General features: G+C 38.6%; 1 protein-coding gene and 1 long non-coding RNA gene across 19 annotated transcripts; both read right to left on the minus strand.

The window, feature by feature from the left end:
- Positions 1-29141: 29141 nt before the first annotated feature.
- On the minus strand, positions 29142-33027 carry LOC114321193 (uncharacterized). The gene is made up of 2 exons (XR_014365106.1): positions 30004-33027; positions 29142-29918 (listed from the first exon to the last, which is right to left on the minus strand). It is a non-coding gene; the product is annotated as an uncharacterized LOC114321193 (long non-coding RNA).
- Positions 33028-34327: 1300 nt separating this feature from the next.
- On the minus strand, positions 34328-41668 carry LOC114321191 (protein root UVB sensitive 6). Of its 18 annotated transcripts, none has more exons than XR_014365113.1 (7): positions 41378-41665; positions 38274-38387; positions 36919-36987; positions 36701-36811; positions 36473-36592; positions 34619-34760; positions 34328-34504 (listed from the first exon to the last, which is right to left on the minus strand). XR_014365113.1 is itself a non-coding variant. In XM_082921955.1 (6 exons), the coding sequence occupies exons 2-6, from the start codon at positions 38953-38955 to the stop codon at positions 34451-34453; spliced, it is 492 nt and encodes a 163-aa protein (XP_082778081.1). In that variant the 5' UTR covers positions 38956-39275; positions 41378-41599; the 3' UTR covers positions 34328-34450. The 18 variants fall into 18 exon arrangements, 7 of the variants coding, with proteins under 7 accessions (XP_082778081.1, XP_082778083.1, XP_082778082.1 ...); XR_014365115.1 differs by having other exon boundaries at positions 36915-36987; XR_014365110.1 differs by lacking the exon at positions 36919-36987 and adding an exon at positions 38996-39275 and having other exon boundaries at positions 41378-41630.
- Positions 41669-72089: the final 30421 nt, after the last annotated feature.

The raw sequence follows: 72089 nt of genomic DNA on the forward strand, positions 1-72089 counted from the left end.
TTTTTGGTGCCAAAAAAATTTTAGTAGCCAAAAGTCTACAATTGGCGACTAAAAACTAAGTTTAGTCGCCAAAGTGGTCATTTTTAGCGCGGGAGAACTAAAATCCTAAGGCAGGAATAAAATTTTTTGGTGACCAAAATTTTGGTAGCTGAAAGTGCATCTTCAGCGACCAAATCCGATTTTGGTCGACAAAAGTTAAGTTTTTTAACAACTAAAAAACAATTAGTAGCCAAAAGTATAGAATTGGCGACTAAAAAGCCAAAAGTGGTCTTTTTTTTATTTTGGTAGTAAATAGTTTATTTTACATAAATTATGTTCAATAAAATAATTTTGTTTATACATATACTTTTATATTAATATGGATGTATGTACTATATAAATAATATATGTTGCATATATAATCATGTGGTACTATAGAGGTGTAGTAGGAAGAGTGTGGTGTATAAGGTTTATGGTGCGGAAGGTTGGTGGTTCGAGTCTCCACAAGAGCGGATCAAATTATTCTACAACGAATTATCGTCATGAATGGCACTTGATAGCGTCACGAATAGTGTCTACCATGACATTAAAGTGTCACTGAAAAGTTTTAGTCTTGATGGGGTAATGACACTTACAAGTGTCACTAACTCGTTTTTTAATGGCGTTTGATAGTGCCACAAATAATATCTACCATGACATTAAAATGTCATTGAAAGTTTTCAACCATGATGGTGCAGTGGCACTTGCAAGTATCTATCGTGGCACTCGTATCTACCGTGGCACCGATAGAAGTGACACTTGTTCAAAATGCCACAAGACCAAAAAATGTCATTAGAAGAATAGTTTTGTGGCACTTTCAAATGTCACTAAATTAAGAAAATGTAGTAGTGAAGACTGTATTTCAGAGAATTAGAGAGGTCTATAATAATAAAATATTATTTTGGTAAAAGGCTAAAGGGTTGGAAAGCTTTAAACTTAATAATACATGTTGGAGAGCTGTATGGTTAGAGAATAATAGTAATATATTAGAATAAAATATTAGAGAGTTATGAATTTGGAGAGCTACACTTGGCCAATTTTATGAGAGAATTGAGAGCTACCTCGAAGAGCTATGAGAGGAAAGCTCTAATTTGGAGTTAAAAAAAAAAAGTTTCTAACAATAATAATAAAATAAAAGAGAGCTATGAAAAATGGGGAACTCCGAGAATAATAAAATATGATAGTTATGAAATTGGAGATCTACACTTAGAACATTGTGAGAGAGGTGAGAGCTAGCTCAAAGAGGAGAGGATAGCTATGGAGTTGGAGAGGAGAGCTCTAAAAATAATATTAAAATATTAGAGAGCTATGGAATTATGAGAGTTATAGAGAGATGTGGGTTTTTGGTTTAGATACTTCACAAATTTTGAGAATTGGGACTTGGGGGCTAGCTCTAAGAACTATGAGAGGAGAGCTCTAAGAATAATAATAAAATATTAGAGAGTTATAAAAACATTTGGAGAGTCGGGATTGAGAGAGCTCTTAGAATGATAATAAAATATTAAAGAGTTGAAAAATTGAAGAGCTCTAAAATTAATAATAAAATATTGGAGAGCTAGGAAATTGGAGAGCTCTCACAAGTAGGCTCTAACTTCAACACTTTAGGAAAATTCATCAGAGAATTGGGAGCTAGCTCTAAGAACTATCAGAGGAGAGCTCTAAAAATAATATTAAAATATTAGAGAACTACAAAATTGGAGAGTTCTAAAAAAATAATAATAAAATATTAGAGAGTTGTAAAAACTGGAGAGCTCTGATAATAATAATAAAATATTGAAGAATTATGAATTAGAGAGCTCTAATATGGAGAGTTAAGAAATTATTGAGCTATCTCATGTGGGCTTTAGCTTTGGACACTTAGCGAAATTCATGAGAGAATTGGGAGCTAGCTCTAAGAGCTATGAGAGGAGAGCTCTAAAAATAATATTAAAATATTGAAAAGTTATGAAATTAGGGAACTCTAAAAAAATATATACATATATATATATATATATAAATACATATTGGAGAGTTGTAAAAATTGAAGAGCTCCAAAAATAATAATAAAATATTGGAGAACTATGAATTAGATAACTCTAATATGGAGAGCTAAGAAATTGGTGAGCTATCACGTTTGAGGTTTAGCTTTGGACATTTAGTAAAATTCATAAGAGAATTGGAAGCTAGCTCTAAGGGTTATGAGAGAAGAGCTCTAAAAATAGTATTAAAATATTGGAAAGTTATGAAATTGGAGAGCTCTAAAAAATAATAATAAAATATTAGAGAGTTGTAAAAATTAGATAACTCTAAAAATAATAATAAAATATTGGAGAGTTGTAAAATTAATTGTCACGCTCCGTATTTTATTACTCGGATAACATTACCAATATTCATTAATTAAGTCAATTTACAAATGACAAATCTTCCTTTGATGAAATCGTGAATAATTAAATATACATGTTCCCTCTCGTTACATAATAAAGACATTTACATACAAATAAAAGAAATGTCATGAGACTTATAATCAATAAGAAAGCGTTGCCGTTTACAAAGCATAGAACTTAGCTAAAGAAACAATTAAAAAACACTACTTCTCATCACCACTTTATAACCATGCCAAGTTGTTTGATCCTTAAATTTGAAAACACTCCCTGTACACATGTACAGGTAAGGGGTGAGCAACCACTAGCTCACCAAACAATCTCATATTTTAACATTAGAGATATGCGGGTACAAAGATACTCATACATATACGTGAAATCATATCATGTCAAAATCATATGATTCTATCACATAATCTCTTAAATCTAATTTATTTAATTAACCACAACTAGTTAATTCAAATAAATAAACATGCTTCAATAGCAACATGACTTGCTTTTCTGTTTATTCAATTACCCCATTGTCAATTGAATCAAATAATTAAACAATTCAGAATGACATCTAACAAAGCATCAAATATATTTTATACAGTCTTATGTGATGAATGCATATGTCATGTCATACATAAAATATTTTTCTCATCTTTTAAAAATCTTGTACATAATGCCAATTTGAAAACATATTAATTGAACAATGTCAATATAACTTCAAGGTAGTAAATACGACTTAGGTAATCCCTAGACTGGTATCTGCAAGTAGGCATATCGAGCACTACCAAATCTCCACTTTATCGGTCTCTCACTGGAAGCCACGTGGTACCTCCTCCACGCATGTTTTCGGTCTTTCACCATGGATACTCAGGCCAAATTAACCAATATCAAACTACACCCCCTATCCAAACTTACTAATATATTTATCCAAAACAAATCAAAATGATCTTGTTTCACAAAAACAATTCCTTTCACAAAACAATAGTTTCCGATTACAATTCGAAATCCATGATAACAATGAAATGGAATGGCAATACAATATGTAACAATGCATTAGAATAGTTCCAATTTCAATTCCACCACGCAATGCTCCATTATGATCAAATTTTATATCTCTGTCAATGTAATATCATAATACAATTCCAAGAAATAATACAACAATATCCACATTCATATAGTTTCCACATGTTAATTAACATTTCCAATTTAGTCATTTTAAGACAAATCTACAACATACTACGTATCAAACTTTCAAAGTTTCAACATTTATCATCCTTCCAAGAAATCCCTCATTAAAAGCAAACATGGTAATCCTCCACCAAAAGCCAAAACAGTTATCTCTAATGTATGAATTAAAAAGATAACACATGGATATATAATCCAACATGCAACCATAACTTAGAATTCTCTCATGATTCCCAACATTTGGAAATAATCCATATTCCACGTTTATTAAAGACAAATTTTCAAAACATATATAACTTCCCATCAAACTCAACATTTCGAAGGAGTAACCAATATTCGACATTCCAAAAGTTTCATAAGTGCTTTCCAATCAAATGCTCAATTTTAAAACCAAACAAAAATCTTTTCTCAATAATCTAACAACTCCCAAAACATTAACATTTAGGATTTGGGGCTTTTGCATTTTCAAATACCCACATGTAATTTTATATATGGAAAATACATTAAATAGCAAGATTATAGGTAATCAACTCCCAATTTAACCAAACCCTCAATTTACAATTCAAGTATCTCATACATGAATTTGATGATCAAAAACAACATATTAGCGTACACCAATTATTAAAACTATTAATCAAATTCCCAAATTGTTTTGACTCGCACAAAACTTTCTATCAATTTTGTTTCACCTCAACTAAGATAATCAATATGATTTTCAAAAAAATCCCATACTTATTGAATAGTACCATTCACATCCTACTATATTAAAAGTTATGGCATAACCTCAATAACACACTTTTAATCATAAAGGATATAAAATATTAACCAAACTAATTTAATCCATTGAATTAGTAAGTCCATTATATTAAAAAAAAATTCAAATTAAGAATACCAAACATAACTTCACATGCCTCATCTATCAAGCATAACCATATTTCAACATAACCATATTTCATGCCAAGCTACTTAAAAAGTTAATTTTCTTCCCAAATTTTCTACTAATAACAATTTCACAACTTTTTCTAAAATTACCTAATTAACATGATATTTACATAAAAAATTATGAAATATATCTAAGAGTAACATTTTCAAGGTTGTGAGTTCAAAAGTCCACATTTCACATTTTCATTTTCACAAAAATGAACACAACTTAATCATCAACATATCATCTTTCAAAAAATATTATGAATATAACACTTTTAGAGTTTTTAATCCCAAAACAACTCTATAATTTCAACTTAAAAATTTACACAATATTCATCAACATTAATTTATTTTTTCTTAAAAATAAATTCCAAAATCAAAGATGAAAAATATTTCAACTTTAAACTTTTCAAAATAAATTTTCTAATCATAATATGATATAGATACAACCCATACAACTATTAAAATTAAATTTCGGATTTTTAGCAAAAATGATCAACACAAGATTTTTCCAAATCAAGTTCAAAAAAATCAATGTTCTTAATATTTCAACATAATGTTCTTCCAAAAATTTACCAAACGAAAATCTGAGAAATATATATATATGCAATGCCTCCTATAATAATATATTTTTTCAAAAAATCCCTAACATAGTTTTAAAGTAATAATATGAAGAAAGTTCCTACTTCAAATAATGAAGAGGAGCAAATCCGAAAGGCACACTTCACCCAATCATGAATCCGAGACTATCATTACGAAGATCACGACGAGCTCTCAGACTTTTATTTACAAAACTTTTGTAAAATCTCACTCTAAGGACTCTCATTTGAAGCTCAAAGATTGAGCAACAATGGAGAACAGAGAGAGAGAGAGAGAGCTGAGCTCTCTGCCAAACCAAACAAAAGAAATGAAAAGAAAAGGAAAGGAAAAGAAAGAAGGGACAAGGAAAGAGGGAGGAGGGCAGCCCCACGTGGGTTGTCTTCCTAAGAATTGGTTTCTAAATATATATATATATATATAGTTTCTGTAATAATATATTAAAATTTTATAATATAAATCATAAAATGATATAATTTTTTTATCACAAAATATAACATTTTTACACACCACAAAATATAATCTTTTACTCACTATGAAATATATACCTATTTTATTCACTATAAAAATACATAATTTTTCACCATATGGTACACACCATAAAATCAACTATCAAATATTTATTATATTCTTATCTAATAAATAATAGCAACTCCCAAGGTAGTTACTACTAATCACATAATTAAAAAGGACCAAACAGTTAAACATGTACTATTAAACAAACTCAAATCAAATTAAATCTAAATTATGGATCTTAAATTAAATTCTCACTCAAACCAAACATCATCCAATTATATATCAAAGTAGACCCAACAAACTTTATCTCAAGTCATGGTCTAAACACCCAAAACTCAATTTCAAATTCCGCTATAAATTTACCAATCAGTCCACGAATTTTCATAAAATAAATACTCATCAATTAACTTCTGAAATTTTTATCCAGCGTGCTAGACTCATAGGGGAACAACAAAACAAAACAAAAAATTAAAATTTTCTGAGAACAAGAACTATATAAAAATAAAAATAAAATAAAAAAAAACCCGAACTATTTTTACACAAAATTTTACATAGTTGTTAAATCCGAATATTGCTCAATTAAATTATGCATTGATTATTTAAAAAAAGAAAACAAATTTTTGGGTCATTACATTAACAAAGTCTAAACTAATGAAGGTATATTTGGAGCCAGCATCACATGAGAATAGTGTATTTAGAGCTACACATTGGCGAGCCAAGAATGAGGAGAAGAACCAGGTCCAAGACTTTGATCCGCCACATGTTGGGGAGCTAGAACCAAAATTTGGTCCGCCCCATGTTGGGAGCTAGGAACTGGGTGACTTGAGGAAGCCATAAAGAGAATGTAACTCTATTCATATTGGTGAGCCAACAAAATTAGAGAGCTAGTTTCAGGGGTTTGAGAGAACTTAGAAGTTAAAGTTGGGAGAGCTAGTAGTTGGAAGATTTATTTTTATTCATTATTTTAAATTAATTAATTATTATTTTTATTTTATTTTTATTTTTATCTTTTTTTTTTTAATTTTTTGTATAAGTATGATTCATGAATACGAAACTTGTTGCGATTTGGCATGATGTAGGTAGAAATTGATTACTCAGGATGAAGGGGAAAGCTGTTGTATGTCCGTCGAAGAAAGCCGTCAAAAAGTTACCAAGCAAGGTAAGTGGGAAAGAGGCTTCTGAAGTGCCTTCTGTCGAGCACTGGTTACATGCTCCTTATTTTGGAGTTAGGGACAAATTCTGGCAACAGTTGGAGGATAAGAGAACTGTTAATCCATCTTAGGTTTTATTGGAAGTACCCGAGGCAGAAAAGGGAGTGGAGAGGATGATAGCTCCCAAGTCTATTATGCGGTTGCACATAGAGCACAGCCTTTACTTGTATGCATTTCCAGCTCATAATAGTTATGCTTTTACTAAGAATGGTGGGGGTTTTGATACTTGGGCTAATGAGGTGCTAACTGATCCTTCTTTCAAGGAGCTTTTAATTAACGCAAATGTGTATGGTGCCGTAGTGGCAAGTACTGGGCTGAATGTGAGGAGGGAGCCATCATGGTTGATTGTGGCATTTTTCGGTTGGAGTTCTAGTTCTCACACCTTTGTTACTCGGTAGAGGGAATTGACGCATACATTGGAGGATGTTTGCGCTTTGACTGGTTTGCCTCTACTCTAAAGATTGTATTGATTCTGAAAGCCTCGGTTTCGGAGGCAGGATTCCTATTGAGCGGCTATGATAAAAGAGGAGAGTATCTTGGGCCACAGCGTTAGGAGCATTGTAAGAATACCTTTGGGGGATGGCTACGGTATTGGTATCGGGATTTGAATCCATCTTTGACGGGAGGAACCGAGATAGGGGAAGATGAGGTAAATGGGCCTGGATATGAAAAGTATAAGCATAGTTCTACTTACCTTGCTGCTTTCCTTTCATATTGGTTGAGTCGGTATATCTTGGAGGGATTAGCCAAGGATAGAGTAGACTCGTCTGTGTTTGATATTGCTTTTTATCTTGCAACTGGTCTTTTGATTGCATTTGGTCCACTGTTTTTGGGGACTCTATACAGACGACTTGATATGTATCAAGTTTGAGTAGAGAAGTCGAAGGGTCGGTATGATGTTATTAATTATGTATCGACTTCCTTCCTTCAGATGTTCTTATATGAGCGGTTTCTTAGGCTTGCTCCTAGACCGACCGATTTTGAGCACGGGACGGGTGAGAGCGCCGAGCTGCCAAGTGGTACAAGACACGCATTTGGGGGCCGTTGATGGATATATTTGATGATGAAAGTAAGTTTATAGATCGTCTGTATGTTCCACCTGTTGTCGGGGTGGTTCCTTCTCGAATGTATGACTCAGGAGATTCCAAGGTGGTTTTTGATGGTCGATTGAGTAATGCCGAGACGATAACGGCTTGTAGCTTCTAATCACGTTCCTTGCCTTATTTGTAGGAGAAGCTTATGGCTCAATATCCTATAATCCGGCAAGAGTGGCTCGCCAATTCAAATTTGATCAGAGGGTCCCTAGTCCTGGCGTAATCCTTCATGTAGCCAATGCTTTTGAGCAGTTCTTCTATCGTACTCATCTTTCGAGGCTCCAGAAGTGTGGCGAGTATATTCGAACGGGAGCTGATTGTGTGGGTGGGGTGATAGTTGGTTGGCGATATTATTAGAGGGAGACTTTTGCTGCATTTTGAGAGTTTCTAGGGGTGATATTGGGGACTTAGAGTTTGTATGCATCTTGTCGGATAACGAACTATGTCAACCACGCGTGAAGGGCAGAACCGAGTTGGCTAGGGGTGAGTTGTCTCGATTTGTGCACTTAGAGTTACACTCTGATATGTTGAGTTAGGCGAAGGTAGTTGTTGTAGACGGTTTTCGAGGGGAAATGGGTACAACTAAGTAGCGCCTGAGCCTGTCTAGGGAGGAGCCTTCCTAGAGAATGAAGGTTAGCTTTTATTCTATTTTCATGATTTTCTTTCTTGTTAAGTTTTCTTTATGTGCTTCTAAGTTGGACGCTTTGTTTCTTCAGGTACAAAGGTCAGCTATCCTTCCTCATGTTTTTGTGGCGCCTAGGGTGATGGGTGTGCCTTTTGAAAGGGAAAACTCTGCTGATGATTTGCTTTCGCGTCATCGGTTGTAGGGACAAAGTAAGGCTAATGGTTTCAGTGATTCCGAAAGTGAGGGTGACGATGGGGATAGCTTAGAGGCTAATCTGAATGCAAGGAATGGTGATGTTGCTAGGGTTACATTCGAGTAGGTAGACATTCTTATTGATAGTATGAGATCTCAGGTTACTGTGCCATGTGTTGAGAATAGAATGACTTTTGCGCCTCATTTGCTGCAATTAGGTCACCCGGTGGCACATTCAGTTGGGCTTGGGGAGGTCGATGTTGATGACCCGACTGGTTGGTTGCCTTTGTCTGATGTTTAGCCCTTGCTTGCCTTTTGGAGTCCTCACCATCTCTTTGTTTAGTGGGAGTAGTACCTTGTCATCAGTTGATGTTCGTCTTAGTTTACCTTCAGTTAGTGCTCAGGTTAGCCCGCCTTTAGTAGATATTCAGCCTGGTACTTTGCCTGCTTTGTCTGGAGTTGCTACCGTTTTGCAATTTGATGGCAGTTGTGTTCAAGATGAGACTATTGTTTCTAGCATTGGCCGTGGCGGTCAAGTGAGTTTACCTTCCGAGGATGGTGAGTTTACTGTGACTCATCTCGATGATAGTTGTATATCCTTGGCAGGGCCTGATAATAGGGAGTGGGTTCTTGACCCCAATGTGCTATTTGCTGGCGTGTGAGGCGAGTATTTGCCTAGGTTGAACTTTATTTGTGATCATAGGCCGAGCACTTTTATGCGTTTGGAAGCTGTGTTCTTAAGACGTTATTTGTTGGAGGCATTCTGCGATATGCTTAGAGGGTTTCATGGCCTTACTCCGGAGACTTCTATTGACACATTTTAGTCATTTCAGGCTATTGTGGCTGAGTTTCAGTGGCATGAGTTTGAGGTGAGCTGGCTGAGAGAGAGTTTGTCTCACATGGAGGCTCAAGTAAAGAATCGTCATCTCGAGACCGAGCTAGCAGAAATGGACAGGGCTTTGATGGAGTCGGCGTCTTCTAGGGAGAAGGCCGTGGTGGAGTTAGAGTGGGCAACTAAGGTGCTAGCAGATGTGGACTTGGCGATTTCGAGTTTGAGGGAGAGGAAAGCCGTTGTAGAGGCTCAACTTGTTAGTGTGGAAGGGGACGTTTTCGACTTAGATAGCCAAATAGGTCCAAGTTAGGCGAGCTGAAAAGTTTTTTGTACTGGAGAGTTTGTTCATGTGATGGAGAGTTGAGCTAACATGTTTGTGATGAAAAACCCTAAGTACTATTTATTATTTTTCATTTTTTTTTCTAATTTCTTTTGATGATTGTAAGTAGTTACATAAAGTGCAATGAGAATAGAGATAGCAAATGATTGTTTATTTATCACAAGCATGAGTTAATGATGTACATTGCCATTTTGATTACGCCAGTAAAAAGAAATTTCTTAGGGGTGATTCCTCACTTTCATCCTAAGGAAAATAGGCCTTTAGCCATTTGGCTTTGATAGGGCTCAAGAGAGCTTGTGAGTTTGGTTCAAAAATTTTATAATAACCATTCTGATTGGCCTCTCTTACTATATAAGGTCCTTGCCATTTGGGAGTGAACTTATGGGTAGAGATTCCCCTTATGACGTGCGGTACAACATGAAGTACCAAGTCACCTTCTTGGAATTGTCTGGGGCGTACCAAAGTGTCATAGGTTCGAGCTATGCGACTTTGGTAAACTTTGAGGTTAGCCTGGGCCGTATCCCTTCTTTCATCAAGGATCTCTAACTCTGAGGGTCTAGAGTCTAGAGAAACTCCACTTCAGAAGGCCATGCGAGCTGAGGGTATGGCAATTTCCACTAGAAGAACTATTTCCGAGCCATATACCAATGAGAATGGGGTCATCTGAGTTGGTCGTCTTTTGGATATTCTGTAAGCCCAGAGCGCCATTGGGAGCATGTGCGCCCAATCCCTTTGATAATCCTTGAGAGTCCTTGAAATGATTCTAAGGAGTGTTTTGTTGGTTGCTTCAGCTTGCCCATTCCCTTGGGAATAATAAGGCGTTGATTTATGGTGTGTGATGTCGTAGGAGACTGGGAGTTGACCAACTTGGCTGTTGACAAAAAGGGTCCCATTATCTGAAAAGATTACTCTAGGTATACCGAAACGACATATGATGAATTCTTGGATGAAATTGGAGACCGCGGCTCTTGTTGCCTTTTTTAGAGGGATGGCTTCTACCCATTTAGTATAGGTCTCTATAGCCGTCACAATCCATATGTGTCGCCTTGATAGTGGAGAGACGGGGCTAATAAGATCCATAGCCCACGTGTGGAAAGGCCATGGTGGGCTCAAACTATGTAGATCAGTGGCTGCATGAATTAGATTTCCATGGAGTTGGCAAGGTTTGCAGCGTTTGGTGTACATTTTGGTGTCCGCCTCCATGGTAAACCAATAATAGCCTATATATAAGAGATGTTGGAACAGTTTCGCTCCACCTTGGTGCTCCAATCCATGAGCAAGTTCCAAAACCTTATGAATTTCTGCTCCGGATAGGCACCGTAATGGCTTCCCATCAAAGCCATGCCTGAAAAGTTGCCCTTCTTGCAAAAAGAATTTCGAAGCTCGCTTCCTGATTATTGCGGCTGCGGAGCGGTGCAGTGGCATTGACTTTTTCTTTGAGGTAATCTATATATACCGGATGCCAGTCGGAGGTGATTTCTATGAAGTTGTATTCAGCCTTTGGAGGGAACTCCACTTGGTGCACTTCCCTTGAAGGCCATTTGCTTCATTGGCCATGGTAGGCCAATAATATCTTCGTCGTTGTAGCCTCCTACAAAGGCTTGCATCTCATGTCCCACAAGAGCGATTGTGAACCCCTTCTAACTTGGAATTGGCTTTGATAAGGTTGATGCATCGTGCCAATAACCCCTGAGTCCCCTCTAATAGAGGACTCCTTGGTAAATTGTGAAGTGTTTGGTCTTACTCAAAGGTAGTTTACTTGAAGGGGCACAGAGCTCATCGATGATTGGGGCTCTCCAATCAGCGGGTTCTTTTCAGGGAAGATAGTTATTACTGAGCATGGCACGGAGCGTTTCAGAACTTCTATCTTGGTTGATTCTTCTGAGAATTCTACCTTAGAAGCCAAGGTGAGAGGGCGTCCGGGTGTCGATTGTTAGAGCGAGGAGCATGTTCTATCCTTACCATGTCGAATTTGTTTGTCAATCTTTGGACGATGTTTTTGTATGAAGCCAGAGGAGGCTTTTTGATAGCATAGTCTCCATTGGTCTGCTCGACCACCAGATTAGAGTCGCCTTTGAAACATAAGAGACTTACTCTGCCTCATTATTAAAGCATCTAAAATCCAATTTATATAACAAATTGACTTCGGTTTGGTTTGGGAAAGAAAGTCTATTCTAGCTCCTCCCCCTTTGGAAGTGGATGATCCATCAAAGCTCAAACTCCATTCTCCTTCAGCGTTTACTTCAACGGCTTGGAACTCATCTCCTGGCAGTTCATTTAAGGGCGGCTCATATTCTTCGTTGGGGAAGTGAGCCAAGAGGTCGGCTAGCGCTTGGCTCTTAATAGCCTTGGGGGCTTTACATGTGATACTATATTCTACTAACGAGAGGAGCCAATGAGCTGGCCTACTGGAGAGAGCTAGTCTAATGAGAAGGAATCAAATGGAATCACTCCTGGTCATGAGATGGATGGGGTAAGAGAGGAGGTAATGTCAAAGCTTTTTGGCGGTGAAGACTAGGGCGAGGCAATGTCGCTCAATGGGGAAATATCGGACTTTAGCCCCTTGGATAACTCTGCTTATGTAGTATACAAGTCGTTCTAGTCCGTCGATTTCCTGGGCGAGTAGAGCTCCAACTGACTTCGGTGTAGAAATAATATAGAGTAAAGGCCTCGCCAGTTGAGGAGGAGTCATAGAGAGGAGAAGTTAAAGCTGACTTCACCCCTTCGAATGCTTGTTGGTGCACCTCATTCCATATGAACCTGACATCCTTTTTCAGCAATGAGTTGAAGGGTTGTGTTATCTCAGCTATAGCAAAGATAAACCGTCTTAGATAAGATGCCCGGCCAAGGAAGGTTCTCAACTTGTCTATATTCGTTGGTCGTGGCATATTTCTGATGGCGGCGACCTTTGCTGGATCGGGTTCTATCCCGTAGTGGTGAACAATGCAGCCAAGGAACTTGCCGGTAATGACTCCGAACGCGCACTTAAGCGGGTTCATTAAAAAACTGTATTTCTTGCAACGTTCAATGACTTTTTGGAGGTTTTTCAAGTGAATAGTTTCTTCTTTGGATTTTACCAGCAAATCATCAATGTAACACTCCAAGGTTTTATGCAATATATCGTGGAAAATAGCTGCCATAGCTCTTTGTTATGTTGCTCCTGTGTTTTTTAATCCAAAAGGCATTACGGTATAGAAAAAGTTACCTATGGGAATGCGAAATGCCGTCTTGGGGGCATTCTCTAGAGCCATCTTAATCTGGTTGTAGCCACTGAAACCATCCATGAATGAAAAAATATGGTGTCCAGCTGCTAAATCAATCAAGGTGTCTATGTTTGTGAGTGGGAACTCATCTTTGGGGCAAGATTTGTTCAGGTCTCTAAAGTCGATGCACACTCGAATCTGTCATTCTTTTTTATGACTGGAACGATGCTAGAAAGCCATGTGGGGTGCTGGATAGGTTTGATGAATCCCTGCTCCAAGCTGCCTCGTCCTTGATGTTGAGCTCTACCTCAGGCTTATAAAAATCTGACACCTTGCTTGACTGGGCGAGCTAGGGGGATGACGTTCAAGTGGTACATGGTAACTTCTTTGTCTAGGCCTAGCATTTCTTCATATGTCCACGCAAAAATGTCTGAATACTTCTTAATTAGCTCAACGAGGGGCCCTTTATGTTCTTCTGGCAAATCTTTGCAAATGAAGACAGGACGCTTGGGTTTTCCTTCAGGGCCTATGTTGATTTCTTCTAGTTCTTGTTTTTAGGGCCAAGGGCCGTCTTGTAAGCATTCTGGAGCAGACCTAACCTCTGTAATTCATCTTTCTTTGGGATTACAACCGAGCTGGCGGGAGCTTGGTTAGGGGATGAAATGGATGCCTTAGTAAGGAATTCAACTTTTGAGCCCCCAGCTCTATCCAAGTGACTTGTTGAAGGACCATTGAATTTGCCAAAATGCTTTTCTATTACTAAAAGAGCCATGGCTTTCTTTTCCTTTATGTTTCTCTTGTCTTTGTTTTTTTTTATTCTTTGCCCTTGGAGGACATTAGGCCAGTGTAGACAGAGCGTAGCAAATGTGATCTTTTTCATTTGGTTTGTGACAAGCGATTGCTACTTCGTCTGGCTGGGGGTTGGCATTGGTGGCACTTGCCAACCCCAGGGACCATCATAAACGGTATACCACTCTGCCATCCTTTGTTTGGAACCTCATTACTTTAGGGAGCTTTCTTGAGGGTTTTGATTTGGCGAACGTCTTTCTACAAGGTGGTGATGCATCTTCTTCAGAGAGGTCATCCCAATTTGGTATGGGAGTCCTTCGGAGCGGCAAGGGGGGCCCATCCCCATCAACGTGATTGTAAAAACTGCGTCCGCCATATAAGCTTCATCTACCCGAAAGGGTTTTTGAGAGCCAATTATGGCTACTACCTCATTGTTGTAAATTGCTTTGACACATTGTGGTAGGTGGAGGGGATCGCGGCGTATCTGTGAAGCCAAGTTCTCCTTAAGAGAGCCTGATAGGTCGTCTTAGCTTCTATGACATGGAACTTAGTGGTGGAACGGATTGTTCCTACTGCTAAGTCTAATTAGACATGCCCTATGGTTTTGATTTTTTGATTTCCAAAACCGGTGATGGAAATTGGTTGTTTGACTAGGTGTTTTTATGAGATCCAGACTACCTGGAAACTAGAATAGGGCATTACATTGAGTGAAGCCCCTCTATCCATGAATCCTCTTTGAAACTCCATTCCATTGATGAACACTAGGACGTAGAGGGGACAATTATGTGGGAACGATACTTGCTTGTCTGCTTCGGTAAAGGTTATTGGCAAGGAGTTATCTCAGAACACTTTCCTAACCGATCTGCTTACACTCATGCATGCCTCACCATTTTGCTTTGCAAGTCTTAAAAAGGCCTTGGTATCTTCGAAACGTGTTACTTCAGAAAAGCCAAATTGGTCAAAGAACCATTTGAACTTTGTCGATTTCTTAAGTGCTATCGTATGCCAAGTCTCGAAGTTTGGACAAGTAGGACTTGTGAGCTTAGAAAGCTCACACACCATTGGTTCTTCCGTCTCGTCATAATACGAAAGCATCATGACCGTCTTGCCATTATCTTTGTGACGGGGGAGAGGATCTTTTAAGACGTCCTCTATCTAGCAATGAGGTAGCTCCAAAGCATTGCCAGCCATCATCTTTCGAACTAGGGACCTAAGCGCCCAACATTCAGTGGTAGGACGTTTGACGGAGCGATGGTATATGCAGTAGTCTGCCCGTGCTTGATCTTTTTTGGCGACAGGTCGCCTTAGTTCAGGGAGATGAACTTTTTCATCTTCTACCCAGGCATTGAGGAGTGCTTGTGCCTCGTCCACCAAGATAGGCAGCAATGGGGGAACTTGATCAAATTTTCTCTTTTTTGCTTGGAGATTTGTTCTTCCTCCATTGGAACCTTCTGTTGCATATACTTCGTGGCTGCGTCTGTTAGGCCTCCATGAGGAAGGTAGAGGTGCTGTTGCCCGCCATGAATGAGGCTGTGAAGCTTCCCTTCATGCCCCCGATCTTACTGTTTCATTTATGTTTCGAGCTGCAGCGCATAAGGCAGAAAAGTCAAGGAAGTAGTGATTGATCAACTGGAGCTTGTAAGTTATAAGCATCCCTTTGATGTACATTGACACCAGTTGATGTTCTTCCATCGAGTCTTGAATGTCTACTACTTTTTCCTTGAAGCAGCAGACATAAACAAGGATGTCCTCCCCAAGTCGTTGTGTTTCCCTCATAAGATGAAGAGTGGTTAGCCTTTCTTCGACGTAAAAGAACTTGATATAGAACTTTTTCACCAAGTCTTCCCACGAAGAGATAAAGCCAACGACGAGGTTGGCGTACCATGAGAACACCCAATCTGTGAAGGACTTGGAAAACTCTCTCATGCGAACGTTTCGGTCTTCTCGGTAGACACCAAGGGCATCGAGAAAGCGCAAAACGTGCTCCCCAGCATTCCCTTTTCGTACGTCAAAATGGACAAACTTTGGTCTAGTGTATCCTGCCAGATATGGAAGACTTGCGATATGAATAGGGTAAGGGAGACAAAGATCCAGTTTTGGAAAGGTAGGAATGTGACCTTTGTTTGTCTGAAGTAGGTTGTGTATGTGTTCCTTCACTTCGTCCAATGTTAGGGGTTAGACTAAAAGGACCTGGTCTGATAGAAGAGCCGGAGAGCAAGTTGAAACCATTATGGCGGGAGTTCTGCCGACCAAACCGACTTGTGGCGAGGGCGCTTGGCTTCAAGCCAATGGGGGGTGCGGAACAGCTGTCTACCCTCCTTCTTGGTTTTGCAAGTTGTTTCGAAGGGCGGGGTTAGCCTTTGAGTTATTCTGAGCTGATGGCAGAACTCCATTCTGAGTTGGAGCCCTTTTCAAGCTTAATAGGGCATCCATCAAGAGTTGTTGGTTCTGTTGGAGAGAGGTGACACTCTCAACCAATGCACGAAGTTATTACACTATGGCTGGTTGAGAGGATTGTTCCTTTGAAAAGCCGTCGGAGTTGTGTTTTGAGGTCTCCACCAGAGCCTCCCTACCGCTACCTTAGGATGTCACTGTGCCGGTTCCGGTGTTCTTTTTGGGTGCCATGTGAAGTAGGCACCACTCTTCCCCAGTGGAGTATAATGTGGGTGATAGAGATTAGAGGCGATCGATCGTTGACCTCTGGGCAGATTGTAGGCACTTTAATGGCTTGAGATCACTGGAAATGGAAGAGGAGAAGACCAAGGCAAGCTTAGAGAGAAAATGGGTGACAGTGAAAGACCTTGAACATTTAATATATGTTATGTGATTCTTGTTACTCTTGTTGTGTCTTTGTGGCCGCACTTATGATGCCGTTATATAGACTCCAGGAGAATTGGAACCCAAGCAACCTCAAGACAGGTGGCAAGTTCTCCTCAACTCAACAGGAGGGCGATATCAACCCTACTAGCTCTGTCCTACGATTCAGGTCCTTGGAAAGGTTGCATCATAGGAACTGCAGGTGCAGGCATGATATCTTGAGAGGCGTATCATATGTGCATCAGATTTAAGTGTAAGGTCAACGTCTCTTCTTTTAAGCCAGGTCAAAGAGGGAGCTATCACTGCAGGAAGATAACTATGCGACCTTGACGATCCCAAGGTCTTAACCTCCAATCCACAATCCTCCAATAATCCCAAGCGAAAGTGCCTAGGTCCTGCTCCCAACCTAGGCAGCCAAGAGGGTGAGTGCATGGGTGAGCCAAGGGCTCATCCTAAGCAGTTTAAGTAAACATAAGAGAGCCAAACATAGGTGAGCCAAGAGTCCAACTATGTTACGATGAGCTGGGTTAAGTGGGTAGAAAATATATTTCTTAAGTCAGGCCATGGACAGCTCTAGTTGAGCCAGCTCTATCAAGGTGAGTTATGGTCCTGTTTTTCATACTTGGTGGTGTGTATGCCCCCGTTTAGGCTAGGCATACAATCCCAACTCATCGTGGTGCCTCAGAGGTCTACCACGTGGATGTGTAGTGGTGTTGACGTAACGCCCGTAGGGCTCGCCACATGCCAAGCATAATATAGTTACCCACAGACCCTAAGGGACACCCCAAGTTTGTAAAAGGAGCTATGGACAAAGTAGGCTTTGGCTCAAACCACCATACGCACGCAGCCGCCATCGACCGACTGAGTCGAGCTGTACCGAGCGTCAATGTAGGTCGAGTTGATCCTAATATCAATTTTTTAGACAAAATTTATTTAAATTTATTCCCAAAAATTCTCGTGAGAAAATTATTTTTCAAAACGAAATTAACTAAAATTTTGAGCCAAATTTGAATTCAATTTTTTGTCTAAAAAGTGCCTCCTCCAATCCGAAATTCCTTTCTATTTTCCAACAGATTAAACTATTCTAAACATATTTAAAACTGCCTAGCAAATTCGAACAAATTCAAACTGGTTTTCTAGCAGATCTGTTCAAGTTTGAATTGCACCTATTCAAATTGAAATCTTACACGTGGCATTTCCTGAAGGTCACCAATCTGCTTATAAATACTATAATTTTTCCAGCAGTTAGTTCATTCCGAAATTCACTTGTTACTTTCTATTTTTGCTCTCTTGCATAGATATTTTCTTCATATTAGTTTTAGACACAAAATTTGAGAGTATAGAACACAGGTTCTAGTTCACCATACAGATTGTTTTGGAGTGCTACTACAATCTGTGTAAAGATCATTATATCCTAAGAGATACACGTCATTTATCCGTAAGCACCGAAGCGGGGCAAATCTGTCTTAAGGACAGAGTGTCACACACTTGATTTGATCATTTTTGTACTTATTCACTTCGGTAAATAAATTTTGTAAGTAATTTATTTGATTTGGTTTCAAGTTATTTATTTTACACAAAAGATTGTTCCAACAAAACATTCATACCATAACTACAAAATACTTCAAAAATGGTAACGGTTATGTAATTTCTTATATTGTGGAGTTGATCTCTCTATATAAACACAACCACCATCTCACAGGGAACCGCAACCAACTAGCAAAGCATCTCATGGGTACCCCAATGTTGATCCTCTTTATTATTCATATGATCATGTCATTCTCATTGCTATCGTTTTCAACACCACCATATAGCTTAACTGAAGGCTCATCTCTCTTCATGGAGAAGCCAGACGATGTTTTGATTTCACCAACCAGTGTATTCTTGGCAGGATTTCACTCCGTCGAGGATAATGCTTATTGCTTTGCTATTTGGTCTAGTGAACCACTGTATAATAGGAGTCACACTATAGTCTGGATGGCCAACTAAGAACAACCCATTAATGGAAAACTCTCACAACTCTCCTTTCAAAAAAATGGCAATCTCATCTTGACAGATGCTAGCCAATTCAATGTTTGGGCCACTGGCACTAAGTCAATCTCTTTAACACAATTATTATTGTACGACAATGGTAAACTTGTTCTTCTTACTTCGAAAAGTTTAATTCTTTAGCAAAGCTTTGATTCACCAACTAATACCCTTCTTCCCAACCAACCACTCACCAGAAACAAAAAGCTTATGTCATCTCAAAGCCAAAATAATTATTCTTCTGGTTTCTATAAGCTCCTTTTCGACAATGATAACATCCTCTGTCTTGTCTTTGATGACCTTGAAGTAACTAGCGTTTATTGGCCAGACCCATGGAAAAACAGTTGGGACGCTTTAAGGAAGAGTTTCACCAATAACAGAACTGCAATGTTCAATTCCTCAGGCCATTTCAAGTCAAATGACGACTTTTAGTTCAGGGCAGCAGATTTTGGCACTGGGATTCAAAGAAGATTAACCATGGATCATGATGGCAACATTTGACTATACAGTCTGGAAGAGAGAAGCAAAACCTAGACTACGTCGTGGCAAGCTCTTCTTGAACCATGCAAGATCCATGGTATCTGCGGACCCAACAGTCTATGTACTTATGTTCCCCATGAGAAATTTGGTAAGAGTTGCTCTTGATTACTAGGGTACAAGATCAAAAATGATAGTGATTGGTCTCTTGGATGTGAACCAAATTTCAATCCCCCTTACAATGATTGTGATCAAGTTGGTTTCCTACAACTTCCTCACGTTGAATTCTGTAGCCTAGGAAGCATAGATACGGATACGACATGATACGGATACGACGATACGACAAAATCTAAAAAAATAGGATACCGGTACGGTTAGGATACGTTTGTGAAAGATATATTTTTTAAAATTATTAATAGTGAGTTACACATGAGCTAAAGAATGTTGAGAAACCACAATGTAATTTTATAATCAAAATACTAACTTTTAAGAATTTTGTATTAATTTAAGCTAGTAGCTTGTTTACTTTTTAAATTTTTAATAGGTCTTGCAAATATTTCATTTCAATATCAAGTTTAATATATTTATATTACGATAATAGAACAATTCACAACCTGTCCTTATGCTTTTTCTTTTGACACTAGAGAAAATATTGTATTCAAGTTTACTTGCTTATTTATTTATTGATATTTAATTTTACTATTGTTATATTCTCTTGTTAATTCTTACTTTCTATGCAGCTATAGGGGACATGTATGAAATAATTAGGATACATCAATTTAATAAATTTTATTATTTAACTCATTATGCTATTCCCATCGAAGAACTTAACAAAGTATTAGAAAGATATTCTTATATTTATACTTGTAATTATATTATATTTCTATGCAAGAAATATTACAATTCTAATTTTATAAAACAAGTAAACATGACTTGGAGTATCCGATAGTTCAAAATTAAGTATCCGATACTCCAAAATTAATGAAACAATAATTAAGAAGTATCCGATACTTAATAAGTATCCGGTACTTATCCGCAAGTATCCAATGAGTATCGGTATCTGATACGGATACGATACGGATACATCACCCTATTTGAAGTATCTATGCTTCAAAGTCTATGGCTATGATATTAAGTTCCATGGCAATTATACCTTGAAGAATTGTAAGAACACATGCTTGAAGCAATGTAACTGCTATGGGTTTCAATACAAATTTGACAAGGTCTGTGGCTTTTACAACTGTTTTATAAAGTCACTATTGTTCAATGGATATCTTTCCTCTCATTTGGTAAAACAGTTGGTAAATAATATATTGATAACATAATATATTAGAAAACATTGAAAAATAGACTTTGGAAATAGTAACTTGGTAAAACAATTGTAAAAGCCATGGACCTTGTCAAATTTGTATTGAAACCCATAGTAGTTACATTGCTTCAAGCATGTGTTCTTACAATTCTTCAAGGTATAATTGCTATGAAACTTAATATCATAGCCATAGACTTTGAAGCACAGACACTTCAAATAGGGTGATGTATCTGTATCGTATCCGTATCAGATACAGATACTCCTTGGATACTTGAGGATACGTACCGGATACTTATTAAGCAATATAATATATTAGAAAACCTCACAATAAAATAAGCAATATAATTCACTTGATTTGAATGAAATCATATTAAACAAAGAAAAAAAAGTAATGCTAAAAGAATTAGACTTTTGCGAGAAGAAATAGACTGGTCTCTTATGTGGGTTCCAAATAATTTTTTAATTGGATCAGTTGTGAAGCTTGCCACATTGAATACTATTAAGATAATTCTATGAGAAGTTCGTACTACATCTCAATTTTTAAATCATTCCAATTGGCCATAAGCAATAATTTAAACAACTTAAACTTAATTCGATCCAGTGGCCCCTCAACTAGAGCCACCCCATACTTTCCTTCTAGCCTCTTAATGTTTGAGTTCCAATCTGTCTGAATTAAATATTGTGTATAACGGTGATACCGCGTGGTGATATTACCAATCAATAACAAATCCCAAATGAGGTAATGAGGATTACATTGTTGGGCTGATAGGAGAGGAGATATTAATCTAATCCTATTTGTGGTCTTTTGTTAATAGGACGCCACGTTACAGTCAAAATTTATTCCCACCATGAGTCCAAACCAATCCCTTGATTTCTTATCCTTCTAGTCCATAGAAAAGTTATAAATGTACTATGAAAAAATTCTATAAAAAATAAAGTAAAACACTAGAAAAACGAATTACACGACATATGAGAGGGTAATTTATATATAAATTTGGCCGAGCTAGGTAATGGGTCATTCTGTGGGCCACAGTAAGAAGGATTGAGTAAAAGGGCCTTGTAATTAGTTCGGTCCGAAGGAGTTTGGTGGTTAGCTCAGTCACCACGGTTGGCGCGGTAACAGTTAGCTTGGTCATACTATGTTGGGCCGAAGTATGTTGAGCTTTCCTCAGAACCTTGCTAGTGGTTAGCTCGGTCCAAACTCATTGTGGGTAGCACGATTTCGGACAACCCAGTTGGAATGTCAACCGAGGTGCACGCGCAGTGAAAGGAAGAACTGAGCTAGTTGGAGCTCGGTCTAGTCTGCGACTTTAGCGTGGCTATGTTATCTCGGTCGTATTGACATCCAACCATGGTAAAACCATCTCACTTGCTTTAAGCAGTGAGGGGGGTGTTGAGGGATAAGCATTATCTTTCAAAAATGTGATTCCTAGGAGAACTCTATATGGAGGAGTAAGAGTCTTACTAGGATTGTGCCACACGGAACCTATAAAAGCTCATAACATCACCTATGGAGGGGTAACACAACATTGATTCCCGAATACATAGAGCTTTTTGTCTATTTGTCTATTTTGCTGACTTAGGCATCGGAGAGGTATCCGACACACACCCGCCGGCTAGCTCACGTTTGTGTTTTCAGTGAGTAAAGCGACGTCGTACGGAGGAGCGCAGACTTGATTAACAGGATTATACGAGAAGGTTTATTTCTTTCCCGTACAATTGGCGCCGTTTGTGGGAAAACCAAACAAAGAACAGAACCTCTTGATCAAGTTTCCCTCGCTAATTGAATGGCGCACAACGAAGATTTGCCGCAGTCCGCCGTCGACGGACAAACCCCAGAGGGGGGTGGGAGGCGCGAAGGTTTGCCCTCTAACCCTCCTATGGCGGACTTAGAGCCCCAGCGACAGAATCCCCGGAGGGATGTAAGGGGGAGGCGGAACAATAGCCTCTGTCGCTCACAAAGTCCTGAAAAGCAAAGGCGGAGGATCGACCCTCAAGTTTTGGAGGATCGGGTAAAGGAGCAGGACAAGTTAATCAGGAAGATGGCGGCGGACATGGAATTGATGAAGTGCCAGATAAAAGGGAAGGGGGTGGTGACAGGAGCGGGGCGCAAGAGTAATACGCCTCCTCGTCACTCAGAAGATCGTGGTAGGCATACCACGCCATCACAAGCAAAGAGTAGAAACCTCAGGACAGGCGACACTCAATCAAGGACTTCCAGAACTCGTTACTCCAGGTTTGAGAGAACGAGATCATTGAGGTCTTACACTAAGGGAAGTACCTATCGGCCCTCACATACGCACCAGACATCATCCAGGCAAACGGAGTTGCCTAGGTCGTCCGACTTACGGACTGTGCTTGATGAAATGGCACGACGGAAGGAGGATGCCAGGGCACGCGACCAGTACAGAGTTTCAACCCCTTCAGTGGTTGGCTCCTCGAACGCATGGAAGCGTCGAGGTTGGAATGCCAATACCGCACCTTGCCTATGAACCAATAGATAAGGCACTGGCAAGACTACATAGCTCGCCATTCATTCCGGCGATTGAGAACGCACCATTACCTTCAGGCTTCATCCAGCCTAAATTTACCACGTACGAGGGGAAGACAGACCCTTATATGCACCCAAGCCACTTTCGCCAGGTCATGGCAGTATACAGGCGGAACGAGGCTTTAATGTGCATCCTATTCCCATCCAGCCTTGGCCACCTAGGTTTAACCTGGTTCGAAAGGCTACCAGAAGGCAGCATAGCCTCCTGGGCGCAATTAGCAGAGGTGTTCGTGACAAGGTTTAGAACGAACACCAAGACACCAGTAGAAATCGATCAGCTACTCTCCATTGACATGGGCGACAAGGAGACATTGAGATCTTACAACAGTCGCTACTGGGAGACGTTCAACCAGATAAGGGACTGCCCCACCAATCTCGCCATCGCATAATACAAAAGAGGACTTCCAGTCGGAAACAGATTGAGGGATTCGATTACTTTGACTCCACCCCTCACGATGGAGGCCTTGATGGAGAGAGTGCACCAACATATTCAGGTGGAGGAGGATGGCGCCCATGCAAAAGCAAAATCTGGTACCACAGCAACACCAGATAAGAAGACTACGGCAAAAGTCAACACAGTAGAACGTCCAAGCAAGAATGGACGAGGTAGGCGAGACAACGAAGAGGACCGAGATAAAAGATGGTTGAGAGTCTGCACTGCCATTACCACGGTATTCAAGAAACCAATCTACCGAATTCTCAGTGAGATACGCAATGAACCTTTCGTCAAATGGCCAGCTAAATTAGGAGAGGCACAGAAGGACTACGACGAAAGATCTCGATGCAGCTTCCATAAGGAAAAGGGGCATCGTACTGAAAACAGCACGCCGTTGAGATAGCATCTGGAAGAGTTAGTGGCAGTTGGTCACCTGGACCGGTACATAGAAGGAGGGACGCAGCCAGCCCCCCAAAACCACGATCACCCAGACGGAACACTGACTGACGCCCCACCTCAAGGCGTGATAAACGTAATACATGGGGTATTCGAACCTGAGCGAGTATGTGAGCTCAGAGGAATGATAAAGAAGGCTGAGCACTTAAGGGAGGTACTAAGTGCGCAGCCCACCATTAAAAAGGGAAAAACAGAGGCCACGAACGTCATGTCTTTTTCAGACAAAGACTTGGCAAGGATATATTGCCCTCATAATGATGCATTGGTCGTCACTCTCCGCATCAAGGATTACGACGTCAAGCGAATCTTGATCGACCAAGGGAGCTCATGTGAGATAATGTATTACGAAACCTTCAAACAATTGAAACTGGAAGACAAAGACTTGGCACCTGTCGTATCTCCCCTGATCGGATTCAACTCAATGCCAGAGTGGCCAGTGGGCAAGATTATCCTCCCAGTCAGAGCAGGAAGCATGGCGAAACAAGTGGAATTCTGGGTGTTTAAACTCCCCTTCCACTTACAACATAATCTTGGGGAGGACATGGCTGCACGCTATGCAATCGGTAGCGTCAACCTACCATCAAGTAATACGGTTCCCCAACGAAGCTGGAGTAATTGAAGAGGTCTATGGAGACTAAATTATGTCCAAGCAATGCTTTGTCACAGAAAATGGCAGCCGAGCTGCCAAAGGGTTTGTTCAGATGGTAGAAGAACCAGAGAGTAATGAATTGTTTGTGGATGTTGGCAAAGCCGCTGAACAGAAGGCAGTGGAAGACTTGGTACAGGTAAGAATAGATGAAAAGGACCCGGATAAGTTCTTTTTGCTTGGCTCATCTATGTCCAGCACTGAGAGAATAGAGATCATGAAATTCTTGACCTCTAACATCGATGTGTTTGCCTGGACACCGTATGACATGCCTGGCATTGACGCAAGCTTCATCTGTCACCAATTGAATGTCCACCCAACTGCAAGACCAATCATACAGCGCACTCGCAGATCAGCACTCCACCACGCCAAGATAGTGACGGAAGAAGTGGGAAACCTTCTAGAGGCAAGAGCTATCAGAGAGGTGCACTATCCCAAGTGGATATCCAACACAGTAGTGGTGCCAAAGAAGAATGAAAAATGGCGGGTCTGTGTGGACTACAAAACAGTCAACAAGGCATGCCCAAAGAACAGCTTTCCTCTACCACGGATAGACCAATTGGTAGATCTGACGGCAAGACACAACCGTCTTAGCTTTCTTGACGCATACAGAGGTTACCATCAGATCACTATGTATGTGCCAGACCAGGAGATTACATCTTTTACAACGCCAAGAGGACTATATTGTTACAAGGTTATGCCCTTTGGCCTTAAGAACGCTGGGGCAACATTCCAACAGATGGTTACCAAGATGTTCGAACCATTGTTAGGCAGAACAATGGAAGCTTACATCGACGACATGGTGGTCAAGAGCAAGGATAAGAATGACTACCTCAGGGCCCTAGGTGAGATGTTTCAGATCTTGAAGAAGCACAAGCGACGCCTTAATGCATCCAAGTGTGCGTTCAGCGTAGGATCTGGCAAGTTCCTAGGCTTCCTGGTAACCAACCGAGGTATAGAGGCAGACCCTTCTCAGATCAAAGCAATTCAAGATCTGGAGAGGCCCAACTCAGTAAAAGAAGTACGGCATCTCACCGGTATGGCAGCCGCGCTCAACCAATTCATCAGTCGGTCGTCAGACAGATGTTAACCATTTTTTCAAGCATTAAAGGCCAAGTTTGAATGGGATGAAGAATGCGACCGCGCCCTAGAAAGTTTGAAAGAATACATGTCTTCTCCGCCGTTGCTAGTGACCCCAATATCTGGAGAAGAACTATTCTTGTACCTAGCCGTTTCACAGCATGCAATCAGTGCAATGTTGGTCCGAACAAAAGGAATCCAACATATGCTCATCTTTTATGTCAGCAAGACATTGTTGGGCGCGGAAACCAGATACTTACCATTGGAAAAATTGGCCTTAGTCTTGATGATGGCACCAAGGAAATTATCGCATTACTTCCACACCCACACAATAATCGTCCTCACAGCTTTTCCATTAAAAGCTTTGTTTGAGAGAGCAAACTTTTCTGGACGAGTCTTGAAGTGGGCAGTCGAGTTGGGACAGTTCGACATCAAGTTCCAACCCAGAACTGCAATAAAAGCCCAAGCCTTGGCAGACTTTGTCGCAAAATTCACCCCAGGAAGTCATCATATCTGCCCAGTCGACCTGACTGATACAACCGAACTAGGGTTGGAAGTTGACGCTGGAATAGCGCAACCCCTAGTACAGGATACCCAGTCAGATCTTAAGGCTGACCAAAGTAAAGTAAGGGAGGAAAAAGCAAACCATGCTACACCAAGCCAAGACTGACCAACAAATAAAGACTTGGTACAATCAGATAGCGAGGGGCAAACAGCAAACATGGACCTTGAAGAAAACACCAGCAACACTCTTGATCCCAAGGCATCATCTGATCCCTCCACTTGCTGGAAACTGTTCGTTGGAGAGATGTGGAAGCTCTTCGTGGATGGAGCGTCCAACAGGCACGGTGCAGGACTAAGCATAGTCCTCATCTCACCAGATGGCCTAGTGGTAGAGCAAGCAGTCAACCTTGGCTTCATAGCATCAAACAACGAAGCGGAATATAAAGCGCTTCTGACAGGCTTAAAATCAGCATCCTACATGAAGGCCACCGAGCTAATGGTTTACAGTGACTCGCAGCTGGTGGTGAACCAAATTTCAGGTGACTACGAGGCAAAGGATGACAGGATGGCCAAGTACCAAGAGTTAGTCAGAAAAGAGATCAAGAAATTTGAAGTAGTGCGGATAGAGCAGATCGGCAGGGAAGAAAACGGTAGAGCGAACGAACTAGTAGACTTTGCTTCAATGGCAGATACCTCTATCCCTCATCCATTGCTAATTGACTACCTACTAAGACCAAGCATTGAAGAACCCGAAGTAGAAGAGGTATGTTGTGCCAAACTAGGCCCTTCATGGATGGATCTCATCATACTGTTCCCAAAAGACAGCATCTTACCGGAAGAAAAGAAAGAGGCCAACAAAATAAGAGCAAAGTCACAGCACTTTTGGCTCTCTCCATCAATGGCAATGTACAAGAAATCCTTCACAGGACCTTACCTAAAGTGTGTTCACCTCAGCAAAGTGGAAGCATTTCTATTCGAAATTCACGAAGGCATATGCGGAAGCCACCAAGGGGGGAGATCATTGGCTTACAGAGCAATTTCGCAGGGATATTGGTGGCCTAACATGCAAGCAGATTCGGAGAAGTATGTCAAGAAGTGCGAGAAATGTCAGAAGTTCGCACACCAAATACATCAGCCAGCCAGAGAGCTTCTACCTTTAACTAGTCCATGGCCCTTCGCAATGTGGGACTTGGACATAGTAGGACCACTTCCGACAGCACCCGGCAACAGAAAGTTCTTCCTCGCAGCAACAGACTACTTCACAAAGTGGGTGGAGGCAGAAGCATTGGCATCAATCAAGGAGAAAGATGTGAAGAAGTTCGTCTGGCAAAATATCATCACTCGGTTCGACATACCCAAAGCGCTAATATCAGACAACAGCACTCAGTTCGACAGCAAAATCTTTAGAGCCTTTTGTGAAGAGTACAAGATAAAATTCTACAACTCTACACCGGCATACCCCCAAGCAAATGGCCAGGCAGAAGCATCAAACAAAATTATTTTGGATGGATTGAAGAAAATGTTAGAGAAAGCAAAAGGAAAGTGGGCTGAGAAGCTTCCTCGTGTTTTATGGGCTTATCGTACCACACCTCGACGATCAACAGGAGAAACACCATTCTCCTTAGCCTACGGCATGAAAGCAGTAATTCCACTGGAAGTTGGCCTCCCCACCATTTGAAGCGAAAATTTTGATCCAAACTTAAATGAAGAAGCCATCACATTAGAGCTCGACTTTGCAGAAGAAAGAAGAGAAAGAACACTAGTTCACATCGCCTCAAGGCAATACAACAAGACCGTACATCCAAGGCAATTCAAGATCGGAGATTGGGTACTACGCAAAGTAATGGGAAACACCCTGATACCTGGAGATGGCAAGTTAGGGCCCAATTGGGAAGGACCTTACAAAGTGGTTGGATTTGCTGGTAAAGGGGCACACCACTTAGAAGACGAAGACGGCAAAGCCATTCCCAGGCTATGGAACACTGTCAATCTCAAACTAGTTTATTTTTAGCTTTTCTTTCTCAATAAAATAAGTAGTTTCTTTTCAGTATAGTTGTTTCCTTCTGTAAAAGATTGTTTTAGTGCGTTAAGCGCACTGAAAGCATAGTTGGCTGGAATAACCAACTTTGCCCTTTCTTCAGCTACGATTAGGATCAGTACTGAAGAAGTTGGCTAGAAAAACCAACACCCCTCCTAAGCCCAAGATAAGGATCCAAGCTGCAAAACGTTTGGTCGAAATAACCAAACATTTTACTTTAGGTTGGCAAGAAAAACCAACTTAGAAGTTGGCTGAAAAAACTAACAACCCTCCTAAGCCTAGGATAAGGATCCAGGCTGCAGGACGTTTGGTCGAAATAACCAAACACTCTACTTTAGGTTGGCAGAAATAACCAACTTAGAGGTTGGCTGGAATAACCAACACCTCTCCTAAGCCTAGGATAAGGATCCAGGCTGCAGGATGTTTGGTAGGAATAGCCAAACACTTCACTCTAGGTTGGCAGAAATAACCAACTTAGAGGTTGGCTGGAAAAACCAATACTTAGTACTCTTCAATCGAAGTAATGATCTAGGCTGAAGAGTGGTTGGCTGGAAAAACAAACACTTATTGTTCTTTAGCTGAGATAAGGATCTAGACTGAAGAAATTGGCTGAAAATACCAACACTTATTGTTCTTCAGCCGAGATAAGGATCTAGGCTGAAGAAGTTGGCTGGAAAAACCAACACTTAGTACTCTTCAGCCGAAGTAAGGATCTAGGCTGAAGAGTGGTTGGCTGGAAAAACCAACGCTTATTGTTCTTTAGCCGAGATAAGGATCAAGGCTAAAGAGGTTAACAGGCAGGTATGTCCAGTCAGATTGCAAAGCTAAAACCGAGATATTTATCTCAGCTGGCAAACGTTATACTACATTCTGAATACTTTTGAAAAGTAAAGGCAAGCATAAGAGTAAACCGAAACAACAGTTCCAACAAAAGAAGATTTCATTAAAGATTCAAATCAAGAACAAAAGGAGGGCCTCAGCCCGGTTGCAACTTCTTTCCAAAATAGCAAAACAAAGAAGAAAGTACAAAGTCAAGAAAACAGGTCATCAAGATCCGCATCCAGTTCAACTCAGAGCCCGGTTTCAGCCGGTAGCTCGGTTGTCAAGTCTTCAATCAGTGGCTCCACCCGAACTGGCTGGATGGCAGAATCATCAACGACCGGGGCATTATTAGGCACTGCCTCTTCATCATCATCCTCAGATTCAAGGAATTTTTGTTGAATGGCGGCTGCATACTCCGCCATACAGCTCGGTATGAAGTACGATGGAGGGTTCAGGAAAACCTCAGTCTCTGGACCATGACCGAGCTGTTCCACCACTGCCTTCCACTCGCACTTAAAAAATAGATCCTTGGCGGCTTTGCACTGCAGAATGTAGGCTGCTTCACCTTCTTTGAAGCCACTGCCTTCTGCATCACCAATCTTCTTCTCAAGGTCAGTTATCTCGGTCGTCTTCTTTTCTTCAATGCTGGCAAGCTCACGTAGGTGTAGTCTTTCAGCTCGATCAAAGCTTTTTGCTTCTCCACTTCGGCTATGTTAACTACACCGGTGAGGCGTACGACTTCAGATTCAAGCTCGGCCATTTTCTGTTTGGCTTCGTTTAGCTTGGCCATCTTCTGTTTAGCCTCTGCCAAGGCTTGCCTTGTTGTTTTGCGTAGCTCTAGCACACGCTTATGAGCAATCTGGTTCTTCTGCATGGCCTGCATAAATATGGTAAGCAAATTGGAGTAAAAACCGAGCTAACAGTTGCACAAAAAAAAGGAAGATAAAGGAAAGAATACTCACTAGCACCATTGATTTAGTGGTCGAACGAATAGCTTTTAGCTCGGTTAAGTGGGCATGATGATCCATATCAGGGGGCAGACACACGCTCTTAGCCAGATTGAAGGCCAACATGTAATCTTTGTCTGCCACCACTGAATCTGTGTCTCGGATGGCTCAATTCTGGTACGATAATTTCGGTGCCCAATCAGAAGAGTTAGCTCGGTCCGAGCTCTCAGGTTGCGGGCTTGGAACTGCGGTTAGAGGAAGCACGGTTTCATCCTCATCGATAAGGCGTGGCTCGGGTGTAGAAATCCGAGCACGCTTACTTGCCCGAGATATTGAAGGCTGATGGGTTGGCAGGGCTACCACGGCCTCTTATGTTTGGCCGGTCGGTGGTACCTCAAGCTGGTTTGTTTCGGTCTAAAGGGCTCTTACGGCTCTCTTCTTGGCCATTTCTTGTTTAGCAATTAGTCGGATTAGGTTGATTTCAGGCAAGGATGGGTCCAATTCATGAGAGGCTTCCAACAAAAAATCAGTCACCTTGGTCTTCCGTTTACTACTGTGTCTATACGTCGGTTCAAATTCCAGTAGCTCGACCCAACTTCTATTGGGATATCGCAGCGCGGCGCGAAGTGTGTTTAAGTTGGGATAACTGTACTGGGACTTGAGAAAGTTCAAATCTGCAAGAAGTAAAAAGGAGAACAGTCAGTGCGGTTCAACTTATGAAAACCAAGGTAAAAGAAAGCATAAAATTGAGCCGAGGTAATTGTACCGGTAACTCCTTTGTCCTAGTTTATTCAGTCGCCTGGGATTTGGGCCTCACGATCTTCAAAATTCCCAGAAACTCAAAAAAAATCATCGTCATTAACATCCTTATCCGGGGTATCTTTTATTATCTTTTCACGACGGTGCCTTATTCTTAAATAGTAAACCCACCCATCTTCATTTGATCCTATGGAGTATTGGAGAAAGAGCTCGGCTAAACCGAGGTTAAGGCCAGCCCAGCGATTTAGCTCGACGATGCCATTTATTATGCAGTATGAATTTGTGAAAAGTTGGGTTGGGCAGAGATTGGTTTGTTTGAGGAACTCGCAAAGGAGGGGTTGTACAGGGAATCTTAGTCCGGTTTCTATAATGGAAAGAAGTGTAAAGGGAACAAAGCCAGGGTTTCCCCAGGGTACGGTATCTAGTTCGGCTAGAGTGAGATGAACATCATCAGGGATATGGTAATCCCTTCGAAACTCGGCCATAGCACCTGGTGAGTTCACCAAAAACCTATATTTCCTCATAAAGGGTTTAAATTATGTATAAGTTAGCCTGGAGTATTAGCTCGGCGCCAAGCAGATAATGGATATCTTGGCTGGACGTGCAAAGGAGTGACTGGGCAACCTAGTCAGAGTTTGCAAAGTAAAAAAGAACGGTGTTAAGCACAGATCATGGGACCGTGCTACAAGAAATATAGGCAAGATAAATGAAGTCCTAGCTCGGTTTACATGATCTTAGCTCGGTTTAAGCAAAGGGCTTTAGCCCGGTCGAGCCATTGGGGCAGCAATCTTAGTTCGGTGTGAACTAAGGGAGCTGGTTTAGCCCCAAGATTTAGCTCGATTGATGGTTGAGGCTTTCTAGTGCGGCATTGTGCAAACCTAATCTAATTCGCTAGCTCGGCTAAGTAAAGCAAAAGGTTCTTAGACCTACTTGAAACAACAAGTATTCATGAAATCTTAGCTCGGTTGTTCAGTTTTGCTAAGGCTTGCACCTATTACAAACTACTTCCTAGTCCGGTTGGAGTATGATTTCAGATCTAAGACGTCACAGTTCAGTTTTCTTGCAAAATTAGTAGTGATGGGTATCATTCAAGTTGTTCTTACTCGTTTCAGATAAAAACTATTTTCAAAAAGTGTTGTGGGAAAACGCATATAGTACATGTAAACTATTCAAACGGAAAGCAAAAAGGGATTAAGTTACTAACAGATTGAAGAAGGAAGGATGTAGGTCTGAGACCACGAAGGAGATGTTGAAAATGTAAGTTTCGCAGGTGCAAGAGTGGCAGCAATGGAGGTTCGAGCAAGAAAAAGAGAAGATGAATAGTGCTAGTGAAACGGTTTGTAGTATAAAGATTTGTTTTGTAAAAATGGAAGGAAAAAAATAAAGTAATTTGGGTGAAGCATTTTATTTTTAGATAATTTTTAGGGCATGTGAAATGAACTCTAACATTCATCATTATCATAGCACTATAACATTTCCTAGTTTCCTTAGCAACGAATATATTCGTATGAAAATCTGCTAAGTGAATATTTTTCTTTAGTTTTGGGGATAACTAATTTTATTAACACATCAAAATTAAAAATAACCAGTAGTGGTAGTAAAAGCTGCCCTTCAAGTCAAATAAAGTAAAAGTAGAAGTGGAAGCAAATTTTTTTTGAAACAAATGCAGGATCTATTGATTTTACTACAATATTGTAAAGAAAGTAAAACACACACACATTGTCCAAGAATGCAAAACTCAAAATCAGAGAATGGCTCATATCAGTGAGAGAAAGCGAGAATCCGACAAAGACAGAAAAAACAAAAGATAAAGACTAAAACAGCGTATCTTTAGGGTCGCTTGTGCACTCTACAGTGGATTAGTGAGAAAAAGCTCCAGATCGGTGCTTGAGCTGCGTGATTGACGCTCTACGGTGGCTGGTGGAGCTGGGGATGAGGTCCAGGTGTGGCGACGGCGGCAGGAATTGGCTCTCTCGAAAAGATATAGATAGAGGGAAAGAGAGAGCAGAAAAGGGTAAATTACAAACACATTGCTTGATATTTATTTAAATTATAAATTATTTTTGTAATTTTAAAAATTATATTATGCTTTTAAAATTTTTAATTTTATAACAAGTATGTCTTTTTGTTCATAAATCATCAACTTAATTAACAATTTTTACTAATATTAAAATTTTATTTCAATTAATAATTTATATAATTTTGTTATTGTACAGGTGAACAGTTAAAAATTTCACTTTTTCAATTAATTTTGTTAAATAAAAATTTCTGACAGGAAAATATTTGTAATTTTTTAAACCACAAGAAGTAATTTGTATTTTAAGTAAATTTCAAAAATTATATTTGTAATTTATCCAAAAAAATAAAAAAATTACAAATCAAGTCAATTTTTTAAAAATAATTACACATGCATGAAAAAAAATTTGATTTAATAATTTAAATTTATAGATTTTACCATTAATCTGTATTTTTTTTTTTTTTGATAAATTATATTTTGTTCGTTTTATGTTTAGCTACTTTCCCATTTTGGTTCTTAAAAAATTTTTTTTTTTTTTTTATGTCGTTTTGATCCTTCATATTTCAAGTTTTTTCCCTCTTACACCTAAAATTAACTTCCATTCAAAATTAGATAGAAAATATCACGATAATTGTTACATGAAATAAAAAATATTATATTCAAATTTAAATTTGTGTCAAATGTGTGAGTTGTATATAATAAAATATTTTTATACCATGTGATTGTCAATGTATCATTTTTATCCAATTTTTAACAAAAATTTGTTTTAGGAGTTACCTAGAAAAAACTTGGAAAAAAAAAAAAGTTAAAGAAAAAGTAAACTATAAAAACTAAAGTGAAAAAGTGACTTATAAAATGAGCCAAGTGTAATTTATTCTTTTTTTTCATCTTTCAACTGATATGCTATTTCCCCCAAAAAAATTATGGTTTAGGGGTGGGCAGATTGGGTATGGGTGGGTCTATGTTAAGGGACATCAAGGATGAGTGCCCTGGAAACCACCAATGAAAGGGTGGTTTAAGGTGAATTCTGACGCTGCTGTCTTTGGGGACCAAAAGGCGATTGGTGTTGGGATTATTATTCGCGACATCAACGGGGAAGTGGTTGCTTCCTGAAAAGATTGAAACTTGGGTTGAGGCAGATTGTACTGAACCTTTTGCTGCTTTAAACGTTACGAATTTTGCTAACAGCAATGCTAAGTATCATGAAAAGTCTTTCATGAAAATAATTATGAAAGATTTATGACTTTTAGATTACACTTAGAATAAAACACCACACATTAATCAAGGTAATCTAAAGATCACAAATTTTTCATGATCATTTTCATGAAAAAATTTTCATGATTCCTAACATTTTTCTTTTGCTAGTGAAGTCAGGATTCGGGATGCTCACTTTGAGGGTGACTCATTCAGTTCACTGCAACTAATTTAGTGATTTTTTTTTAAAAAAAAAAATTTAACAATATTATTAATTGGATCAAATTGATACAAAATTTAAAATTAAAAATCAAAATTGAGTTAATTGAAAGTGTAAGAACCAAAATGACACAAAAGATAAGGGATCACTGGTGTAATTTGTCTTTTTTTTTTTTTTTTGGTACAATGGAAGTCTATATAAAAATATTGAAGAAAGTTACATTATTAGAGACCAGTATGAGAGTCATGCTCCTTCTAATCTGATATCCCAAATTAAAAATACAAAACAATTCTTGAATCGTCTACCAGTGCCGAGAATGAAAGAGCCTGCGATTTCAATTATATATTAAAAAAAAAAAATCGTAAGGGTAATGCATAATAAGGATATATTTTAAGTAACAGTTCATTTACTTGTATATAAGAGCACAGCATCAATCTCACCAAAGCAATTTTTCTGCTGATTTGCGGAGTAAAGTCGTCAAATCCCTTCTGCGTCAAGCTCCCTAGTGCTTGTGATATTTTAAAACTTGCTGCTGGGCTTCGTCGCCACATGTAGCCAGCCTTTAAAGGCTCAACATTGAATCTAAAATAATAAAACAGTGTTCATCTATCTTCTACTGTTTTTTTTTTTTTTTTCAAATGCTATAATTATTAGTTGTTTCAGAATATAACTAGTTGGACTCCACGCGCGCATGGGGTCGCGTTGCAGTTACAATACTTATTAAAGAAATTTCTGTATGTACAAGATGAGTTCTTTTTTTTAAACCAAACCAAACCAAACCGGTCTTAAGTCCCATCAAATGGGGTCGGCTATATGAATCCTTCTTCTCTACGCGGCCCTATCAAAAGCCATTTCATTAGTCAAATTAAGTAGATTCCTATCTCTATTTATAACGCTAGTCAACGTTAATCTAGACCTATCCCGTCCCCTAACACTTGTATCTACCGTTACAGTATCGCATCTCTTCACTATTGCCTCTGTTGGTCTCCGTTGAGTATGACCAAACCATCTCAAACGATTCTCTCTCAACTTATCTTCTATCGGTGCTACTCCTACCCATTTCAAGTTCTTTTTAAAATAAAAAAAAAAAAAAAAAAAAAAAAAAAAAAATCTTGTACTAACAAAAAATTTATTAATAAGATGAGTACAAACTGGGGAGAGAAATACAATCAGTTGAAAACAAGCACGAAACTGCACATTTCCAATACAAAACAATCACATAACTATAAAACACTAAAATATGAAAACATTATGTATCATTACGTACTTGCTAGCAAGATAGTTATATACCAACATATAAGACAAAAGGCAAACAAAAGAAAAACACAACTCAATTGACCAATAAATCAAATAAATTAAACAAGGAAATAAGATGAGCCTGCACTCATATCTTTGTTGATATCATCTCCTCCTTTGATTTTTCTCTAGGGGTCATATAGCCTCACCTTTGCCATTCTCTAGACTGCATATTAGTTGATCTCCTCTTCAATTTCTTCCACTCTCCTAGTGCTTATTATTCTTTCTTATTCAGCCAATAACTTACCATAATGATAAAAATCACTTTTGTGGTTAGTGCCTTTCTACTAGTTTTGGAGATCATTCCATTCATTTAACCAATAAACTATATCAGGGAGGACCTTAAAAGCACTTTGGATATAGGCATTAATATAGTGACGTGAGAGAATAGAAACTCAATTTAGCTTACAGATTTATGTAGTTATGTTTGGTTTAGTTATAAGTTTTACTACAATTGTTCACAAGTACTGTATTAATACTCTCTTAAATAACAAAGGAATAACATGATTACGCTTCTGTATGTTTATTATTATTATTATTATTATTATTATTATTATTATTTATTTTGTTTCTAATTATTGTTATTATTATTACTATTTTTGGGGCTGACAAGGGTCCCATAGAATTTCGCATTGTGTTTTTTTTTTTTTTGGGTTTTTTTTTTTTTTTTTGGGGGGGGGGTGTGTGTCTTAATTTTTATATCGAATAGCGGTAACATATACAATGAGGTGCCATTTAACATACCAAATAATATTAGGACTGGAAATGAAGGGGAGGGGGGGGGGGGTGTCTTAATTTTTATATCGAATAGCGGTAACATATACAATGAGGTGCCATTTAACATACCAAATAATATTAGGACTGGAAATGAAGTACAAAATACACAGATCAATTTAATTGTGTCGACAGTCACTATAGCAGCCATCAAAATATGTTCTCAATTGGCCCAATGCAAACACAAGATTCTGGAAAATGTAATTGAAGTTGGAGAAGCATACCAGATTGGCAACATTGCCAACACATTCTCCCTTTGCAGTAACATCCCCAATGTTTTCTCCTTTGGCAAAGGCTTTGTATATTGGAGTGCGGGTTGAGGTTGATGTGACAGCACCAACATTCTGCAAGTGAAACAATATGAAAGTAAAGCAATAAAGCTAATTCATCACATAGATCAGACGGAATTTATAAAATGGGAAGAAAATGAGAGACACAGAGAGGGGTTGAACCTTGGCCACATTGGTAGCACAAGCTAAAGGCAGAAAAAGGTGTGGCACAACTGCAGTAGCCAACTCTACCCCAGCACTCAACTCCATTAGAAGATCACTCGCAAAACGAAGCTGAAGGGAATCACGATTTTCAGCAAAGATTACTTGTAAGAAATCAAAACTAAGTTCAGTGAAAATCAACCACAAGAATAACTATGATTGAGAGCAATTCTACCTACTTCAAATCATAATCAAATTTTTTTCCCTTGCTGAGAAAAAAGCAGTTTTCCAACCCAACCTGCACCATCCTATAAATAAAGCATATGATGTATTTAACAAAATCATATTTAATACCTCTGATAAGGAAGCTTCAAACTCCAAAGGAAGCATGTAAAGCCACAACGCTAGATACAGTAAAAGTATCATGATTCATAAGGCAGTAAAGTCTTTTAATCAAATTAACAATAGACTTGAAATTTTATTGTTGGGTTTTCATGCTTAAAGAATTTAATCACCAATGAGCCTAATATATATTTTTTAAAATTTAATTTGCCAATGTAGATTATAGATCAAATTTAGACAAATTGCTATTAAAATCTTCCACAACCTCTGCTTTGTTTGCAGTTATTCTGCTTAGGAGGTTTTTTTTTTTTTTCCCTAATAAAAGTTGGTTTGGAATATGTCCCATGTACTATCTTGTGAGAGATTTGGAAGCCAACCAAAAAACAAATTAGAGAGAGAGAGAGTGTTCAAGTTTTGATGAAAATTTTCAAAGATAAGAAGGAAAAAAACTAAGTGGAATGTGCTTATATTTTTGGGTGAATAACATATCAGCGGGTATTTTGGAAAAAAAAAAAACTCAAATTAATGATTAACTTTATAGATTTTAATTATTAAGGACATAAACTTTTTCATGTGTTAGTAATTAATTTTTGAAAGTGCGACTGATTTGTATTTTCCCCTGTATTTTTTAGCCAGAAGGTAAAACCAAGTAAATATTGTTTGGTTGGGTTTTGTCTTCATTTGTTTTCATACCAGTTACACAAGGAGAGCAGTATAACAACTCAGATAATATTTGAAATATTTAAGTTAGTTCCAGCCTACCTATAGGAGAATAATTTTAACTGCAAATAATCTACAATCAACCTAAAATAACTCTTGGTTTAAAACCTTTGTTGGTAGTTGTTTAGCTGGCCTTTTGTTTAATTTCCTCTGTTCAAAAAAAAAAGAAAAAAGAACCTAAAATAACTCTCTCAAATTTTGAATTCCCAAAATATCAAACAGGAAAAAACAAAACCTTAAATAAAACCCTTGAGCTCAAGGATTATTAGACCTAATTTACAATTAAGTGCTTTGTATGGGCTAACAATCTGAAGATCTCCAAAGCTGATGATAACAGCATTGAAATTCCACATGATTGAGTCCAACCAGAAAAATAGAACTATGTAGAAGGTAAAGAAGTCTTGAGAAACTGATGTTACCATCTCATGCAATTAATAGTGCTTTCCAAAAAGAGATGTCAAATCCCAAGCAACAAAGTGTTTTCAAACATGAACGAGTTATCCAAATGTGAACTATATAAACATTAGCATACCTTGAGAATCCAATTGATAGCTACAGCACCAAGAGTGGCTCTGTGTTTGGAGACTCCAGCTGAACCCAACAGTGTCTGTGATGTGAAAACACCCATGGCTCCACCAAAGAAGTGCTAAATGTTTTAATCATTATTACAGCATTTAGTAACATCAAGACAACACAAGGCTCTCACGCAGAAAATAAAAGACAACATAGGACTATCAATATGAATCAAATTATCATACTAAACCACACAAAGGTTGCATTTGGAATCGAAAATCACAAAATTTCATTTAATTGTCTTGAGTTAGTTTCCTTCGTATTAAAGATTAAGTCATTTGTTGCCTTCCACAATGTCTATAATGAAAACATTATACAGGTTTATTTTTGAGTTTTCAATTTCAATTCTATATTACTCGTTTAAAGGTCTAGATATGTTTTTATGCATTTACTTGTTTATTTAGGGGTTTAGGCATTTTGTCAAGCAGGTGGTGTGCCTAATTTGTCTATGCACTAACAGGTACCCATGAAAACAGAGACATACCAATCAGATGTCAATATATCCATATTTAGTAGGAAAAGGAGTAGACAAGTTCTAAATTACATACCAGATTATGGATTTGGGGTAGTAATCTATGAACCGAGAAACAAGAAGTTGAACCAAGACAAGAAACGAAACAGAACAAAGAGTATACACACATATCTATACATATATAGAGATGGCTTTGTGCACTAACTAACCGACTCTCTTTTGCAACACATTAGAAATCTTTCCAGCAGTTGAGCAAGTAAAGAAATTAGCTGAAGTTTTGGCAGTTGCAGAGGCGATATTGCTTGAATGCTAGCAATTGTTATCCGAGCGGTGCACCGAACAAATGAATCTTCTAGGAGAAATCAATTTCCACCGCTTCGCAGGTTCAGTGCAGGAAGGAATCAGGAATTTGTAGGAGGAATGGTGGAATTTGTTTTGTTCTGCGGTCGTGTGTGTGGCTAAGTGGAAGGCCATGTAGCTAGCCCAAATCTGCTTTACAAACCAAATAAGCACCAGAAGCACCAGAGCAACACCAAGAAGCCCAACGTTACACCATGCGTTACACACTCTTACGTTCTTTTTATATAGGTTATAGATAATAGATAGGAATACAGCAAAATTATGTTGAATTGGAGTGAAGCAAAATTTTGGTGAATATATATATATATATATATATCAGGTTTTCATTGGGTAATTATTTGAATAAAGGAAATGTTCTTTCTCATCTAACTTGCATTTTTAGAAACTCTGTTAGCTACAAGGAATTTTTTTTTTATTTTTTTTATTTCTTCTTTTCAATCTCAAAGGAACAGCTTGACAAACATGTAGTTGGTGATAGAATAAGATTTTTCATGTTTCGCATAATATTTAAAAGTGAGGTTTTTTTTTTTTTAATATGCATAAATCTTTGGTTTCTTCTTTTTTTAAAGTTTTTCTTTTGGGTAGTATTTTTTTTTTTTTTTTTTTTTGAAACTCTAGTTTTTGTCTTGGAGTTTTCGGGGCTTTTCTTTCTAAGCAGATTTTGAAGAACTTCTTTCTTATCTCGCTTCTTTAGATTACTTGATTTCTTATTATCTCTCCTCATTTAATATTTTGGTACTTTCTAATCGTTTAATATTTTAGCTGAGGAAAATAGTTATAGATGGCTGGGACAGGCCATTTAAGGGTTTTGGGGTTGGATTTAAGGTTTATAAGGGCTATATGTTTGGTTGGACAAGTGACGGAATCAGCTAACAGCACTGTAGAACAGGGAAACAATTAAGCAAGAAAATATGGAAAGAGGGAAAAAAAAAGAAAGGAGGCCTAGGAAATCAGACTAAGGTTCTTAGGAAAGCTCACTTGTAAAAAGATGCAACACACATCCACCAAAAATAGGCAGCAAAAATATTTCTTCATGGATTGATCAAAAGAAGCCAAATATGTATATACAGGAGAGTGAGTTTGGAGGCCAATCAAACTTGGTGGCTTAGAAAAAATTCAGACATGGGTTGTATTGACTCTCTAATGTTTGAACCCAAGCGAGTTTTATTCAAACTAAATCAATCAGCTCACAAAGAAAAAAGCCATCTTTGCAGCCCAAAAAAATTCAAGAAGAACGCAAAAACAATACTCCCTCCGTCCCATAATATTAGTCCCTTTTGGGGAATTCAACTTTTTTTGATAGTACAATTATTGTACTTTAAAAAAGTTGATTTTTCAAAATTATCCTTTGATAGTACATTTTTTTGGGAATATCAATGTTATAATTGTACTTTTTATATTATTTATGAATTTAAAAGAAGGGTAAAATAGGAAATTTATATTATTTTTGTACTTGATTTTTGAAGAGGGACTAATATTTTGGGACAATAAAAAATGGAATAAGGGACTAATATTATGGGACGGAGGGAGTAATATAGTCTAATTTAAAACTCTTAATTTTCCTTTGCAAGACCTAAGCTACAGTCCTGTCAAATGTTTGCTCTTGACTCTGTTTTCACCAATCTGCTGTACACAAGAAATGTTTTTTTCAAGTTGTCTTTTTGATTTCGTGGCCTTATTTTATTGATGCTGTGTTGTTTTTTTTTTTTTTTTTCTTTTTCTTTTCGTCTTTTTTTTTTTTTTTTTTTTTTCCTTTTGGGTTATGCATATTAAGCTTACTTTTTTTTTTTCCCCTGCTGTTTGGTTATGCCATTTCTTGTTTGTGTTTCTAGGTTTGTTTTTTCAATTAATTTAAGGAAGTTGCTAATTTGATTCTCTTGTCTTTGTGTGTGTGTTCTTTGTATATTTGTTTTCTTGTTTGCCATTTCTTGTTTGCTGAGTTGTTTTTTTCAAGTTGGTTCAGGCATATTATCAAACATATGGTGAACAATATATGGAAGTCAAAACATCTCAATCTCTTAGTCAAAGATATTTGCAAACACATGGTGACAAAGCATCTCATACCAAAAAAAAAAAAAAAACAGAGCAACAATAAAATAACGCCATGGAATCTCATAAAAAAACAACACAGCATCAATAAAGTAAGGCCCTGAATGTATAATAACATTAAATAAACGTAGGCGTAAGACAGGAACACCCAGAGAGAGAGAGAGTGAGAAAGAAGAACATACCGGTTATTTTGTTTGCTACAGATACAAATAGGACCGACATCAGCAGCAGAAAGTATATATATAATCCTATTTCTCCTTATCAGTTCATAGTCGGTTTGTTTTTGTTGTGTCTTGCTTTCCCAAGAGGTAGAATCAAGCAGGTGAGTCATCACCATCAAGCAGCTGAATCATTCTGAGTACCATCCGCAACCAAAAACCAGCAGGCGAAATGGACGACCAAAAATAAAAAACCAAACCGACTCACCGAAGCATCAACAATCGAGCCAGGACAAATGAGGGACTTTAGGCCCCGTGGGATTGATAGTGAGGGGATTAATAGTGAGGGGATTGTTAGTGAAGGTCGTTTGTTTTCAGAGATAGAATGAAGGGGATTGATAGTGAGGGGATTAATAATGAGGGGATTGTTAGTGAGGGGATTGATAGTGAGGGGATTAGTAGTGAGGGGATTGATAGTGAGGGGATTAGTAGTGAGGAATTGTTAAATTATTTTTATATAAAATAATAAAATAAATAAAAAAATATAAAAAATTAAAAATTATATTTTAAAAAAATTTCCAATATATAAAAAAATAAAAAAATTTCTAATCCCCTCACTATTTTTCTAATACCATCTCTACCTCCTCACTATGAATCCTCTTCCCAAGGGTATTAGTAATACCAAGGTATTAGTAGTACCCTCCCTATCTCTCAAAACAAACAAGGTATTAGTAATACCAAGGTATTAGTTAGTCCCAAGGTATTAATAGTCCCTAGCCTATCTCTCAAAACAAACACCCCATATACTAATCCCAATATACTAATAATCCTAATCTCCTTACTATAACCAAAACAAACGGGGCCTTAAGGCGTTAGATTCAAAAGGAGCTGCCTGCTTCCCTTAAATAGTCACTTTTCCTATATTTTGAGATGGCACTTTTTTTAACACTTTCCGTTGTACCAAAAAAAAAAAAAAAAAAAAAAAAAAAAAAAAAAAAAAGATCGCATTTTCTAACTGTTTTGCTGACTTTAATTTCAAGAACTAATTTATGAGATGTACAAAAACTAAAATAATTCAAGTTTATACGAGGATAAAAATTATAAGTAATAAGAAAAAGAGTAATCCTATGTTTATTATCTATTTTAATTATATATATTTACTATTTGATGTGGCATACTCTATTATCATTACTACAATAACTCTAGCATACACACAACTGGTATCTAAGAATTTTGGAATGTATCATATCTATAACATACATATAAAAGAGTGAAAGCAAGGAGGTTGAATCTAAGGCATCAAATTTTTATTTTTGCCCTTTGTCCTGATAGATAATGGCAATCTCACCTCTGTTGCCCATATATAAAAGGGAACCGGGGTCTCTGATGTGCTTAGGCGCACAGTAGGGTTGCTGTGAGTCAATACGGCACCGTATTGAGATTGGTTGAGTCGTTTTGCACGCACAAGGGCAACATAAGGTTAACTTTATTTGTTTATTTTTGTGTAGTTAATTAAAATCACTTATGTATGATATTAATAAAAATTAATGGATTGGATTGGTTTAGTTTTTTTTACAAAAATGATTTGGACCCCCAATTTTTCAAACCCCCATGACCCCCAGTGTTTTCTTATTGGCTGAAAATTTTTTTTTTTTTTTTTTTTTCCTATCTGCCAATCACAATGCCCCATGTGGACTGGGGGTGCTGGGGGTCACCCCCCACTGGGGGTCCCCAGCACGGTTGGTTTTTTTTATAATGCTCCGTTTGTTTGGACAAAAAATATTTTTTATACTTTTTGGTATTTAGTACAATCAAAAACAAAAATATTTTTCATGATCAATAAAAAACAAACCTATTTAGGTGAAAAATATTTTTCACTTTTAAAAGGCAGATAACATTTTTACGAATTAAAATATTACTAATGTCACCACACCACCACCACTTTCACCTCTACCACCACACTATTATCACCACGGTCACCACCACCATTACTGTCGCCATCACTGTCACCGTCGCCCCACCTCCATCTCCACCTTTGTTCCACCACCACTATCACCAAATATAGAAAAATATTTTCTTCAAAAAATATTTTCTAAAAAAAAAATATAATTTTAAGATCCAAAACTGAACCAAAATATTGAAAAGACCAAACCAATTCAACCAATAGATTTTAATTGGGTTCTGTTTAAGTGTGCAATCCCCTTAAGGTTGCACACCATATGCAACCCAATTGTTAGCCGTTAGATTATAATAATTGATCAAGACCATTGAATTGTTTAATCGTGAAAAAATTGAAACCGGGGCAACCGGTTAATGCTTGTATTTGCATGATTGCATCCCACTCACTCTTTGTATTTCGTCTCTATCTCTCTCTGTTCTCCTCTCTGTGTAAAGTTGAGTCAGTGTAACCCTTGATTTCCATTAACAGGGAGAAGATGAAGCTCTGTAGGGAACAGAATAACAGGCGATTTCCAATAACAAAGGAACTACAAGGCTGTGTTGGTTCCGTTGCTGAAGTGAAGCCCTTCTCTCCAACTAGATATGAGGTATGGAGTTGTCTCCCTCTCTCTGTCTCCCTCTCTGTTTCTCTGGCCTCTTCACCTCAGCTATTGTCCCTCAACTAAACCCCCATCCTAACTTCAACCGCTCTACGCTTCGCTCAAACGGAAACCCCTCCATTGGCAACTAACATTTCTCTTTCTCAAGTGAGTTTTTGTGTTTGCACAAATAACTAAACCGTGTGAAAATGTCATGTTTGTGTTTGTGTTAACATTTTTCGGTCATCAAGTAATTGTTTGTACTAATGTCATGTGCAGTATGGCCCCAGCGGAAGTTAAAAGGGAAGGTGATGATTATGGCATTCCAAATGAAGCAGATGACATTCGTTTGATGAATGAAAGTTGGGCGGAACCTTATCATGGTTGCGAAGCTGGTCCGAGCAATGAAGAAGCAACCAACATGAACGTTGAAAATGGCGGAGCCGATGTGAAAAAAGAAATGGTTGATGATTCTCCTCGCAAGGACATGGTTGGTGATGTTGAACGTGCTATTATGGAACATAAATTTGATTCGGTCGAAGATGGAGAAGCTTTCTACAATGTGTATGCTAAAGCCAAGGGATTTAGTATACGAAAATCCAGATTTAACACAAATAAAGAGAGAAAGGTCTTTAGTAGGTTGTGGTTGTGTTCAAGGGAAGGTCAGTGATTACCAAAATACTTGGACCGTGTTACTGAGAAGAGTAGAGCTCCCAAGGCACTAACAAGAGTAGGTTGCAAAGCCCAATTTCGCATACGGCACGATGCAGATGCTGGTGAAGGGGAAAAGTATGTTGTGACTTACTTCGTCGCAGGCCACAACCATGAATTGGCGGAACAACACTGTGTGATGTATCTGAGGTCACATCGCAGTTTAAATAGCGCTAACAAAGCTCAAGCAATGGCTATGCGCAACGTCGGTGTAAAGACTAGCCAAATCATGGACTATATGGTAAATCAATCCGGGTCTTATGAGAATGTTGGTTTCATCCGTACGGATCTACACAACCATATTCAAGCCGAACGTAGAGCAAAAGTTGAGGATGGTGATGCGCAGGGTGCGTTGGTTTACCTATGTGCAAAACTTGATGTTGATGCACGTTTTTTTTACAAGTATGATGTGTGTAACGATAACAAGTTACAAAATCTGTTCTGGGCAGATTCGAAATCGCGGGGCGACTACGCAAAGTTTGGTGATGTGCTGATATTTGACTCAACTTACAGAACCAATGCATACAAGAAACCTTTTGTCATGTTGGCTGGTGTGACTAGCCACTTCAGGACCACGATATTTGCATGTGTTTTGCTACTAATGAGACAATGAAGACATACACATGGGTTTTTGGAAACATTTATAGAGGCGATGGGAAATAAAGCACTTGTGTCCGTACTGACAGATGGGGATAAGGCGATGCGAGAGGAAATCAGAAAAGTATTTCTAGATGCAAGACTTCGATTATGTAATTGGCATCTTGGGAAAAATGTTGTTTCAAATGTTCACATAAGTGGCTTTGCACATGCTTTCAAGCAGTGCATGGACACGGAAACGGATGAGACAAAGTTTGAGCATGGCTGGACGACAATGGTTGAAAAATTTGGACTTCAAACGAACAGTTGGGTGTTAGAGACATATGAGAAGCGTCATATGTGGGTTGAGGCATATATGCGTGGACATTTCTTTGCTGGGATGAAGAGCACTTAGCGCTCGGAGTGTATGAATGCTTATTTCAATCCCTTCCTCCAACACAAATTAAAGCTATATGAATTTGTTAGGCACTATGATCGGGCTCTTGCAAGGATAAGGTATAAGAGGCTGGAGATGATGCTGAAACAAATAACACTTTTCCGGTATTGATTACTCCATTGCGAGATATAGAGAGACATGGAGCTGAGCTATTCACCCGAAATATATTTAGAATGTTCCATGATGAAATCTTAGAAGAGGGGAAGTTGACTGTCAATGACGTGTTCTCTTTGCCGAATGGTCAGAAATGCTACTATATTCATAAGTACAAAGTGAAGGATAGATCATGGATAGTAACACACAGTCCAGTGGATGCTGCAATGAGATGTTCTTGCATGAGGTTTGAGTCATTGGGGCTACCTTGCTGTCACATGATATGTGTTATGAAAGCCAAAAATTTAACGCAAATTCCCCCAACTTGTGTGTTGCATAGATGGTCAAGGGCTGCAAGCAAGGATAGCCAGCAATGGCCTCAACCCTCAATTGATAGCACTACAACACAGACGGCCTGGTATGAGATATTGAGTTCTTCCTACAATGAAATGTATTTCTATGCCTCGCAATCAACGGAAGGTTTCAAAGAGGCTAGGGATGCATGTCTTTCGATGACGAGCCAGATGAAGGAGTTATATGAGAGGAATCTGAACGATGGAAATGTAGACAAAGGGAAACATTCATCCCCTAGACAATTTGGAGTAGAAGATCCTGATGTTGTGAAGACAAAAGGGAACCCGGGACGGGCCTCGTCCAACTGTCGAGGACCAAGAAAATATGGGAATTGCAAATGCACTGGGCACACAAAGCAAACACATCCTAAGGTTCGATTTAGCCGAACAGTGGGTAGTAACTCAGATGCAGATACAACCCACATAACTGACCGTGAGTACAATGCGGAGTCATTGCCCGTTCGCTGCAAAACTGGGTTGGTGGATCCTAGTACACCGCACATTAAGCAACGACGACTATTTTTTGATGCTTTTCCTGATTCCAAGCAGCCTGTGGGCCAATACGGTAGTGTTGAAGCAGCTGTGTGCAAAAATGATTCGACCAGAATTGATGAAGTGAATCAAGTAATTGTATAATTTGTATGATTTACTTATTCCCTTAATTTATTAGGTAAACAGTACTAGCTATTGGAAACACATGTAAATAATGTATGTAGTTTTCATTTTGCACGGATTGTTGTACGTAACGTGTAAATAATTGGTTACGTACAATGCCAAGATATGGCACAACGTTACTTATGTACAAGGCCACGAGTTGTAAATTTCCCATATTGTTTAGAGTGATGTTGTCATTTGTGTTTGCAGTGACTTGTCATTTTGAAAACTAATTGAAGGTGAGATATATATGGGTTGTCTGTGTATTGTTTTGGGTAGGAAATTGGCTTATGTCTGTATTCCAATATTCCTTTGTGGGTTGCTTGTTTTTGTTCCATATTTGGTTGGATCTAACTAAAGGGTTTTTTGCGGTGTGGTTTATCAACTAACGATGTGTTTGGCTTCGTATTGATTTGTAATGACTTGTTTCGGTAAATTAGTATTATATTTCGAGTAAAATACGAATTTCGTCCATGTGGGTTTGCAAAATTACATCCCAGCACATGCATTTTGTATATAATCCAAGTGGCAGTTAATTTTGGGTGTTACTTGGAGAAAGTAACCCAACGAACTCGTTACTTTATCTCCATGCCGATTGTTATATGAATTACGAGTTACGAACAAGAGTTGTGAAATTATTTCATGTTAACTATGAAAGTGATGGGTTTATTTTGTTAGTAAAATTATGGTGGGCCTATATCGACAGCAACGAAGTAGTAATTTAAAGTTGACAAGTTAAAGAAGAAAATCAAGCAATTGTGGTATTGGTTCGAATGCCTCAAAAGGATGAAGACTTCTTTCGATGAATTGATGGTAACAAAGTAGAAAGTAACAAAGTACAAAATAGAAAGTAAAAAGTAAGTTATTGTGTTGTTGTGTTGTTTGTAACAAATTAGAAAGTAGAAGGGAAAAAACTACTCAGAAGTTACAATGTAGAAAGTAAGTTGTTGTGTTGTTGTTCATGTCCTCTCTCTGTGCAAACATTCTGTCCTTTATAGCTATTATTTCCCACGACCCCATGATCTACTGATTCTGCAACTGCTTCTGCACAACTTCTGTAACTGCACGGTCATTTCCGTATCTTGAAACCACATAAAACCTTCACTTGTACCTGTCGAAGTGCATATAATTGAAGTTGCCACCTGTGCCCAAGTCCTTTTAGCCTTTCCTCGACAAATACAAACTACCAATTCGTTCATGTTTCCTCTTGGAGACTGGCCACTAAATCCATGAGCACTGCCAATAACTGCTCCAGCGTGTAAGTCAGGTGGCATGCAAGATTCAATGTTAGTTGATAACCCTTGTCTTCAGGTGGACTTGCCATGTGTCCACAATTGAATGGAGCAGCTGTTGGCAGGATGTGGGAAAAATAGGTGCAAAGAGGAATTTTTTAAAAATAACCAATCATAATTTAGCTAAAAATATGAGTGAACTTTGTTTAAAAGAAAAGTAGTTTCCATTTTTTTTATTATAAACCCGAGATGTATATTTTGTTTTTGAAATAAATAAGTTGTGTATTTTGGTTACATAAAATGTAGGACAACAATTGTGTTTAAGTCATTACAATACAGAAAAAGGTTATTTCAAATATTAACAAGTTTACCGACATTGAATATATTTTGATTAAATTACAGGGACAATTCAATATTTGGCAGAGTTTGATGATTCAAAGTCAGGGGCAATAACAGTGAGTGGCCAAGTGTTATGGTTCAGTGGCCCAGTTTGCAAGGATTGTAGTTGTGTTTAGTGGACAATATTCTGACGATTTTTGTCTCATAATGATGAGAGACATGCCCCACAATGGTGAAAAGGAAGGTCGACAGAAAAGAGTCAATATTTGGCAGAGGGGACTTGAAGATTTGAAGTCAGGGGGCAGTTACAATGGCAGTTATGGTGTAAACGTGTGGGATCATGCAATGATGGGCCACAAAAATAGTATACGGATATCAAAACCAACGATCTCCCTTCTAGGCTTTCCAAGTATACTAAACCTCCACTTCTATCTGTCGATCTCCCTTTTCTTGTGTTTATTTCATGGCCACTAACTGTTTGAAACTTCTGTCGACAGAGCAAGGCTCCTGCTTTGTCTCATGCTTCCTCTTGAAAATGTGCCCACTAACTCATAATGATGAGGGACATGCCCCACAATGGTGATAAGGAAGGTCGACAGGGAAGAGTCAATATTTGGCAGAGGGAACTTGAAGATTTGAAGTCAAGGGACAATTACAGTGGCAGTTATGGTGTAGACGTGTGGGATCATGCAATGATGGGCCACAAAAACGGTATACGAATATCGAAACCAACGATCTCCCTTCTAGTCTTTCCAAGTATACTAAACCTCCACTTCTATCTGTTGATCTCCCTTTTCTTGTGTTTATTTCATGGCCACCAACTGTTTGAAACTTCTGTCGACAGAGCAAGGCTCCTGCTTTGTCTCATGCTTCCTCCTGAAAGTGTGCCCACTAACTCCATAACTGGTGCTAAAAACTTCCCCCATCACTTCTAGGCGACCCACATGCAGAGAGCCCACTTTTAACTGGTGGCTATTTCTTCAGACTTCGCCACATGTCCTCGATTAAGTGGGCCATCTGTCGATAGAGACTGGCAAAACTTGGTGCAAACAATGGCCCACTTATTCAAGTTAAATATCATATGAATTAACCTTGCAGAAGTGATTGAGACTCCCTCCAATTACCACCTGCACCATCACCCCACCCCTTCCCACACACACACGTGGGGGCTGGTGTTTGGAGGTGAAGGAAAAAAAAAAAAAACTGGCCAATCAGAGAGAGAGGGGGTCATGGGGGTGCCCCCCTTGTGGGGGTCCAAGTCATATGATATTTAACTTCAACAAGGGGCCATTGTTTGGGCCCAATAGCAAATTTGTTAACACGGGCCCAAAACAAACGAAAACTACAGCCCAATATAAGAGCATTTAAATATATTGGCCCCATCATAAGCTATAAAATACCCACCTTTTCAACTTCAAACCACTTCATTTCCCTCTGATTCAAACTCCTCAGACTGTACTCCTTCTTCTCAAGCATCGCCGGTCAAAACCACAGAACCACAAAACCCTAAGCCATGGTGCCGAAAAAATCTCAACCATCTCCACCTGAGGAAAACAATGAAGACCTACTCCATTTCCCAGACCCTATCAGAGCACGTATCGCTCCTTTAAAATTTGGTGCAACCCTATTGCCCAGCACAAGCTCTGTTGCTAAGGCTACTCTAGGCCCTACCTTCGTGTCTTACTTCCCAGACGAGCTAGCTCCATACTATCTCCTTGGTAATGGTGAGAATCTTCTTCTCAACCAACCTGGACTTAAGTGGACTAACTGGAATGTCAGCAAAAACCCACTCAGATCGTGGAGGTTACCAGACTCTATTTGGCGAAGCTGGGCCAGGAGAATTGAAGGTCACGACGCTGAAGTATGGAAGCACTGGGGCATTAGTGAAGCAATTAGACTGTCGACTAAAAATTATAACATGGACAAAGGGCTGATTGCTGCTGCTGCATGCTTTTGGTTGCAATCTTGTAACTCCCTACTCCTCAATTTTGGTATGATTTCCCCTACCATCTTAGATGTAGCTCACTTGACTGGTCTCCCAATCTTGGGCAATCCAATTCATGCTCTTCTTAAGCCTCCAAAAGTGACCTTTACTTTAAACACTGACATGTGCTATACAGATTTCGCCAAAAAATACAAAGGTGAGCCTAGTTCCCCTGTCCAGGACAAAGAAAGAACTGCTTTTTACTTACTTTGGCTTTGTGAGTTTGTTTTTTGTGTCCTTGGGTACAAGATCACGAAGGAATAGCTCCCCCTTGCCTTGTGTATGTAAGATGGCCAACTTATGGCTTTAGCCCCTTATCTTCTTGCCACCCTTTACAAGGCCCTATTTTCCTTTGTCGACAAGAAGATTTCTGGCAACTGCGATGGCCCCTTCTGGCTCTTCTAGGCCTGGTTGTATGCCTATTTCCCTGAGGCACAACCCCCACCAACTAACACCTTGAAACCAGTTTTCCACTCCTATCCTGAGCAATTGCTCACTTATAACAACCAACCCATCCTCACTTTCAGAAATCATCTTACCATGTTTTACAACCTTCATTCGAAGAGACCTTCCAACTTGTACATGCCATTTCAAAACTTTCAATTCTCCTCCAGTAGACTTCGCTTCCTCTTCATAGACCCTTCTGATTTACACAATGAGCAAGTCCAAGAACAAAATGAGACTTGGAGACACATTCTCACCTCTAGACATGTCTTGGTTGGCTGTTCCATATCCTCCACCAAGATGTCCAACTGCAGTTTTGAGACATACTATCCCAATCAATGGTCTAGGCAATTAGGTCTTTTCCAGGGTATCCCTATCCTTGTTTCCACCCAACCATCCATGAGGAGATTGGGTCCAGAATCTACTTCAAAGATCTTAGGCAAGCTGAATCCATTCTGACAGAGAACACCAAACTTTTCCAAGATTTTGGCCCCTTCTTCTTCAAACCTGCTTCGGACTGCTCCACTGCTTTTGACCATTGGTGAGGACTTATGACTGCCATTATTTTCTGCAAGCCACTTGAAACCTGCCTTTACGATACTTGTATTCATAATCAGGGCCCCATATCCTCGCCTTCCAAGCTTAAGGCTACAGGTATCCTTCCTTCATATACTTCATATCCCTGACTGTGTCATGCATTTTTTTTTTTTTTTTCTGTACAACACTAACTTGTTTGACCTTTGATAGCCAAAATTGGGCCTGCTGCTGAACCATTGGTTAGGGACCAACATAAAGGCAAGGCTCCAATGGATCCAACTACTTAGACAAACACCCCCTCAGTTCCGAAATTAATGGCAGACTCTTTCACAGCCTCGCAGACACAAGCACAGAGAGGAACTACCACCCGTACCCCTGCCGAGACAGAGGTCACGGCGAAGAAGAGAGAAGAGCCTTCCACTGCTCCTGCTCTAAGTACAGACCTAAGTGATTGGGATATCCCTCTTAGCCAAATGGTTGGCCAAACAACATCAAATCCTTCAGGGCAGCTCTACCAAGTATGCCTTCACTTTACATATTTACATCATCTCAATTTCCATTCACGCCCGACTGATCACTTACTTTTGTGCAGAGAAAAAGAAGGAGATTACTCCTTACTGCTGCTGATGTTGAGGATCCTTCCACTTCTCCTCAACACATTCATCCAATTCCTAGTCCCATCAACAATGTACCCAGAGAACCCACTGTACAACCAACTCCTCCACCACCACTTGAAGCATCTCAACAAACTTCCTTACAACATGCTTCACAGTCTTCGCCACAGCAATCTACACAATCTGCATCACAAAATCCTCCCACTTCTCCTCAATACATTGATCCAATTCTTAGTCCCATCACCAATGTACCCAGAGAACCCACTGTAGAACCAACTCCACTACCACCCCAAGCATCTCAACAAACTTCCTTACAACCTCCTTCACAGTCTTCGCCACAGCAATCTACACAATCTGCATCACACAATCCTTCACAACTAGAACCTCCTCTTATTGCTCCCAGGGATGTCACAGTTGGGGCTATCCTGATGGAGGTTGATTACCCAGGGGGCACTGAGCCTATTATTGTCCCTTCTATCTTTAGTCCTCAACCATCACCATCCAACCCCTCCAATTCCCAAACTTCAAACAAAGAATCAGAGAGGATTGATTTTGACATTTCAATCAACAGCCAATCCTCTCCAACAGATGACAATACAAAATCCCTCAACCAGAAGTTCGCAACAACCAAGGTAAATAGAAATACAAATGTGATTGTTCGTTTGAAAAAAAAAACTTCTCTTTAAGTAACTTGTATTGTTCTCCAATTTATAGGGATGGACATAATACACGACTCATCTCCACGACCAATGTCTGAGAAAGAACTTGAAGGTCCTCATGACTTTCCCCTGTTAGCAGAACCAGAAAAAGAGCCTGAGGGCACTGATGCTGCCATTTCATCAGTACCCGAAACAACTCCTCCTGCTACCACAACCACAGCCGAACAAGGCCAACCGTCTGCGCGCACGTTATCAGGACAGATACTACCATTTCCAACCTCATCCTATTTACTCTTTATTACTTTCAAGCATATATTCTCACCAAACTATTAATGTTCACAGGCCATCGTTCCATGTCAGGATATTTGGGCCGAACTTTCTATTCTTCAACAACATCTAGACGAAATATCCCTATTGTCTCAAAGGCTACATCTCTTTCATACTGAAACTCAACAAACCTTAACCATCTTCATCAACCTCATTAACACCCCAGTTGAAGGAATCATTCTCCACAAACCTGATGAAACCTTGGCCTGTCTTTCTGCTATTCTAAACCTCTCCCCTAATCCTTTCAACCCTATTCAACTAAAGTAATTGGCCAAGATCATCACGGAATGGCCAACCTTTTCAGAGATGGTTCAGACTTGCTCGAAGGATATTCAAACCAAAAAAGATTTTCTAAACGAAGCCCACACCATATCTACTTCACTCAAACTCAGCCAGCAAACCTCTGCAGCCATTCTTAAGCAACACTTAGCACTTGAACTTGAGGAAACCAAACTCATGGCAGAACTTGCCTCTGTCCGACAAAGAAAGGCTCATTTGCAGCAGCAACATGACCAGCTTAATCAAGAAGCAAGGATGATGCTCTCCCAAATTAGACATCGTTCTACATCAATTCAGACAACTAAAGCTGAGTTGGACCAAGCCCAAGCCATGTTGGCAGATGCTCAATCAGAATGGGGTGTTCTAGCCATTCTCTTCCCCAAATCCTAGACTAGTTTACATATGTATTCTTTTGTATTACACAGAATGTGTGCTATCTTTCAGACCATTGTGCAGACTTGTTCATGAATGAATATCAATACTTTCTATTTTCTATCAATTTTCAAAATACATGTGGAAGTGGCCAAGCAAATTAAGAAGATTCAGGCAGCATTCTTGTGGGGTAAATCTGAACTAAAGAGGAAAGTCCATATGGTGAAATGGGCGGACTTAGCAGTTGATAAATCACAAGGCGGTCTGGGGGTTAGAAATTTGAGAGAGATTAACGCATGCCTTTTGATTAAATGGTGGTGGAGGTTTGGAGTGGAGGATAGTGCTCTATGGAAACAACGATTGAGGCGGAAATATGGTGTGGTTGGAGGAAGTTGAGTTCCAATTGTACAAATGTCCAGTCTAGCATTAAGATTATGGGTAGATGTTGTCCAGCTTGGTGCATCTAGTCCAGAGCTAGTTAATTATTATTTATCTAATCTCAAGCTAGTTACAGGACACCGGCAAAGACTACTATTTTGGGAGGATAAGTGGTTAAATAATTTGTGTCTAAATGAGGAATTTCCTAGGTTATTCAGGTTATCTGAGGAAAAGGGTAGTACAATTTTACAGATGGCCCACAGAAGAGGTTCAGCACATGAGTGGAAGTTTTTGTTTAGAAGATCTCTATTAGCTTAGGAGGAAGAGGAGGTTGTAAGGCTGCAAGGGGTACTTAGGGACGCACCTGTGCTTTCAGCTGAAGCAGAGGATTCTTGTTTATGGATGGCTAATCCATCAGGTTCATACTCTGTGGCTTCGATATGGAAGTGGTGGGTGTTGTTGAAAGGTCCTGTTGTAGATGTTGCTGTTATGTTGTGGAAGAATATTGCCCCACCCAAGGTGAAGTTCTGTAGCTGGTTAGCTTGGAAAGACAGACTTAAAACTTCATCTTTTTTGAAAAGGATTGGAGTGTTGAATATGGAAGCTAGCTCAATGTGTCTGCTGTGTAGAACAGAGGAGGAGACAATTAACCATCTGATACTGTCATGTCCGGTGGTATGGAATTTGTGGTCAGATATGGTGAAATGGTGGGATCTGGTTTGGGTATTACCGGGGTCAATTGAGGCATTGTTGCATTGGTGGGCTGGTTTTAAATTCAAAAAGGTGATCTAACCAATGTGGAAAGTTGTCCCCTTAGCTGTTATGTGGTCAATTTGGAAAGCTAGGAATGATTGCCTTTTTAATGATAAGATTGTTGATAGGCCTGAATTGGCTGAGATGGTGAAACTGAGGGTTGCACTTTGGTGTAAGCAAAGTTATAGAGACCTACAGTATTCAGTGGAGGACATTGTCAATAATCTGGATAGGATCAAAGTCTGATTGAGGGGGTGGTGTTTGGTGTTTTTTGCTGCAAGGGTGCATCATTTTGGTTAATTTGTGGTATGCTGATGGAAGCAAGGGGAAGTGGGTGTATACCTGGTATTAGCAGATCTTCTTGGTGGCTAATTTTGCTATGTTGTGCTTCAATTTTGCTATGTTTTGCCTTATTTTTGGGTTGTTGCTCTACTATAGTTTATGCTGTCAAGCATGCTCATTTATGGTTGCTGCTCTGCTCTGCTTCAACTCTGCTCTACTATATATGTACTCTGTTGCTGCTATATGGGATCAAGGAATAGGCTTAAGTCTGCTGCTGCATATTGGCCTTTTTGCAATTGTTGGAATGATGTTTTGGTGTGCTGTATTGGAGGTTTGCTGCTGGATTGGGGAAAGTTATTGGAGGTCTCCTGCTGGCCTTGTTGCAATTGTTGGTCTATTGCTGTAGTTTTTTTTATTAGTTTTGGAGGTTGAAGGATCAAGCTCAAGTCTGAATGGTGGCTGCTGCGGTGAGGTTTGGATCAGGTCTAATGGATCAGGCTCCTAGCTGGTGTCTGCTGTGATCTGTGTGAATTCAGACTCAAATGGGGTGATACTTGGTAGTGTGATGCAACAGTATGTTTTTAGGTGATTTCTTGGTTTGGCTATATACATTCAGTGCAGAAGTACAGGATCTGGGTTGTGTAGGTTGAGTTGTAGGGCTGCAGTACATGTCATGGTTCTTCTCTACTGCAACTCTGGTATTGCTGGGCTAGTGTTTGGAGGTCAAACAGCAGTTCACTGATCTGGAGCTGCTGTCAATGGTTCAAACTGCTGCTGTAAACTGCAGATTTGTGATGTTAACTGCAAATTAAAATCCAAACTGCTGTTGTATGTCTTTTGGTGGTTGCTGCTAAGTAGCATATTTGGTCTGCTGTTTCACCTCTGTGTGCTTGTTTTGGTTGTGTGGCTGGTGGTATCTTCTTCATGGTCTGAAGTTGGGCATGGTTTTTGTGGCTGCATTGTGCTCTTGGTCTAAAGCCTGGCTGTATGGTTTGAAGTTTGTTCATGCTGCTTTGGAGTTTCATCTGGTTGCCCTGTTATGCGTTTTTGTGAGGATGGGCTTGGAGTTAAATTCTTATTGTTTTCCTTCTGGTTTTGTTTCTCTTCGTTGGTCTCTCACCAACTAGGAGGTTGGAGCTTTTTTAACTCCAAGCTCCTCTTTATTGATGTATCATTCACACCTTGTATGTGCTTTTTCATCAATAAAGTTTTTCTTTTACCGATCAAAAAAAAAATGAATATCAATACTCTGTTTTTTAATGGTCTGTTGTATGTTTTTTTTTTTTTTTTTTTGGTGCAATTTTTCTCCGTTTGTGCATTGTTATGAAGTAATCAACTCCCCTTCAAAGTTTCCCACATGGTTGGATAATACTTCTTCACATATCTTCCGTTTATATATCTCCTATGTGGTTGCCCTTCCAAGGATTCGTTTATGTAAAGGATGTCATACTTCTTCACACCAGTATATCTGTCATGTACAGATGTTTAGTAGTTTTTATTTAGTATCAAAGTCTGCATGTTTAGTGTGTAAAGTCAGTCAGCCAAATATTTCTAAAAATATGTCATCTACAATACACAACTGACGTAAAACACTTACTTACCAACCGATATAATGAAAACAACCAGGCAGTATGCAACATGACATTGTTTGCAATTTAAAATTTGTGGCACGTTTGCAGTTTAAAATTTGTACTTCTTTGTGTCTATTCACATGTGGATCAACCACAACATGACATGTGCGAAAGTCAACGTCAGAGTCCATCAGTTACACATATGAAAGGGGTTTAGTTTAACTGCACATGAGGGCCCACATAGTGCAGGAGTTACGAGGATATTGTATGGACTAACTGGGTGGATTGCAGAAACGATCATTGGCAGAATACAGAGCTTGACCTGAAGATGTGAAGTCCACAATGTGCAGGGACAGTTGGAAACATAATAGTAAGGTGGTTCGACAAGAGAATTACAGCTATTTGTTTACCACATGAATTCCTGTGGACAAGTGGACCCCTGTTGGTGCATTATAGTCACTGCTATTTGTTTGTTCTATGGGAATTTTTTTGCTTTGTTTTGGACAAAATTATGGCATTCAAAAAAAAACGAACAAACATAATTCATGTGGTAAAAGTGAACAAATATTACTACTTTCAACTTGCATTGTTTGTTGGACAAATATCACATTGCATTGTTTGTTCTATACCCATAACATTGGAATTATGTGTATCACATTACGTACAGGCCACAATAAAAGCAAACAAACATTACTACTTTCTAGGGGTGTTCGCGGATCGGTTTTGTGCGGTTTGCGGTTCGGTTTTGACCCGCCGCATCTATGCGGTTTGGGAAAAAGCCAACCCGCAACCGCCCGCAGTGCGGTTTGCGGTTTGTGCGGATAGGGTTTGCAAATGTGCGGGCGGTTTGCGGTTTACACTTTTTTCTTTAAAAGTTAATTTTCGAGTTTTTTTTTCCCAGCGAATTTAGGCATCAGATTCATTTTATATATTTGTGATAACAATTTTTTGATGAGTTTACAAATAAAAATTGAATATCAATGCATTAAATGAAAGTACCCAAAACAAAGAGACCCTACACTAGCATTTTTGCCATGAAAATAATGTATATCAATGCATTAAAGGTTGTATTCAATTAGAATTGCCAGTTCAGTTATCAATAATCAAACTATAAGTTCCATCGACCATTAGAAGGAAAATTTTATTAGGAAAAAGTGAAGGAATCACCAATGAAAATCATATAAGAAACCAAGTTTAGGACTTTATAATTCTACGGCATTAAGAAAGTTGAGAAATACTTAAAATAAGGATCCTAGTGTCATGGAGAATATAATAGTACTCTTGTAAAAGTTACAAAGTTGGTATATAAAGAATAATAATAATAATAATAATAATAATAATAATAATAATAATAATAATAATTAAAGTGCGGGCGGTTTTTGCGGGTTGCGGGTTTAAACCGCGACCCGCCCGCAACCTGCAAATTTGTCATATTTCAAACCGCATCCGCCCGCATTATGTTTGCAAAACCGCCCATTTATATGCGGGTTGGGCGGATTGGGCGGTTTGAGCGGTTCGGATAAACCGTTGCCCACCCCTACTACTTTCTGTCATTTGTTCTAGTCCCAAACATTGGAATTATGTGTACAATCAATACGCGTGGGAAATTAGTATTATCATAGTTGCGACCTAAAAAGTTGTCACGACAAGCAGATGCAGTAATCCAGTTGTGGTTGGACATCGAAATTACTCTCGTACTGGCAGGCCATGATAAAATCGCTGCCGTATTTGTTGTAATTGTAATCAATCACATGCACAAAGGATACTCGCTGATCTTTGAATTATTCACATCCATAACGAAGTCAAGCACCAACTTTCGACGCACAGAAGGATGAAACTATGTAGAGAAAGTGAATAACACAAATCAAGTACAGTTACAGCAGTAGGAAATAAACGGATTTATTTCGCAATTGGAAATGAAGCGGTAGAATGTACCTTGTGTGGACCGCTGGGTATATCAGGCCGCTGCATGTACTTGATCACAAACATCCCATAGTCGAAAGTGCTACAAATGAAATGTAACATTCAATTTCTTGTAAATATAAGCAGGTTCGTTAAATGAGTCATTCAGGAGTTAAGTCAATGTGACGCAGGGTTTGTGGATTACTCGTCCAGCTGTTGTAATGGCCTTTTTTCTAACATGCGGATGTCAAAGGTACGCACGTCTACAACATATTCATTTCCAAACTGTAGTTACAGTAAGGAATGCATTGTTTGAACCTGTTGCAGAATGAGATGGTTAGTTTGTGTGAAGGATGTGACAGTGTGGAAGTAGATTTGTGAAATTCAGCACGACATACCAACATTTTTGCCGCGTTCAGCTTGTTGGTGTCCGGTGTGGCGGATGCCAATGAGTCAAATAGGTACGCCACACGGTCTACCATATCTATTTTTAGGCACAACCAATGTACTCCTCTATAATTGAAAGGCATGTAAATCTACACATAAGCACAAGTGCAGACATTGTTTAGAGGGCATGCGAACATGTACGCACTTTCATATTTACATTGACATTCATGTAAATGGGATCGACATTCATATTACCGACGTTCATATTAAATTTATTCGTTTCAATGGGATGGACATTCATATTACCTTCTGACATGCATCAAGCACCCCAGTATATCTGTCATGTCCAAAATATGATTTGACCATATTTTCATGGTTCAGAGGTTGAGTTTTTTGATTTAGTATCAAAGTCTGCATGTTTGGTGTGTAAAGTTCAGTCAGCCAAAGTTTTTTGAAAATATGTCTTCTACAATACACAACCGACCTAAAACACTTACTTACCGACAGATATACTGGAAAGAACCACGCAGTATGCCTCTGGTCTTTGTGTACTTGCTGTTGTTCGTTAGTCAATTGAACCACGACCAAGTTGATTGGCTGGAACATTGTAACAGACGAGGCAACTTGCGAAATAAGGTTTGTAATTTGTTTAAATGTAATACGAAATAACAATGTCCCTACATGGAAATGTCCATCATGCAAATATAGTGGAAATAACATTGTCAGATGCCACGACTTACAGTGTCGGATAGACATGCCCCTGGTTTAAGCGTGTGCATGTTATGTCGCGTAGCACATTCGCAAGGCATTTCATGAAGATTCATACACACGACAATGTCCCTACATTAAACGTATACATGAACCAGTAAGAAACAACCTACAGCCTAGTAAAACTTAAACGTATCTGGCTTAACTCTACAACATAAGATTAGTTTTTTCTGTTGTAGAACCATGGCAGATATTCCTGATTCTACTACTCTCCAATCCAATTAAGATTAGTTTTAAGTTTTTAAAAAAAAAAAATTAAAAGAAAAAGTTTTAGATATTACAACTTATGACATGTCCAATAGTATTTGCTAAAATAATATGTAAAAATTTAAATGCTCATTTATAGGTGAGCAAGTTAAAAAAAAAAAAAAAAACGCATGTATTTTACAAACTGGAGCTAACAATATCCCAAAATGATCAAAATGGCAAATGTAAGCAGACTAGAAGAAAATAGCTACGGAAAATTGCACTTCAGTATAAGTTTTCAAAAAAATTTGCAAGTCATTGGTAAATTTTATTAAGTTTCATAATTAAAATTATAAAGTTTTCCATGAATTTGTAAATATTTTGTGAAAATATCAGTGATTCGCAATTTTTCCAATAGCTACATGTGTGCAGGATAAGACCAAGAGAAGAAAACTTCAAACAGGAAATTTAGCCAGTGATCTTTCCCTAGGCCACTGCATTAAATTCAAAGAAAATCCTACATACGACATGGATAAACCCATCATAAACCCATCAAAATCATACAGAATGAAAAATTAAAAAAACTGATATGATATTACAAAAATCAAATAAACATAGCACGACAAATGAAAATTGTGGAATTCAAACTTATTTCACAAATACTACGAAACAGGTTAATTGCGAGTACTAAACTCATCCGTACCTATCATTTTTTTTGTTGTCAAGTATAGAGTCAACAACTTTGTGTTTGGCCACTGATAAAACCTCTCTGCTCTCCAGTGTCATCAAGTCCTTCTATCAATATAAACAATCAAGTAACATCAACTCCTCCTATTAATATAAACAATTAACTAACTGAACACTGTTCAAAAAATAAATTTACAAAATACATAACACATCCTTATGCATCTAAAATCGGTGAAGCGATGTCTAACCTCTGAACGCTTCTCCAACTTGTCCAGTTTGGACAGGACTTTGTCCGAAATCTGTAAGACAATTGTACAACATTTGTTAGTGCAAACTTGCACTAGAATGACAACTATTAAAATACAACACAAATAATGGTTTAATTATGATCAGTAATGCTGTCGGCATCAATTGGTAATGAAACATACGAAAGGTGAAGTGATGTAGCGACTTGGGAATTTTTCTACAGTAAGTCGAGTACTTATTTTGTTATCGTTGCACGAATGCATATCCCCTACGTCTGTGGCTTCAACACCTCTTCTTCTTCTTCCTCTTCCTCTTCCTTTTCCCTTTCGTCTACCTATTACAATTTGTTTTGCTCCCAATGTTTGGGCAAGCTTACTAGCAGAAGGATGCACATTGTCTGCTTCTCATCGCATTGGTGGCAAGGTTTGCAAATCATCAAAGGAAGATAAACTCTCTTTTGCAACGTTCTTGATGGCCAGAAATTGAACCGAAAGAGATTTGCTTTCTTCACTTGTGTATGTTTCCTCCAAGGCAAGGCCACGGTTGTTGTGCGTGTCCCCAACTTCTTGGATGGTACGCAACTATCCAACATGCATATCAATTATCTCATTGGACAACATTCCATTCACATTATTGTCCTCCTCATCCACCCCCTGTAAATCTTGAAGATTACTCTCATTTAGGCTACCATAATACTTTGGGAAGACCACACCGCCGTCATGCAACTTGACTCCCACGCTAGGGTCAACACCCTTTTCCTCTGCGCGAGGCAATTGTGCTGTTTCCGATAAACCTTCCAGCACTTGCTGCATCATTTACTTCATTTCAGCAATATGTGTCTGTTCATTAAACGGTTGTTTCCCATACAATATAGCTGCAACCAGTTCGTTCAGCATTCCTTTGAGTTCACCAATGCTGGAGGATATGTTAATGTTACAATTTCTTTCAGTCGACTCCACCTAATCACACAAACACATGCATTAACTTACTACGATATTTCATCTTCAAGTAACCTCTGTGAACTGTGTGAAGCATGTGTACTGATTCCTTTTGCTTACCTTTGCATTGTCAACAACTTCCTTCCCTCAGAAATTGAGCAACATGTCCCTTATTTCTGCATTGCTGTGAAGCACTTGCTTCATGGTTTCCTTCAGTTCACCAATGTCGGTCTCAACCTTGCTCAAACGAACTTCATCAATCCGTGGTTTCTGTTTGTTATTGACCTGGTGTGTGTCGATTGCGTCATCAATGTCATTGCTTTCCTCTATTGTTGGATGAAACTCCACCTAACATAGTTGTCAAATCAGGATTCAAATCATGAATGAAAATGGTAATGTACTGAATCGTTAATCGATCTCAACTGTGAATCATAAAGTTTCGGTCCGCTTTCTTAAGTTGCACACAATGTATGTGTACACACTTACATATTACATATATCTAATAAAAATTAATTACTCCATTTGTTTGAAATGAACAAAGAATTTGTTGTACATGATGCTCATCTAGTGTAGATAAAAACTTCACAGTCGATCCCATGTTTACCACTTGACCTTTTCCCATTTAGATAAACAAAGACAAACTTTCAATTACAAACTAACTAACAATAACTCAACAACAATGTTTTGACCTTTTTACAAGGTTAAAAAACTAAAATCTTCAAGTTTTTCCAAAAATCTGACTTCAGGGCTTAACCAAAATTCATTTGATAACGGAAGTAGTACATAAAATTGAATTTGTAAGGCTACAATATTGTCCAGATGGAAACTTCATGTTTTTCCCGTAAAAGTTCGAGTATTTGAGAGTAAATAGGGAGGGACAAAGTGAAAATATGGCATATGCTAAGGAATGGGTCACTGTTTCTCACTTCTTGTCACCTAGTCATAGAAACACAAATTCAGTCTGTCACTATTTCCATAACACAGGTGGGGCAATGCTGTGAAATGTGCACAACAAATGGGTTGATTACCTCGTGTTGCTCTAACATTTGCTTCCTTCCCATACGTCCTTGCGTCTCCCATATTTCGGTATCACCCCAATCATTTAGCCGAGGGATGGAGCGTGTAGTAGCCGACGTACTCTTACAAGGAGGGGCAAAATGATCCAAGTAAAATAGTTGCATTGTAAGGGGGAAAAGATATTTAGTATACAGTTTCGAGCAAAATAATCCGTATTCATTAACAATGCGTACAACTTACAACACAATCATATCTATGTGTTTATGTGTCTCGATGGCAGAATCCCCATGCAGCTTTCCGGTTAAAAAGATAAGCTCTTTCTGGTTACAAAAATGTGGCCCGTACAAGTATATTTGTCATGCTGTTCAATAACAGGTAAGTTTGTATTTCGCAACGACTGTCATTTTATTGAACCATATGCACAGCAATGGATGAAATATGTAATCAGCATGGTACAAACAAACAACGATCGATTACGTTACCATTAGAAGGAAAACATATCCAGTTGCCTTGCGCTGACCTTTCATCTTATACTTCCAAACACCTTTGACAAGGAATTGCAGTGTCAACTTTGCCCAATTACATGCCCGCATACCAGTCACGTCCTTCACGGCATGAACGAACGACAAGCTCAAGGCGGTCATTGTGGTAGGACACAACATGGCCCCCAACACGTACAGCGCAAACTTCCGCCGAAACTCGTCGTCTGCACCATCACTCTCAGTTAGATAAACTCTCAACTGGTTTAAAGGAATGACTCCCTTAACAGCTCTAACCTCTTCATAGATATTGGGATATGCGTCTATTGAACTATTGAACTGCACGTCATTGCCTTCTGACCATATACCCAATAAGACATGCACTTCCTCACAGGTGAGCCTCAGGTGACGGCCATGAACAGTCAATGAACACATGTTGGGATCGAAGTTCTGTACCAACCATTGGCACAAGTTGTGATCTATACGAGTACACTTTAACCCGAGGAGGCCACCGAACCCAATATCAATGACTGCATGCTTCTGTGTTTCGTTACACCGGTTCACGTTATCAACAATTGCCTTCAATGATATGCAGACTTGCATTTTACTCTGTAATGTTTTTAACGTGAACATTAATACAAAAATTTAACCAACATTGTGTCGATAGCAGGTCCTCCCCAAATGCAGTTACAAAAACATTAAGTACATAAGTACCTTTGCAGATTTCTTTGTAACTTTTTCACCCAGTTCCTTGGCACTTGCCTTAGCCATGTCTTGAAACCTCTTCTTCTCATCACAAGGGGGTGCCTTCCACCTTTCCCCAATATCCTTTCGGCTCTGTAAGTGTTACACCAACGTGACGCACATACAGGACAAATAAGAACTGTAAGTCCAAAATAATTGTCACCACAAGTTGTATCACTCGCAATGTGTGCACATTTTGTGGTATTTACATATGATTGCACATACAAATTACTATTTTGCACACATTTGAAATAAAAACGGACATGGGCTTTTATAAATAATCGCAGTTTATAAGAACATACAATATGGCGTCTATGACTGTTGGAAATCGCTGAATGCGACACAATAGAAGCACATGACTGGTGTGCGCATGGAATAGAAGTCCATACTTTGCTATCACAGCAGTCACGTGTTTCCATCACTGCACTCTACTTAGTACATGTCTGCACACTAACCATTTTCAGTCCGGGGTTGTCTGCTTCTTGTCTTTCCTTGAATTGTTGCTGGCTACAACCATTGTGAATTCCGGCGTAAGTATATGTTAGATATGGATGGATATATATACATTTATGTACACAAATCACAACCATTGACATATACGGACCAATTTGTGACACAAACAAATTTGGTCCCAACTACATAATAATGCATCAGTAATGTCCAATTTTCATTACTAAAAATATAACAACCACATGATTTCTGCAACAACAATTAGGTTTGTAAGAAATTATTTTGGCCCTTATTTTTTGTCTCTAAAATCTTAATTTCTTGTGAGTACAAAGTGAAATTTGCACAGGCACAAACTATGAGTACAAAATATGTAATGCACAATTGTGCAAAAATACTGTCAGCCGTTTCTAACGAGAGGGATTCATACTGTGAGCCGCTTTGAAGGACACGGATCGAACCTGTAAAAAATAAATGGTCCAACTGGCCGCTTTCGACGAGAGGGCTTGGTAATGTCAACCGTTTTGATTCGTGAACCTTCGCCACTTGGCTTCAATGTTTTCCTTTGCCTGTAACAAATATCAACGTAAATGAAATTTTATTGAAGGCCAAATTACATCGGTGGTATGTACGTTTTGTGCATTTTATCATCTTCGTCGGTTAACTTTAAAGGCAGTCAATCTTGCCTTGTCATTTCAAAAGTTATGCCATTTTCGTGAAATTGGTAATGTCATTTTCCGTTGTCACCGAAAATTATTAACTGAAGTGGTTTAGTATAACTCAGTCAATTATGGATTTCACAATTCCTCTCCACAGAATACGCGAGATGTGCCGTATGTGCACATATTCTGCTAACAAATGGACAGAGTTTTAATCTATTACACGAAATTCATGGTGCAATTTGAGGCTATCGCAAATGTGTGAAACTCAAATCGCATAACCTCCTGATGACAGTACATACTGCCACAATATGTCCTACACGAACAGACCGTGGAATTTAGTACGTACAGGAAACATATCCTTGCAAACCTAATTGTATGAAATAGTGAACGACGTAAACTCACAGTTGCTTCGCATTGTCTATCATATCGCCCATATCCAATTACGATAATTCCTACAAAGAATTTCATGCAATACTGATAAGGATGCGGAAAGAACGTTACTCCCAAATTATAACAAAACGAAATTCACTGTTAACAACTTACAATGAACGGACCATTCAGTCGTACGTACATTGTACGAGTGGTACTTTTCGTTTATTGTTCAAGTATGATATGTTGTCGTTAATTTATGCACCTATGGCATGCCGCTGTTTTACAAAAATTAATTGGCCATATGTTGTACTCATTTTATAGTATTGATGACTTCAAGTCAGAAACAACAACCAATACGCACACTTCAAACAGAGCCACATCGGACATTCAACCCAAGAACACCCATACACAACTTACATTCATGCAGATAAATAAAAAACCGGCTACGCTGCCCAACCAAGACCGTTTGTCACTATGGAACTCCTCAATGGCAATATCAGTTTGTCACCCGTGTAGTTTGTATACCTAATCGTACGTATGGTTTCAATGACCTAACGAGGAACAGTTTAATAGTTAAGAAATGGTAATATCGTGCGAGTGGAACACAGCAGGTCATAATAATAATGTGCTCCGAAAGAAAAAATAGACAGACTCACACATGCCCGAGAAAATAGTGAGTGTTACCATCAGCGAGCTGGCGCAGTTGAAATAGAGAGACAGAGACAGAGAGAGAGTGTGTTACTGGAGATGGACAGCAAAATCGAAATGGAGAGAGAAGGAGGGACAGCAAAGTTACCGAAATTGTATGTCGGAAATGGAAATGACTTGGTGAGATTAGAAAGGCTACGGCATGTGGGTCATCGTGAAAAGTACTGCCTCTGTGGGATTTCATAGGCTTTGTCTGCCAACTTTGGTTTTTGTTCCAAATTTGGAAGGGAAACGGAAACGTATGTGACACTACATATTAAATATTTGGGATAATCTAAATAAGTATATTTTTTGACTTTTTGTGAAATATGGGTTCCGTTTGGGTTGGGGTTGAATTGATGTGTTAGAGAGGTGATGTGACTTAAATAAGATGATATGATTTAAATAAAAATAGTGACTTTTTGACACTTTGAATTTTTTTAAACATGCCAAACCATCCCTAAGTGGTTAGGAAGTTGCTATTTTTATGTTATTTTAGTATTTTCATATTTTTTAATTTATTTTTTTTTGTGTTTTGAAAGTAATAGATTTTGTTGTAGTTGAATATGATGTTTGTGACAAGAAATTTGCACTAATTATAGGTTTGACGTGCCATTTTATCTTATTAATTATTTTTGCTGATTTTTTTTTATTTTTGTTTATTTTTCACAAACGAGGTGTAGCGTAAGGTAGGGTAACGTTAAATTAAATTTTTGGCCTATAAATTAAAAATTAAATTTCGTATGGCCCTATGAATTAATTTTTTTTTGTGTTGTTTAGTTATGAATTATAAATTACAAATTTAGTATTATAAATTAAATATAAATTGGTAATTTATCCTTATCCAGTCCGTTGAACTAAACATTTGATTCACTACAAATACTCCAATTTTCGCATCTAATCCAATGAGTAAACAAACATACGATACAAATACACTCGAACCGACTGGTCGACGGACAATGTATCGCACGACTAACAGTCTGGTGGATTACAATCCCCGTTCATGCAGTCCAAACAAAAAGGGCAAACTGTGTGAATGATGATACAATGGATGGATTAAAGGGTGTATTAAGATCCATGTCTGACAGAAATTGTAAATATATATATATATATATATATGTATATATATACATATATATGTAATAAACAAATGTGTATAATTAATTTCAGGTAAAAAAAATTGCATGCGGCAAAAATTTGCGAACAAGTACAAAAAACCCCAAAAAAAAGAAATTGTAGTTCAGCGACCGGTACAGAAATTGTCGTAGTGGACGTCCGGTGGGACTCTCGGCCGGATGTCCGAGAGGGCTTTCGCCCAGCATTTCCCTGCCTCCCCCCCCTCCACGGTTAAAACGGTAGCTACTGTTAATAGGCAATCTAACATTGCACAGTAATTATGGTCAGTAACGTTGCCCTTAGCCGCTGCACTGCATCACCAAACAAGAAACTTCGTTGGCCAAAAATCAACAGTTGACAGTAACAAATACAGCAACACATCCATTGTGGATGTAACTAGAATATTAGCGATAGAATTATAACAAAATACTTCTTCAAAGTAATAAGTAGTGGATTAGTAATAGTTACTTTTGTTTTCACAGATAGGAGTTAGAGGCATCACGTCATAATGAACAAAAACAATTACTTTCGTATACCTATTATTATACTATTAACTTCGGTTAATACACATATTATTAGGGTTGTTGGTGTTTTGTAGTGCTTGTTGGCTTGTTAAGGTAAAACTGTTACATGCGAAACGAGGCGTAAATTATTTTTGTTCAGGATTGGACATGTCGATCGCATAAGTACAAACAAACTGAGACAACAAATTAATTACTAAGGAAGTTCCAGGAAGTACATTACATAGGATAACAGGGGCCAAACCAGCAAATCTACTTGTATATCAAAGGGATTGGTTTTCTAATACCATCTCCCATGGGGGACTACTAATCCCATCTATGGAGGGTATCATAATCCCAACGTATTTCGAATACACAAATATTGGACATTGCATTGGACAGTGTTGTTCGGCCCGTGGGGGCCATCACGGGACCCGTTTTGATAATTTGAATCATTAAATGTGTACAGCTCATCGAGTACTACATGCCTATGAAAAATCATGTTGATCGGATATCGATAGCTATCTGATCGGACTAGTTTTCTTTCAACCGTTAACTATAACACCATCCCTTATTTTAATACAAAACTGATTTGATCATATAGTTAGCGATATCCGATGAACATGATTTTTAATAGACATATAGTAATCGATGAGTTCTACATATTGAACAGTTAAGATTATCAAAACGGGACCTGTGATAAGCTCCTACGGACCGAACAACATTGTCCTGTGTAATTTTGTTGTGCACCCATGTGTAATTTGTACCGGGACAGACCAATCGCTGTGTCATACATTATTACTTGTAATTTGCATCAAGCAATTTATGTTTTTAAAATTTTTAATTTGTGTCTAGTGGTAACTTTTTAGCTTGTTCAGTAACTTTTTTTTACTTTTTGTCTTCTTAAAGACATGCCAAACCAGCCCTAAACCATGACAATATTACTTGTAGTCCCATCACTGTCAGTCCCCTGACTAATAACTCCCTCAATAACAATCCCACCCCTTGTAGTTACCTGTACTAATATTGCCCTCTCGCTACAACATTTGTTGTCGGTTCAATGTTCTCTCGCTGCCTGCGTCATGACTAAAGTGGAGACTGGCCTCGTTTGGGAACAGGTTGATTTAGAAAATTTTTGGCTATTTGGTTAAAATATGAGCTAGAAAAAACTAGTATGTTTGGGATGACTTTTTGCTTTTTTACGAAAAGATGTGCAAAAAATAGAGAGAAAAAGAAAATCTTTGACTTTTTTGTATGAGCTGTTGGCTTTTTCATTTTTTTAGTGAATTTTTGGCTTTTTGACTAAAAATTAAAATAAAGAAATACAAATTTTCATTTTCCCGCTCTGCTATACAGGTTATACAGAGTATACACCTCAATCTCAATCTCACTCTCACACTCACTCCCCCTCACTCTCACACTCACTCCTCCTCCACCGAATCCAGCTTGGCCGGCGACCACTCCCGACGGCAACCCACTCGAAAACCCAACCCACCGCTGTAGCCCTCATTTTCTCTGCTTCGCGAACCATAGCTCCATCGCGACCACCATCGGCTGTAGTGAAGGAATTTGTGAAGGAGAATGTGGGCTTTTAGGCCATAGATGAACCAAGTTCGTCCTCCAAACACTGAAATCAAAAAGTTAGGGTTGTGATTGACAAAATAGATTTGAAATTTGGAAATTAGGGCTTCCAAAATTAGGGCTTGCAAAATTACTCATTCAAAATTAGGGCTTCGAAAATTAGGACTTCGAAATTAGGGCTTTGAAAATTACTGTTATGCAGATAGATAAATGGTATGATTGATAAATGTGGAACATATTGTGAGGAACATATATGCATTTACCTTTTAGAGTTAAAGTATAAATTTTGCAGAACGTAGTATGATTATGCAGAAAGTGATTGAACATAAAATGAAAGGATCACATCTTTGCAGAACATAGTATGATTATGCAGATTGATAATTAATTGAACAAATGCATATAGTTGTGTAATTTTCAATGTGTGATTGATAATTGAGTTTTGGTGTATTTGTTGTTAATCACGCATGACTTGTTGTAATGAACTGCTATCAACTAATATGTTAGCTGTGTGAATTGAATTAACTATTATCAACATTGATAACTATTATCAAACTGAACTGAAATGTTCATAAGTATTACTGATTTGTTGATAAGTATTTCAGTGTGCTTTGTTGAAAATCACATGTGTGATTTGCTGATAACTATTTCAGTTTGATAACTATTAGTTAAATCACACTCTCCAACAATCTGCCCATAATCATTTCACTTCAGTATGATTTGTTGATAATAGTTGTGTAACATGTGTGATTGATAATTGAATTGACATTGAACTGATATGTTTGTAAAACTGCCATGTTTGTTCAGTTTGAAAATGCTATGTGTGTAACATGTGTGTAATTAATCACAAATGCTATGTTTGAAACTGAAGAAAATGACTGACATTGAACTGCCATGTTTGTTCAAATGCTATTAATAGTTTAGTCTGTGTAACCTCTGTTCAAATGCTATTAAACATGGCAGTTTGAACAAATAGATGTTTTCAGTAAAGACACACTCTGTCCCTCAAATTCAAATATAACTGCTATTAACCCCATCAAACACAAGCATAGCAGAGCACTACAAATTCCTCATGTATGCAGATTTAAAAAATGGCTTCTTCTTCTAACAATAGCAACATAAGATTACTACCGAGGCTGTGCAATTGTGAAAGAACTGCTGCCATACATATTGTAAGAACCAATGAGAATGGAAATGAAGGGCGTTTGTTCTTTGTTTGCCCATCAAAATATGTAAGTATGTATTGGAAATTTTAATCCTTTAGTAGTCACGTTAATCGTATTCAACTAACTGATTGTCATGCATTGGAGAGTACCACTCCCACTCCCCATTGCAATTACTTCAAGTTCGTGGATGAAGATGATGAAGACATTACGTTCAGAATCCGTTTCAACACTAGAGCTTGTGATGCTATAACGGTAGAAGACTTTAACGATATAAGGACGAGGCTTGATGACTTGGAAAATGACCGTGGTCGAAGGCTTGAAAGGATAGAAAATAATATCAAAGCGATGGTGTATTTCATTATATTTTCTATCATTTTGTACTTGATCATGTAACTTTTGTACTTTATTGTATTTTGGGAAATTGAAGGGAAGTTTGTACCAGTTTTGGTTGTATTGTACTTCATGATGTAACTAATGTTTATGGAATGAATTTTATTATGATGTAACTTATGTAACTTACTTAATAGCTTTGTGGAATGAATTTTATTATGGAATGAATGTACGGAATGAATTTTATAAGTTATTATGATGTAACTGATAATTTTATTATGGAATGAATTTTGGGAAACATTGGTCTCATTGTTAGAGCTTTGTGGATGCTATTTGGCAGATCTGTGGATGAATTTTGTGGATGCTATGTGGATGACTAAATTTTTTGGGTGCTTTGTCACTTATTTGTGGCCTGTTATTTGTTACAGGTTCTGTTATCTGGGTGCATGAATTTTGGTTATAATGAACAACTTCTATTATCTGTTGCAGGTTTGTTTGTAATGAACAGATTTGGCAGATCTATTATCTGTCAACTAGTATCTGTTTGTCACTTATCTGCGGCCTCAACTATTATCTGTTAGCAAGTTTAAAGTAGATTTGGCAGATCTGGTTTTTGATGCTTTGGTTCTGTAGCTGCTCAAGCCCAAGCCATGCTCGCAGCTGCTCAATCAGAATGGGGTCCTCTAGCTTCTAGTCAACTCTTCCCCATATCTTAAACTAGTGTATTTTGCAATTTTTTTTGTATTGCATAGAATGCATAGAACATTTCTTCACCATTGTGCTGACTTCTTCATTAATGAATATCAATACTCTGTTTCTGAATGGTGTATTGTATATTTTTTTGTTTGAAGGGGAGTTGATTAGTTCATAACAATGCACAATGGGAGAAAAATTGCTAATGCACAGGTTGACCCCACGGGGTATGCTTCCATACAACCATTGTGTTTGAAAAAACAAAACATTTGTGCCCATATTGATGTTAGAGTGTATGAGACCATTGGCCGGCCGTGCATAATTTTTTTTTGCAATTACAGCTTGTGATTCCATTCAATGATTCTGACACTTAAACCTTATTGTCCATATTCAACGATTCATAAAACATGAAGTAATCAACAAAACATAGGTTAATGATAGCTTCTGATATCGGTTAATGACATTACAAAAAAATTACCTTGTCATCGTACCAACAAAAATCATAAGACAGCTTTCAGTCGATGACAGTGACCCAAAAAAATACCTTCAACAAAGCGGAAATGATAAAGACATTAATGCATGCACCGTTGAAAGGGTTAGCAGAGTTTGACGGTTTGTTAGTTTCTAAGTCGTATTTTTTCGCACCACGATGACATCTTACAACACTACGCTTACTATG

Source organism: Camellia sinensis, chromosome 3 (genome assembly GCF_055761805.1).
Source record: "Camellia sinensis isolate YWXY chromosome 3, ASM5576180v1, whole genome shotgun sequence".
NCBI lineage: Eukaryota > Viridiplantae > Streptophyta > Magnoliopsida > Ericales > Theaceae > Camellia > Camellia sinensis.

Bases quoted from the DNA above. Each gene is read 5' to 3' on its own strand.
- LOC114321191 (XM_028268341.2), bottom strand. From the start codon at position 38,955: ATGTGTGTATACTCTTTGTTCTGTTTCGTTTCTTGTCTTGGTTCAACT. The intron at 36,812-38,273 runs GTATGCTAATGT...GATTCCCTTCAG, and splicing joins CTATCAATTGGATTCTCAAG to CTTCGTTTTGCGAGTGATCT. The intron at 36,593-36,700 runs GTTCAACCCCTC...TTTCACTTGCAG, and splicing joins GTGCTACCAATGTGGCCAAG to AATGTTGGTGCTGTCACATC.